This window comes from Sinohyriopsis cumingii, chromosome 5, assembly GCF_028554795.1.
Source record: "Sinohyriopsis cumingii isolate HCF-2022 chromosome 5, ASM2855479v2, whole genome shotgun sequence".
In the NCBI taxonomy this organism is placed as follows: domain Eukaryota; kingdom Metazoa; phylum Mollusca; class Bivalvia; order Unionida; family Unionidae; genus Sinohyriopsis; species Sinohyriopsis cumingii.
In genome coordinates this window covers 14,712,033-14,784,121 of record NC_142965.1, presented here as the reverse complement: position 1 = coordinate 14,784,121, position 72,089 = coordinate 14,712,033, and the positions used below count along the sequence as shown (strand labels likewise).

Genomic DNA, 72,089 nt, shown 5'->3' with positions numbered 1-72,089 from the left:
AGTTTCAAAGATGGAAAAAATGTACAAATAAATTTAGGTCAGTAACCCTAAAACACAGGATAAATGATTTCACAAATGATTCAATAATGGAAAGATGAATATAGTTCACTCAAATAGTAAACAATGTAAGCGTTTACACATAGTAAAAAAAAAAATGTATTCGCTCAGGTAGCGAAATTATGTCACTAAACAAGAACGGATATACAATCTATCCTTCCAGTCCTGAATAATACACTGGGTCTTACTAACCCAAAATTAGCATACAGCTAAAAATACACGTGTGGAGATGCACTCCGTCACCCGTGCACCATATCCGCTCCACAGCTCCTCCGAATCAATTTCACAACCAATATAGACTCCGGACCCTCGGAATACTATGATCACTTGAAACATTAGACCCTCCGGACACTTGAAATATTAGACCCTCTGGTCCCCCTGGTCCTTTGACGGCTCTACAGCTGGGTCACCTTAGTCACTCTTGACATTCCGGACGCTAGACATTAGACGCTCCGGCACCTTAAACGCACCGGACACACGGACGTTTCTACCCTCTGACAACACCGGACACCCCGGATATTCCTACCATCAAAAACTCAGCTGAAAATATACCCGATACAGTGTACTAAACTTGATACAGACATAACGTAAGGACGTTATACATGGTAAGTTAAAAAGATTATATTATAATGGCAATTACAAAACAGAGGTTCAATAGTAAACCTAACCCTGCTTGATAAGACAATAGTAAACAATTCTTTTTTAAAAAATGTAGCTTTACATTACCAATATAAGTCCTGCACTACGTCGCAACAAGAATAAAAAATGCACGCATTATGGTATGTAAAGAAAACTATAACAAACATGCAAAGGCAAATATGGTAATACACTAGTTATCACTTAAAACCCAAAACATTACCTACCCCTACAGCTGGAGTTGTGCGAATCCTTTAAGCAGGCCGCTTGCTGACAAAACCATTAGTATTGTAAAGGTCCTTTACAGGTAGTAACGTATTTATACCTTTAGAATTTTCGTTATTCTTTATCAAAGGCACCTTGCACGTGTGGCACAGGACGAATCGTACTCACAATTTCGAAATACATAGACCATATTATAATCACCCTCGGGTATCGTTGTACAGAGAAAAAGAAACGAAACCCGAGTACATGTATTTAATTAACAACATTTACACCATTCCGTGACAATCACTCTGTAATATATTTTGCCCTACAGGATTTTTGTTCCATACAGTAAGCCAGCCGTAAAGTAGACAGCTTCCTGACAAACTTCGTTGTATTTTGATAACACAGTCATCAGACTTGACTCTGTAAGTACCCTGGTTATGGTGAAACCCACGGCCAGAAGGCTTAAGGTAATCGGTTTCCTCAATACAGACACGTTGCTCGTGCAGCATTGGTTGAACCGAACTCAGTATTTTAAAATAGGTTACGACGTAAATAAACCACTCTGGAAAACTCTGTACGCAGTCAAAAAAAAAAAAAACACCAAAACACGAGCACATTTTCGTTCAGCTATAATGCTAAAACACCAAGTACTCACAATTCCGTGACATCAGGATCTTCAAAGTAGTCTGCCGTCCGGCCTCTTTGCAGTGTTGGAAGCATCTCAAATTTTCTATCATTATTATATCTGTTTTCTGGGGATATATTCTCAGAGCTGTTATGCCAGTTGCAAAATTTTCTTTCATTTCTCTCTAAACGTCTGGAGGTGTAATTATTTAATGTTTTAGCTCCGTTTCGTCAGAGCACGAATCAACACCGTTTCGTCTGTTCTTTTTAATTTTATTCCACTTCCCAAGGTCCACATAAAAGAATAATTTTAAGCTTCTCCCATACCACTTATGACACCACTAATGTCAAGGAGGCCTTGCTATTTATGCATATTATTCTTCGTGGTATCAATAACATTACGATGTTCTTATTCCTGTATTTACTATTACACAACTATAAGTCTAACAATGAGTACACTTTTATCTTCTACATCATCATCGATCTTAACCCTCTGGTACCTTCAAACTCTTCTGCCTCGTTCTGACCCTAGCGTCTCATCTCAGATCATGCTCCCATTAGATTCATAATTACCTGGGGCACCGTGACAACCATAACATTCATAATTAGCTTGGGTCTGGGACACAGTGGAAAAAGAGTGAACAATCTCAGACTCCATTTGTCGTATGTGTTCGTCTTCCATAAATTATCTAGCTTGTTGAGCATGATGTTGCCGGTTTCTGCTTACATGTGGTCGTATTTAAGATAAGACTAACAATTATCAAAATATTATATACCGTTCTCCATGATAATAAGTAGTACTAGATGGCTGTTTAGCCTCATTCCCTACGCTTTGTGTCCCCGGACAGCCGTCCTCGCCTCTTACCCCCATGACAAGTTAACCTCAACTTGACCCGTGTATATTTTGGTTACTTTTTTTGTCGAGGGTTTGTTAGAAGTGTAAACACAATGTGACGCGAGTGTGTCAGTCATGGGGTTAGAGTTTTAAACGGCGGGTCGTGTCCCCATAGGGTATCGAATAAGGCCAAGCATCATTTTCTTACCACTCAAGTTTACTATAGTGATCAATATAGTACACTCATTGACTGCGCCTACAGTAGTGATTGATATACACACTTTGCCAAGCCTATATGGTACATTCGTTTATTATTGTGCCTATATCAGTATATGCTGTGTATTGATTTCTTCCACAGTTTGTGTTATGGTCCTTATAACCACAGGTATATGTACCGAGGAAAATATAGTCGAATTGTGAATATCTCATGTATAATAAATTTTTAGCAGCTATATATATGCCATTGAGAGGCAGTGAGACTATTGATTCTCAGAAGTTGGTGAAAGAGCTTATTGAAGTTAAAAATGGCTGCGTCCGTTTTCCAAGCGAATGCAATCTGAAGAATGTGTCCAACAAATAGATATTGTGGAATTGTCTGAATGCGTCATATAAGTTCATTAAAGAGGTACATAAATGTTGTAGGGATTTTCTGAAATAAATTCATAGTACATTAAAAATTGGTAAATTTGGCAGTTAACTTAAATAGCACAGCAAGTGCCACGGCAAGAATTATCGGTGCAGACATTCTATGCATGTATTTAACACACAGGAACTACTCACCAATACTGCGGTGGTATCAGTGAAAAACCTCAGCGCACAATCATGCCCGAGCCTGGTAAAAATACACTGTCAAATTTACAGCAATGCAGTGAAAGATGAAAGTCTCGTATATCATTTACGTGAATTTTGAATGCCTGAATGTTGCAGTGGAAAGCAGCTCTGCAAACAAAGAACCAAATGAGTCTGATATTGATAAGACTGTGTAAGTCTCTAGACAAATTCCATAAGGGGGTGGGCTATGTTTTGTGGTTCTATGTGATGATAAAACAGAGTCGCCAGGCCTTTATCGTGCTAAAGGTACTCCAGTCACAGCGTATGTATTTCTCAGATCGATCGAAGTCAAATAGAGATAGATTCGGCAGCAGCTCGATTCACCAGCAGGAGCAATTGTGACGGAGGATAACATTCTTGAGCTCTCCTCATCCAGTCACTGCTGGATTTGTGAAAAAGCTTTCACTTCCAGCGATACCAAAGTTTATGATCACATCAATGACTCATACAGAGGTTCCGCACACAACGCGTGTAATCTGTAATTGAGAATTTATCCCGACAAAACCAAAATTCATGTGGTGCTTCATAACCTGCGTGGGTACGATGTCACTTGATCATGCAACCAGTAGCCACGGCATCCAACTCACCGATTAGCCTGATCCCAAACAACAAGAAAAAAAAATACATGATGCTTCGGCTGAGACAATTGCAGTTCATCGATTCGATCCAGTTTATGAATTCGTCCCTGGGGAATTAGCAATGTAACGGCGGAGATCTTCAAAATCATTTTTCGATACTGTCCCAGCAATACGGACCTAATCACGACGAAGGGCATGGATTCGTACGAGTATATGAACGAGAGGAACAAATCTGCCTAAACTCAGCTGCCACCGATTGAAGCGTTTTATTTATCGCTGGTGCAAGAAGGTATTTCCACCGCGGACAACGAACATGCAAGAAAGTTTGGTCTGCGTTCGAGTGCAAAAATCCTCGGTGACTATCACGGTTTGTATGTGTCCACTGACGTATTGTTGCTGGCGGACGTGTGAGAGGCATTTCGTGATACCGGAGGTTCCGATAAAAGTAAATTTCTTTGCTCCACATTGAGCAAAAGTTCCCGTAACAGCTGGTCGTCCTTTCCGTGTCTGAACTTGAGTTGGATTTCTGGTACGTGTTTTGGCAAGACATCTTACGCAATATAAAGACATGATCGCATTATAACGACAGTCAATTATTCAGTGTGATCAAGCAAAAGAAAATGAGCAGATGATTTTGCCATCACTGATTTCTCCGCACAAGCAACACATAAACCGGCCAAGCATACTGATGAAACCGTGTTCCCAAATTCAGTTCGGGGACTCATAATTCACCCTGCCGGTTCCGGTAAAACTCAATTGTTGCTGAAAATGGTTTTACGATGGTTAACCTGGGATCGGCTGTACGTAATGTCGGCTGATGATAAACAGGTTTATAATGTGCTCAGATATGTTCAGAATGCATAAAGAAGTAGTAGCAATATTAAAATGACTTTGTCGTTCAAGATCGATTTCTTTTCAAACATTGATGACGTCTCTGTCGTTGGCGATTAGGATGCCAGCAAAAGTAAGATGGTGGTGTACGACGATGTGATTCTCGAGAATCAAGTCAATCCCGAAACAAATATTTTCTCGAGGCCGGCATAAAAACACGGCACAAAAACATAAATCTGATTTAATTGACTGAATGATCCACCTGTGCTCAAAGTGATCCGTGACAACTGTAACATGCTGACAATATTTCGTGGCGTTGATTCGCATGGTCTTGGAAATATCCACTGAACTTGGTGTGCCGCCGACCATTCCTGGGATGAATTTCGTGACATGCTTTTGTGGATTACTACAAACCCGAATATTTTTCTCACGATTGATTTGACTAATGGTAGGATATGCAAGTATCGTGCGGGTTTGGACACGAATATGTAAATTTAACAAACAATCCTATTAAAAAAATGCCTGGCAACAATACCATAGAATATGTGAGAAAACTCCCTGAAGCCGACCGTGAACAGCAATAATTAATTCACAAAGTAATTGAAAGCCGCAAAAATGTCAAAAATATGTTACATTCGTGACAGACTGCGCGAGAAAACCTCACAGCGGGGTTGGAATAAACATTTGAGCCGCTGATCAAAACTCACGAAAGAAACTGCGGAACGTGCCTAGGAAATTAAAATAGCCACAAAGGCCACAGCGGAGCAAGTGACATTGTCCGCGAGAACAGAAGAAGGACCAGTCCAGCTCGTAAGATAACTAAGCACACCAAGGCTATAAAAAAGTGACACAAGCAACTACAGACTTAATTACACATTTGCCAGATATGCCTACTTCAGTCAAAGATGTCGGAGAACATGAAGAGCCACCACCTATGCAGCAGTCAAAGCTGGAAACACCTACACAAAAGTTTAATGAAAAAGACCTCCAATGGATCTTTAAGACCCTATTTAGATAGGTTTGACTTCATCCCATAGCTAAAGAGATTTAGTGATCAAATAATCATTTCAAAACATAAAAGAAACGTATGGGCCACATGGGTATAAGGGAATTTACTGGGTTTAAACACACCTCTGGTGAACTGTTCGAGCATTATAATGGCGTACTTAATTTCGCTAAAGATGGGAAAATGATTTCATCAATTCAAGAGATTCGACATTATATAAGACTCTTGCATGGAGAAGTAAAAGAACTTCAACAAACCATTTAAATTGAGACAGAATAATATTTGGATCAAGCAACCGCACTTCAACCAAAACGTGTGCCTCCACAAATAATAATAAAGAGAAAAAATTTGCAAAACACCTGAAAAACAAGAAAAAAAGCTGAATCTCGTGCGTTGGAAGAAATATCAGAATGATTAGAAGAACAAGTAAATAATTTGACACATCAGCCGTTACCAAGATTAATACCAGCAAACGATCAAGCACTGCCACCAAAACAAGGAAAGGACATGGGGTGCTTGCACACCGTGGTCTGTGAGACTCTCACTAACTTGCTGATCGATTGGATATACTTGTCGGATCAGTTCATGCGATCAACAATGTCCCCAAAATCATTAATAAGACTACATCGATTTGCCAGTGGCGCATCAGCAACGATCTCATAGACAGAGATACATATCGCACGCTGATGCACGAACACTTGTTGAAGATATTCATGACATGTACAACACCGATGATGAATCCTGAAACAAATGAGACGGTTTTTTTTTTAAAGTTATGCTTCAACGCAACAGGTGTTTGTACACACACACCAGAGTGTGACCTCGATGATTACCATCTCGTCCACCAAACCGGAATTCAGTGTAACTCTTTCTGCACCTGTGACTGTTGCGACTAACGCACACTCGTATCGAGCATATTACTGTTAGCCTAATATCCAATCCAAACCATTTGGTGGTCTGCCCGCGGATAATTCCCTTGTGTTTTCATCAGATAATGGTACTACTTGGCACACCATCAAACTCCCTCTGGGGCGTACGATATTGCCCCCAATCAATATCTAGGTTCGACGTAGAATTTCGGTGTTGACTGACAAGGACTCCAAAATTTATATTCGCGAACACGATCCTAAACTCAGCTCCGTTACTGCCATTGAATCTTAACAACATCTGGTTAACATTGGACAGACATTGTTGAAAACTGTGCTTGGATGGTTCCAATATCTTCCCGAAAGCATGCACATTTTGCATGCAGGACCTAAAGCGACTGGATGTCATATCTTGCCTGACATTGTGAGAATAATCTCAACGATTCAAGTCAATATAACCTGTGGTGCCATCAGTAGCAGTTACGAAACAGGACCGACGCGACAGGCGTAACTGTGGTATATTTTGTTTGGGTTTTCATCACCGGTGGAACCAGGTGATTTGATCTCGATTCAGTTCGCAGCACCTATGTATCGGCCATGTAATAATCGGCTGACCCATATTCGTTTTTACGTGATTGATCAAGACGTGGTGGATCTGCGGGTGAAACATTGACGATGCAATTGTATATTAGAGATCGACCCGATTTAATAATAACAACAACTACAGACGTGTGTAGTTAACGCGAGAAAACCTGTGCGCAAGACCTACTACGGAACTGGGCTCATTGACGTTGTTCATGGATTATTTGTGAGCGTACCGAAGTCACTCAGCTCTGACCTCATATGCAGTTCCCATAGTAAAGTAAGTGGTTATGCCTGTTGTGGATAGTGTTAAAAGTTCCGCCGTGGATCGATTAAAAGAACTGGACTCGCAGGCATCTCAGACTCTTCGAGATCGAATACGTCGATCAGTAACATGAGCACCAAAGACGACTCCAGTTACTTTGTCATCGACTGAATTAACCAGTCAAATCGTTAACGAAACCGGTCAACAGCGATTGTCACATTCCGAGATCGCAAATCTGGCCGTAGGGAGTGGATTTACACATTAAAGAGAATCATTAATCTATTAAACATGTCAAAGCTTAAAGTAGCATTTGATCCATTTTTTGACATAGGAGCGCCAGTTTTAGTGGATCGAAGCTAACGAGATTTTCAGTATTACTCCTATCCAGCCAGAGATCCCAATCAGTTAAAAATAGAACTGCAAGTGCAAGATCTTTCCTTTCATGTGAGATATTTTTGGAAGTGAAGGGCTTTGCAGATATGTTCGCAATGTGATATTTGGAGATAAAATACACAGTCTCCTTGTTTCATAAAATCAACTCCAATGATACCATTTGACGTGATGAAGATGCTGCTGATGGCAGGTTTGAGTTAGATATATTGACATTATGTATGACTGTATTAACCCCTTCACTGTGTAGAGACTCGCGCGTGTTGTCGTTTATACAGTCCGGATCCTCGTCAACGTTGTCATTTCTCGCGCATACCACAGACGAACACCCACCCACTGTTATTGTGAGGCAGTTTACCTGGTAAATAAGTACTCAGCATGGTCTTACTGCACCAAAACACGTGTTTCTGGAGTTTCAACTTACAGTGCTAGTAAATGACCAAACACAGAGCCAAATGGTATTTGACAACTCAGACGTGACTGAGGCCTCTTTGAGGTTGAACGGCAGTCACGAACCTTTGGAAGGGATTCAGCTTAACTATGCTGGAACCACTCCGCAAAATTGCACGGGCATATCACTGTCTGCGGCCCTACATGGACTGGAATCAAAACTTCGACACTGGTTTGCAGATTTCTCAACAAGACTTTCGTGCGCTGTATCCGATTTATTACTTTTTATTGGAAAATCTGGAGTTGTTCAGGCAGTCCGTTGTCAACAAGTATTTTCATGCACGTATCGGTAACTCTGGTTCTGGTTATAGATACTATGATGTGATACTTTCCGACAAGACGCTGTTGTTGTAAGGTGCTGGTGATCCATGCACCTGTTGGAAATTCATAATTGAACGTGTTACGTATTTGAATAATAATGTCCTATCACGAAGTAAATTTCGAACTTACTCAAAGTTAGCTGAAAATCAAACAAGCAATTGAAAATAATTGTGGGGACACAATGAAACTCTCTGCAGCAAAATTAACTTGAAATGTTCCAGTGTGGCTGACTTATGTCTGCAGTGTGACAGCTTATAATAATGTCTAGCACTGGGACATCATTCTGCAGACGTGTAGCATGATGTCCCATTATCCTAACACCAGGCCAACCAGTCCTAACACTAACCTCTCAATGCTGAGCGCCAAGCGAAGCAGCTGTTAGTGTCAATTTTATAAGTCTTTGGTATGATTCGGCCGGGGTTCGAACCCGCGACCTCCCGCTTCACAGGCGGACGCTCTACCACCGATGCCACCAGAGCGATGTGGCGGACCAAAACACAGCTCGCCCAAACACAAATACACTTCAGTAACATTACCATTATCCGAGTCAGAGGTGGCACAAATGCAAAAGACCGGTGGAATATTTCCATTGCTTGCGGCCTTTCCAGCATTGTTATCAGCAGCGGTCCCAACGATTGCAAAAGATGCAGCTTTAGAAGCTGTCGGAACTACATCAGAAATGGCCTTGTTTTAAAAGGCTGTCGGAGGACGCATAGAAAACAAAGAGGCATTCGATTTCCCGGCACGAGTCTTCAATTACCCAGTCGCAGAAGATCGCGCTGTTGACCAGTCTAAACTTACTCGCGATGGATAAATCAATTAAACATTTTCTTGGTGTTTTTATGCGCGATGAACTTGCATCGTGATGCAACGCACACGCAAAACTGGTATCACCAACCTGGATTCATCAACAGTCCCTGGCACTCAGTGGGTGGCATACGTAGTGTTACCTCAACATAGTTTGTATGTTCACTGGCATGGACTTGCGAGACCAGTCGAAGCGGTTAATTATTTATCCGGGACCTGGTGGACTTGGACGACCAAATCATCTGCCGTTCTTTCATTGGACTATGCCAGTAAAATCACGGTTGGATGGTTACATATGCGGTCTTATTGTCGTTGAGGAGGTGCTTGCACTGTAGAGCTCACAGTGGATCTAAGCCAATTTGCCACAAAGCGGATTTGAATGGTTTACTAGTCGTGTTGTCAGTGGCCTGTGATTTTCGAAGATCAACCTTGCAAACAGAAAATGTAAGAAGTGGACATTCAAAATATTATTCTCAAGTTGAAAGACCTGTCGCAAAGAACTTGGCTGAGGTCACTGAAAATGCTTGAATCAGGGACAGCGGCGTGTCGGTTGCATTTATCAACGAATATGTCGGTAGTGGGAATATTACAACAAGATAATATACAATTAATCAAATCTCTAGCTTGCTCGCACCAACACGCATAGGAAGTTCATTTACAACATACTTACATATTTTGAGCAGGAAAGCAGAAAAATAACCGATGGTAATAAAATAGCAAATGGTCGGATTTGTTTTGGATAATATAAATGGCATTGATAAACCTAAATCTTAACAGTACGCAAGTTTGGATCGTATATATTTATTATATCTGGTTACTACAGCGGATGTAGTCAAATGGCAGCAATTGTAAATAGTCTGCCTGGTCCACGAGTAATAATAATACGTAACGAATCCGATACTTGTCTTTAAAAATCTTCTATATGTACGACAGCAATGGCATTGATAGCTAAAGAAAAAATTCATTTTGAGGCAATGTACATTGATCACATCAGTTACTTAACCGTCTTTGCGTTTGTGTTTAAGATTAGATTTCATCTTGGTATATACTTGATGGAATCTGATCGCAGTGATGTGATTACGGAATTTAGCGATAGGGTGTTGAAGCAATTGGCAGCGGATGCTAACATTAATGAGAATTTTGTTCAGTTTGTAGACGAATATATGCGTCAGAATGGTGTTACCATACCCTCGTTTACGCTAAAATATAACGATGTTTAAAGACCAGATAGAAATAATTGACAGCTGGAACCACCTTGGTGTAACAAATCCAACTCGAGGTCAGCTAGATGTTATTCCATTAGCACGTGAAAATGCCAAAGCGTTGACTGCAGCAACATGTGCGAAAATGCTATGGGATTGTTCTGCAATAGCGGAGTAGAATTCACCGATGCCAGTCAAAAAATGGTAATTGGCTAGAGTTGCGCTTGCGTGTTGTGCCTGCACGTGATGATGATACCGGACAAGGTCTGCCTGTCGTACATTGAAAGCGCAATGGTGTTATTGATAGAAAACTATCACAGACCCTAAGCCGTACCGACGTGAAAAAATAATCGGAGTGGAACAGCAGCTACGAGAGGAAACTACCAAGAGAACCCCGTTGATCGTAAAATACAAAATGCGCGTGTCTGGTCGCATATGTTATTTGCGGTCTCTCTGCGGAAGCAACTGTTGTTCTTGGTGTGACTGGTATCACGACAACATCCACCATTCTAGGTGCACCAATTGGTATTGTTGTCGGAGCTATATAGATAGTAACCGGTGTCTCCGGTGATGCGAGCAAATAAATTTCGATGCGACTGTATTCACGAATACACGTCGATTCCGAACTGCTTGCGACCACACAGGGTAGTCTCAATACGATGAGTAAATTGTACTCCGTGGCAATCGAAGATAAAATTTTCAGCGCGACCGAGTTTGAGATTGTGCTGACAGAAATGGAAAATCACAGACAACTCCGAGCTCAAATAAGAAAACGCGTGATTGCAAATTTACAGACAGCAAAGACTGAGTTTAAAAAAAAAAAAAAGCGATATTCACGCAGAATGTTTATTGATCTTTACCATATATTTGGCCTGCCTGTCCGAGTAGAACCTCTCTCTGCAGGGAGTTTCCTTTCCACAGTCGCTGCAGACTAGACCAGTACATCAGAGTTGCTTGGCCTTATTCTATACTATGGAAACACGGTCGGCCGCACGAGAATCTAATTCCCATGCCGACACACTCGCGTTACGTGTACGTTTACACCTCTAGAAACCTCTGGACAAAATGTAAACAAAGCATCTACGAGAGATAACTTGTTATGGGTTACAGACGAGGACGGCCGTCTGTGGACACAGATGGTAGAGTATGAGGCAAAATACTCATTTATATACTACTTAATATTTACGCTTTAAGAATATGACATTACTCTTTACAAAAACACTATCCCTCACTTTGCCATAGCATTTCCATAATAAGTATTAGCTTTCCATAATGCTTAAAGGGTTCATTATATTGTATTCATGTTTTGGTCATTACATAAAGAATCATTTCATAAATATAAGTGATAGAAGATAGAAGAGTACTGGGTCAGGTCGTCTATTTAATCAATGACTATTCTTGTAATTCGACTGGATGCTTAATAGTATTACTTCTTAATTACACTGTCATATTTTCCTCTTACTCTCTGTAACAATACGAAGAACTTTTGCACGGTATATACGTTATTTATTAAGATTCTTGGTTGTTGACATTTTTAGGGTCCTTATCCAGTCTCAGGTTGGTGTCTTTGAAATTTTCAGTAAGCCATATTTTGTTGACATGTTTAGGAATCACCTTATTGTTTGGTATTATATCTTCAGTAACACCCTAGATCATATTTGTAAATACGTTTATACGATACACGTGTTCTGGAAAGATCAACTATTGAATATGCTGTTGTTGTAGGGTTTAACGCCAGTTTTCAGCACACGATAGGCTATTCATGGCGGCCAGTATTAATGGTGGAGGAAGAACCCGGGAAAACCCCAGAAAGAACCACCGACCCACGATAAGCTACTGGCATGCTTTCTCACAGACCCACATTGGCTGAATCCGAGACTCGAACCCACGCAGACAGAGGTGACATGGCAGTGATCCGTAACAGAGAGCGCTTTAGACCACTCGGCCACTCGGGGCCCCTCCATTCAATGTGATTCGAACTGGGAATGGAACGTTTCCCTATCGGCCTTGTTCAACTTGTATCTCTTTCTAACTCTTGAGTCTTGGGGGTATTACTTCTGAGCACTACATCTTAAGCATACCGTTGTCACAAGCGTATAATTCGTCACCAACATCGCAACATAAGGCATGTAAAAGAGATGGATCACACATTAAAAAATCTAAGGACAAGTGGGACAAAGTGGCAGTTGCAGGTATATGACTTCTCTTTGAAAGATTGTGGTTTGAAACAAAGTCTTCTATTTCTTCCATCTCTCATTGATATCTTTCCTGCCTTTAAACTCGCAAAGTAGAATACAAGACACAAGGAACTGTTCAATGAGATGGTCGAAATCAGGTAGTTGATTGGACTGATTGTAAGAAGATATATGTAGCAAAGTTAAAGAATTTTGTGTATGGACAAACGAACATCTTTAGCTTGCAATGCAGTAAGGAGATTAATTTGGTTTTAAGGAATCCTAATATGTATGACCATAAATTCACAGACAACAGCCGTACCAGTATGTCCTGAAACGCAGTGGCAGGTCATGAAATATTTTAGATGACCTCTATCATTTTCCTAACAATGTTCGCGATTGTGAAGCAGAAGATTTATTTCGTCAACATTTTCCTTTAAACCGTGGCATTTATATTGCATTATGTATGGAAGTTACAGAAAATGGAGCTTATGGCGACGCATCTGGGGATTCACCAATGTTCATACTTTCTAAACTTCCCAACATATAGAGGAGTTGGATAAAATCTTCAATTTATTTCTGACGTCAAGTCGATTCATTCCCTTCATTTCCGTTATCGTTAGCTGTCTGTCGCTCTTTCAGTGGTCCGGATCTAACTGGTTTTCCGCTGGTACAGCTGAGTTTCTTATGTGTCACACTAATAATATGACCAATGGAACCACTGGCTTGGCACGCTGTATATAGCCGTGGATTGATAGGAGAGTTAATACTCAGTAGCCAAATGAGTTTGTTTGCTACGCCTGAATGCATATATTCACGCCGAAGTTCAATTGTTTTACGTGCCAGGTTGTGAGAGTATAGAGACGGTGCGCGCCGGCAAGGTGATGGGTGCTGTTACTCGCAGATCCGTGTCTGCATTCAGTGATGAAATGTCTGCTTAATGTCAAATGAAACCGTGAAACAGTAACTACAAATATATAATAAAATCGGAAAAATGTCATATGAACGAGCAAGTTCTAGAACATTAACCACCTCCACCACCCTGCGACAAACGTCCTCTTACAGAGTTGACACGTGCCACTAATCAAACGACGAGCACACAGTGAACTAGATTTAAATACCATAGGTAGTTCTACGTAACCTGATAACGAAAGATTGCTTTAAGCTGGCAAACGTTCAAGGACGTAGTTGTTGTTCCCATTATTGTACGTCTGCTCCAGTAAAACTAATTCAACACATGTATGTGGACTTAACATTTAAAAACCATTTTTTATTGTAATAATAATAATAATATTATTATTATTATTATTATTAATTATAATAATAATCGCATTAATTATTATGATTATTATTATTATCATTATTGACCACATTACGTCATCATCAGACTCACGATCATAGGAATAGTTATTAGTGACGTAATGGTGATATTGATGGCGGTAATGGTGATATTGATGACGGTAATGGTGATATTGATGGCGGTAATGGTGATGTTGATGGCGGTAATGGTGATGTTGAAGAGATTATATCGTCTGTCTTAGGGATGCAGTGACGAATGTTTTAGGTTTTTTCGTTGTCTGATTTTGAGTCTTGTGCACAACACCCTTTCTTTACTTGAATTTGTAATCGGCAGTAAACCACACCTCCCCTTCCTTATTTCAACTTAGAGCGGCAGCAAACCACAACTTCCCTTCTTTATCTGAACTTGGTAGCGGCAACATACCACAAATTCTTAGTTTCAGATAGAGGTTTAATCATTCCGCAACGACCGTATCTTAGCAAATAACTTAGTATCTATTAGAATAATAGTACGGCCACTGACTGGACACGACAGACTTTGTAAATAAGACATTTTCCCATGAAGGTTTATAAGACAAAACTGTATGAACTTTTAGCAAAACGCCATATTTAAGCCCCATTTCCTCCGTTACGTGCAAAAAGCCGTATGTGGCAAATCATATGAATAATACTGAATCTTAAAAGTTATTGGTTCTAAGCATCGTTGGGTTCCATTAAAGCCAGATAATATCGACGTTTCATCACATTATGAGTCCTGTAATTTCTTCCTTTTCTTCCTCGAACTTAGAAATCCAGCTATTTTTTATGTGCACGAATTAATCCGATGTTGATCAGCGACTTCAGTGGGTGAGCCGATTTCAGTCGAAAGCTGGAACAACAAAATTTGATGACGTCACCGTTATAAACGTTAAGACATTAACACTGCACTATGTTGGATTGTCTTTACCCCAAGTTCGCATTTCCAATCATTCTCGCTCCACATGTGATCACCAATATTCACCCGAGTCTTATTTGTATCTAATGCACAATTTTTTCCCACTTCCGCTCAATAAAAGCGGGCCTTCATTCCCTCTTGAATTTTTTTGTGCTCCACGTGTGAATTTTTTGTTGTTATTAGATTAGTCATTAACATACCGTCAATGTATCACATCACTACTTTTGGAGTACTCCCGAAAAAGAACGGAATCACGAGAGACATCGTTGACTGAATTAATTGGATGGCACCTATCAGTTCTAAACTGAATACTTGAACGTCGTTCAAACCTAACGTCTTGATTATTTCTAAGAACGATGTAGGTCAGAAAGCTTTTTTTTTTCTTCACCAAATCATTTCTTTTATTCCAATTGTTGTTGTTGTTGTTGTGGGGTTTAACGCCATTTTTCAGCACACGATAGGCTATACATGGCGGCCAGTATTAATGGTGGAGGAAGAACCTGGGAAAACCCCAGAAAGAACCACCGACCCACGAGAAGCTACTGGCGCAGACAAAGGTGAGATGGCAGTGATCCGTAACGGAGAACGCTTTAGACCACTCGGCCACTCGGGGCCCCCTTACTTCCAATCATATTGTTGTTGTTGTAGGGCTTAACGCCATTTTTCAGCACGCGATTGGCTATACATGGCGGCCAGTATTAATGGTGGAGGAAGAACCCGGGAAAACCCCGGAAAGAACCACCGACCCACGAGAAGCTACTGGCAGGCTTTCTCACATACCCACTTTAGCCGAATCCGAGACTCGAACCCACGCAGACAGAGGTGAGATGGCAGTGATCCGTAACGGAGAACGCTTTAGACCACTCGGCCATTCGGGGCCCACTTCCAATCATGAGCTGGATTGGAAGAATAGATAAATGGCGGCATTGGGGTTTTAATCGAGATCAACACAAGAAAACAATATAAAAACACATCGTCATACACATAAGCTGAGGGCGATATATACATGATAGAAACATAGGCATATGAATAGGTAGATAACCGAGAGGGTGCTATATAAATATATAGTTAGATATAAAGTTAGACAGTTTGGTAGAAATGCGTTCATAACGATAGATTTATTGTAGATATTTTCACAGTACATGTTGTAGTGGTCAGTGTGACACGTAACCATCAAGACTGACGTATGTGATGGGCTCACAATAAATTCTGTAGCTTGCGATGGTTTACCTATCTTGTTTGGAGGCATGAGTAGATTTTAATTGGGAACCACTAGGATACTGGTCAGACAGATAAGTCAGTGTAGGATTAAGTGGACGAAATGATGGGGTTGAGACAAACCAGTCAAATTTTGGGAAATCTTGGGCCAGTTGAAATAGGTGTCATAAAATGATATTTTCCAGAATAGTTATCAATAAAGACTCACTTGAAAGAATTCTTCTGACTTCGAACGGAGTGTTAAAATTTTGGCGGTTAGGGAAAGATAATCCGGATTAGCCAAGCTAATCCAGGTGGTGTGTATTCCCAAAAGAAATCCAATGTAAAAAGTAATCTCCCTCTTGAAATTAGTCGGTCCAAGTTGTTCTGCCGAATGAGAAGTCCGAGAGACTCCGAGGAAATTAATAATTAATTTATATCGTTAAATAAATCTTCCAAAGGACGTGGGTCTGGAATAATTTGAGAGACCCGGAACCGGAGAGAGATTCGGCTTGATAGAAAGGGCGCGAGTCTCTGGAAAGCACAAGGTATTGTATCAACAGCATACAACATGTTCATTGATATAAGTTTGTAAACATTTGTTCAGGTTATTCGTTTTAAATTCATACATCAATTTACCGTGGTTTCGAAAGATGAGGGTTTGCACTCATTTGTCTCGAATGTTATATGACTTTTGTATAGTATCGTATGAATTTGTTCTAATTGATATGAATGTTGTTTTGAATTACCTCATTCAGATGTAATAGAAATCATGTATTGTATGAATGTCATTACTCCGATACAAAATAGTGAGAATTAATTTATCTTTCTTAAATAATATGCAGCATGTATGATAAGCATTCATTTGTCTATATATATATATATATATATATATATATATATATATATATATATATATATATATATATAATCAATGAATCGCTAATGTAATTAGGACAAGACGTGAAGTCCATTAATTCATTTGTTTAATTAAATTGTGAGTTCTCTTAACCGAGGAAAATCGGAGTGTGTCGACCGACATAGTCCAGCTTGTTATTTAGATCCCACAGGGGCGTAGCACTATTTACCCAAGAAGTTTAGTTATGTCGTGGTTCCATTAGGAATGCGGCTAGCAATCGAGGGAAAAGACATTAATTTTTGATAAGATGGCTGTCTGTATCAATATCAGGTTGCAAACTGACTAAGCCCTAGTCTGTCGAGTTACAATAAGACAATATCGTCCGTAACAAGAGTGGGAATATTGATCGACACCAGAAAAGAAAAACCTGACAAATATTTTGGCTGCGTCGTTTCTTAGTTCAAGGGAAAATAGCTCCATACCAGTGCTCCAGGTAGTAGGAAATGACAGCAGATAGCCATGTTAGGTTGATCACCTGAAGAGGCTGGAGAGAGAGAGAGAGAGAGAGAGAGAGAGAAATACGGCAACTCTGACCTGTCACTAACAGTAATTTGGAAAGGACACGAAGCAACCAGGTTATCATAGTATGCCGGTAATTAGGGTTCGATCATATGATGAAATTTGTTTTATCTGTATAACGGAACGGCTAATTGCATTTCGCACACATTGTTTAATTATATTTCTAAGAGAAAGTGTATCATTCGAATGATATGTCAAATTTCATTTTGTTATGTAGCTCATTAAACTGAGATATTTTGCATACCGGGGCTCGTGTTGTTCTGTTCTATATATTTGCTGAGATCTCTGTTATTCCATCCATTAATTTCATATCTGATATTATTAATTACTCGAGCGGGTCAATGACACCTTAGTCGGTCATCTCCTAGGTAACTATAACAAAAGCATCATAACAGGTATATTATCGTATCAGAGGATATAACAGATCTATCATCTCCCTAGCATGCATATATATATATATATATATATATATATATATATATATATATATATATATATATATATATATATGTGTGTGTGTGTGTGTGTGTGTGTGGAAAGAGAGACGTACGAACGGACCGATGGATGGATTCATCGGCTCATTACTTCGCGAATACTCAATGTTATTGAAAGTCTGACATTTGATCGCATTTATCTATGAACTTATATTCCCTATTTCCAGGACGTCATGCATCATATAGAACTGCCATTCATGCGTAATAGAGAACTGTCCGCCATGAGTCACAGAGAACTGTCCTTAACGTATCATAGGGAACTGTCCTTCATGAGTCACAAAGAACTGTCCTTCATGCATCATAGAGAACCATCCTTCATGCATCATAGAGAACCATCCTTCATGCATCATAGAGAACTGTCCTTAAGGCATCATAGAGAACTGTCCTTAAGGCATCATAGAGAACTGTCCTTAATGCATCATAGAGAACCGTCCTCAATGCATCATAGAGAACTGTCCTTAATGCTTCATAGAGAACTTAATGCATCATAGAGAACTGTCTTTCATTCATCTCAGAGAACTGTCCTTAATGCACCATAGAGAACTGTCCTTCATGCAACACAGAGAACTGTCCTTCATGCAACACAGAGAACTGTCCTTCATGCATCATAGAGAACTGTCCTTCATGCATTTTAGAGATCTGTCCCTAATACATCATAGAGAACTTAATGCATCATAGAGAACTGTCCTTCATGCATTTTAGAGATCTGTCCCTAATACATCATAGAGAACTTAATGCATCATAGAGAACTGTCCTTCATGCATTTTAGAGATCTGTCCCTAATACATCATAGAGAACTTAATGCATCATAGAGAACTGTCCTTAAGGCATCATAGAGAACTGTCCTTAATGCATCATAGAGAACTGTCCTTAATGCATCATAGAGAACTGTCCCTAATACATCATAAAGAACTGTCCTTCATGCAACACAGGGAACTGTCCTTATTGCATCACAGAGAACTGTCCTTAATGCGTCATATAGAACTGTCCTTCATTCATCATAGAGAACTGTCCTTAATGCATCGTAGAGAACTGTCCTTCGTACATCATAGAGATCTGTCCCTAATGCATAATAGAGAACTGTCTTTTCTGCATCATAGAGAACTGTCCTTCATGCGTCATAGAGAACTGTCATTCATGCATCATATTGAACCGTCCTTCATGCATAATAGATAAATGCCCTTAATGCATAATAGATAACTGTCATTTATGCAACACAAAGAACCATCCCTCATGCAACACCGAACTGTCATTCATGCATCCTATAGAATCATCCTTCATGCATAATAGAGAACTGTCCTTCATGCATCATAGAGAACTGTCCTTCATGCATCATAGAGAATTGTCCGTCATGCATCATAGAAGTCTGTCCTTAATGCATCGTAGAGAACTGTCCTTCATGCATCATAGAGAACTATCCTTCATGCATCATAGAGAACTGTCCTTAATGCATCATAGAGAACTGTCCTTAATGCATCATAGAGAATTGTCCTTAATTGTACTCGATTGGATGTAGATCACTGACCTAACTTTAGTTACATGACCCCATACTAGATACCGCGTGATATGGATAGAACTATTGCTATGGATCATTGGTATGCCCGAAAGACTAGACGTATCTAAACTCTTATTATTCGTGTGTCACGTCTGAACACTTTATGACCAAAATTACATTTGAATGGAAAAGATTGAATGACATCAATGTTCATATCTCACAGCGTATACCATCGAACCTGTAAAAGTGACGACATTATGTGCTTGTCCTAAATGATTGATACAACCTGGACCAAACATTATCTTTATAGACAGCTTTGATTTTCTTTAAATAAATTATGTTAAATTTTTCCTTTTTACTAAATCTTACTAAATGTTGCATTACAGATCCCGTCGCTTTACGAGTGGAAGGATACTGTAAAATTCTTGCAGGACTTTGTACCTGAGGTGAAAGAAATTTAATGATAGGTAGAAAGACTGACCAATCCAATGAAATATCTTATTTGTGTTTATGCGCTAATATGGCCTGATATTTTGTTTAAATTTTGTCCCAAGAAATGCACATTAAAAATGCGATGTCTGTGCTAGAATACTTTACTGACATTAGATTGTATCAATCTATCAGACAAAATAATGTCATCGATAAATAAAGGCAAATTTGAGTTTTTGGATATAAATCTTAACAGTCATCGGAATCCTTCATAATTACACTTCTATTAATGCAAGTAAATTGTTGATGACGGAAATATATCTCTCAATAAAATGGGACCCTTACGAAACAATGAAGTCTTCGTGTGTATGTATGTATGTATGTATGTATGTATGTATGCATGCATGCGTGCGTGCGTGCGTGCGTGTGTGTGTGTGTGTGTGTGTGTGTGTGTAGGTATGCATGGATGTGCATGGATGGATGGATGGATGCATGCATGCATGCGTGTATGTATGTATGTATGTATGTATGTATGTATGTATATCTGTATATATGAATGCATGTATGAATGCATGTATGTATGTATGTATGTATGTATGTATGCATACATTGATAGATAGATAGATAGGTATAGAAAAAGGCATGTATGCTATAATGATATAATTTCAATGACATTCACATAAATTCCAATACGATTTATGTCAAACATTTTCATATTTATTCAGTTCCATACAGAAGTTTCTCTCAATTGGTTAATGCCGTAGATATTGTGGAAAGTTCTGAAAGATTACCTGTACTGATGTTTTTAACAATAGACTTAATTTTTATCAGAACATGTACTGAAAGATTACCTTTATTGATGTTTTTAATAATAGACTTAACGCTTTTCAGAACATGTACTGAAAGAGTACCTTTATCGATGTTCTTGAAAATATCCTTGATGTACTGAAAAATAGTCTTGATACATTTTTAGTGCAAAGTGTTCTAAAGTACACCTTGACCAATTTTTCACCCCGAAAGACGATCCTTGCGGTGTAGTTTAAGGTAAATATATTATGTGTTGTAGGTTGATTTGGTTTGCATATGAGGAAACCTCACTGGGTTTCTCTGGCTTAGTTTTGACGTAAATTTTCCAGTGTCTGTCTTAATTCAGAACATGTTTTGTTTTTTTTTTTTGTTGTCACTAGCAACGGATCATGATACTATATCCACTCATGCCCGTTCCAGGCTACATATAAATACCCCCCAAAACAGATGTGTCGAGCACACGTGTTTGATTGTACCATACTACCAGCTTGCTTATTCACATAGAATATCCAGGCGTGGAACCATTACTTGATACTCGTAAATCAACAGAATACGATTCTTTAAACGGCAAAAATGGCATCAAATGGCAATATCTCCTACAATTATCTAGGCGCATCAGGAATGAAAGTTTCCAACATTTGCCTCGGAACCATGACATTTGGAATCCTGAAAGGATCTTACCCCGTAAGTATAACCAGTAATTTACAAAATAATAATTAAAAATGAAACCATTTATTAATATCACAATTGCAAGAATCAAATAGAGTGCGCTTGAAAAGGAAACTAATGAATATCTTTGTTCGGAAAAAGCACCAAGTAAAAGAAAATATTACTATATCATACCTGTGCCATAATTAACCTGCTCGTGTCAATTTCAAGGATTAAACCGGAAACGAATGGGCACTTAAAAGGTCTAAACACAAAGCTAGTTTCAAACAGTGGTTTCATTAAAGTTCTCAGAACATTCTCCTCGAATTTAGGTATCACATTTTCATGCTTATTATGCTGCTTACAACATTGGAAATTCTATGTAGATAATGAATGCCATAACATTAAGTCGTTGACCTGTAAATGCTGACACTGGGACTATATTCATCCCACAAAAATGATTTCATTAAAAACTTTAAGGTAATTCACTACTTTTTCTCCTCATAAAAACATAATTGCTCTAAAAGATGTAATGACTTCAATTTAATCTAATCAAAAAGTTTAATGTCAAGTCTAAATTGAATTAGCACTCACAAAGAATTAAGGAGAATATTAAAACCATCTGATCTTGATGACGAAACTTGAGAAATTTGTTAAAGCTTCATTCTTGAACACAAAACAAGTATAGAGCAAATCCGTCTTAAGTGTACAAAGCTTGAAGTGGTCGTTATAATTACGTAGGAGATTTTTCTTCTGATTGATATTTCTTTCAGTCATAAAAGTGTTATTGATTCAAAAGTGCATTAAACTCGAAATTTAGAAAATTACGAGGAGTACTGGGCCATTAGTTTCTTTCCGTATATACATAAAATCAGCCTTACTAGATACACTGTTCAGGTATATTTTGTACGTCAAAAGGGTAAGACATGGTGAGAACAAACGAAGTTGCAGAACTGTGTTAAGGATGCAGAACTAAAACTATGAACTCAAGATATTTCTACGGAGAAGCCCATTATTTCATACAAAGAGGTTTTTAATAATGGTTTAACGAATTTGAAGGGTGGTTGTATAGATTTCTTTCTCCAACTTCATTATCTATCTATCTATCTATCTATCTATCTATCTGCATGAGTAGTCTTGGCACATGTCCTTTCTTTCTTATCAATTTCCTTATACACCTTCTTTAACGTAAATGATGTTTTTAAAACAGAATGTATGAGATAGTTTGATCCCGACAAATAGAGTCTTTGGAATCGTTTGTCTTTAACGACTCATTGTTTTGATCCCAACAAATCTGACTCATTGAAATGTGTTTGTGATTTGGATTTTTAACTTAGCTTTAACAATTTTTCAGTCATATCGCTACGATGTCTGCAATGTGGCAGTTTATAGTGATGTCTAGCACTGGGGCATCATGCCGCAGACATGTAGCATGATGTCCCACCCAGTCACAGTATCCTGACACCAGGCCGACCAGTCCTAACACTAACCTCTTAATGCTGAGCGCCAAGCGAGGCAGCTGTTAGTACCATTTTTGTAAGTCTTTGGTATGACTCGGCCGGGGACTCATTGGAAGGAATCGTTTTCTTTAATTGCTAAAACTTTCTGGTGATCTCGACAACATGAATCTATGGAAGGAATATTTGTCTTTTAACAATTCATTTTGTTGGTTCCTCCAAAACGAATATGTGGAAGAAATCGTTTTTCTGTAACAGTTAATTATTTTAATTCCTAATTATCCCTAAATGTACCTTGTGGATTAAGACGATGGGCGGTACATATGTGCCAGTTAACTAAGGTTGACACTTGCAAATGTTACAGTCTTGACTCAGTTCTTTTGTTGAATATAAAATAGGCATCTTCATTATCCAAGCACATGTTCCGAAAATGGTCGTACATTGTGTATCCAACGGTGGCAAATGCATTTCATTGATTTATCCAAAGAATGTGCATGTGAAAGTTTACGCAACAGCTTTACCTCTCCGGTGGCCTAGTGGTTAGAACGTCCGCCTCGGATGTGGGAGGTCGTGGGTTTGATCCCCGGTCGAATCATACCAAAGAGTTATACAAATGGTACTAACAGATGCCTCGCTTGGCGCTCAGCATTAAGAGGTTAGTGTCAGGACGGTCGACCTGGTGTTAGGATAATGTGACTGGGTGGGATATCATGCTACACGTCTGCGGGATGATGCCCCAGTGCTAGACATTACTATAAGCTGCCACTCTGCAGACATCGTAGCAATATAACTGAAAATGTGTTAAAGTTATGTTAAAAATCCAAATCACACACACACACACACACACACACACACACACACGCTTTAGTATAATGTGAGTATATGGGGCGCTTTCGGTAACCTGGTTATCTCCCTCTCGTATTAGGTATTTACTACGGTAGGTCAAGAATATGACTGATCGCGTCTCTAATAAATCTGTCTTTGTCACGTGTTTTGTATTTAGTTATGTTAACCATGGTGTATATCTGAGTGATTTCTAAACCATCTCACAGCATACAATTAATATGGGGAAAGGACTGGGTAAATACGTATGTATACAGCGACACAATAACGAAAATCTCTCTCTCTCTCTCTCTCGATTGATCGAAAGAAAAGAAATACTTGGCCGAGACCGAAGAACTATAACAACACATAATTCATAATTTTATGCAACTATTATATACCATTTTTCTTTTCATCGTACGTTAATATATAAAAAATCAAATATAAATTAAATATAAAAAAATGGCGTCTTAACACAAACACGATATAGCATGAATAAAACAGTATAGCATAACACACCAATAACATTAGATTTGGCCGAAATTTAAGGAGTATGCTATAGAAACCAGCTGCAAGACCTAGTGTCTGAGGAGGGAAGTATATGCTATAAAATATACTGGGAAGGGAAAAAAGGGACCTCCAGGGACCTTGTGATTACGACCCACCGTAAAACAATAAAATGCAAATAGGAAAGAGCAACTCCTGAGCAAAAATAAGAAATACTTTTATTTTTCTGAATTCCGTTTGACATGGAAAAATTGTACGCAGTGGAAATAAAATACAATTTCAATAACTTCATTCTGTATTGCAATCAGTGAATTTCGACCAGCGATAATACCTACCGGAAATACTTCTAGCGCAACCTCCATACATTAAAGAGTTCGGAAACAAAGAGCAGATAATGAGGTTACCGAAAATGGCTATTTTGTATTGTCTTTATTTTATGATAGGCCGCGAATTACTGGATTTTCCTAGAAAAATAGATGTGATAATTCACAGGAGTGGATTACGATAAATAATTTCTCCGCCGCTTTGATAACAAGATAGCTATTTATAGACGCTTACATGGTGGAGTGTTGAAATTGCCGCCTCCCGATATAAACGACTTGAATTCAAATCCAGCAAGAGCAAAGGATTGCATTTCTTAAAGTGCTGTTTTTGTTTGAATTGGGAAGGAGAATCATCATGAAACTATATGTTCTGTATGATTAATGACAAAACTTAGCAGAACATAAACGGTAAAAAGTGGACATCACGCGGGATCCAGTAAGAAATCGGCTACTTCATCCTGTTATACGATATATCTTGCTAGCCAATAAATTTGAACATAAACAAAAAGAATAGTTGCTTTCAACGAGTGAATAACGGATATATTTCATGTTGTTGGTGAAAAACACAAGAATGTTTCACTCTTGGCTTCATTGTTATCTCGTTTCAAGCAAATCTCCTCTATTTTTTTACCCCTATTGCAGAGTATAGATCATTTGACTTCGCTCAGATAAGTAAACAAATTATACGGATATTTGCAAACAAAAAACAGCATTGTGACGCTTCAGTAGCATAGAACTTAGACAAATGTTTGGTCAGTCGTAATTAAAACACGTAAATCAACTGTAATCCAAACACCTGTAACTTGGCAGTTCATAGTTCAGTGTTTAGGGTCGACGCTTAAGTTCCTAAACGTTTTAATTCAAGAGCTATTCAAAGAAGAGAATAGACACGTTATCATTAATGTAATTTCCCTTCACGGGTATAATGTCTCCAAATCGAATTAAAATAAGGACTTAAAACATTACAAAATAGTGCAAGAAAATCTTTACAAAAGGTGGCCAGGTACTAGAATGGGTTAAGAAAGGATTATGTTGCGTCTAATTGTAGCAATGTAGGGCAGAACAAATTTGTTTATCATTATGCTCAGCTTTCATTGTGACATAATGGCGCGCGACATTCAATCCAGATTGTACTGGATTACACCTCTAGGTACCCCTGTATGCGTGGGTTCGAGTGTCGGATTCGGCTAATGTGGGTATGTGAGAAAGCTTGCCAGTAGCTTCTCGAGGGTCGGTGGTTCTTTCCGGGGATTTCCCGGGTTCTTCCTCCACCATTAATACTTTCCGCCATGTATATCCTATCCTGTATTGAAAAATGGCGTTAAACCCTACAACAACAACAACAACACCTCTAGGTCTTGCGGCTGGTTTCTATAGCATACTCTCTAAATTTCGGCCAAATCTAATGTTATGTTGGCGTTATGGTATATTGTTTTATTCATGCTATATCGCGTTTGTGTTAGGACTGGCCATTTTATATATTTTAATTTATATTTGATTTCTTTATATTAACGTACGAAAAAAGACAAAAACGGTGTATAATAGTTGCATAAAATGATGTGTTCTTATGGTTCTTCGGTATCGGCCTAGTACTTCTTTTCTTTTGAGAGAGAGAGAGAGAGAGAGAGAGAGAGATTAACCTAAAATGATTCTGACGGACATTTATTAATAACATAGTTTTGCCTACATTCCTATTTAGATGTATATTTAGGTTTTATTTTTTAAATGTCTGGCACCAATTTTACCAGATGACATTGGATAATCTGGTTGATAAATAATACACTCAAAACGGACAGAGCTAACAAACCTAAAGGTGATAGTTTTCACATTTATAATGTTAAATTTTCATATATAACTTCAGGTGTTTGAATCCAAGACACAGTTAGACGAGGCGAAGGCTCTCAAGGTCATGGACAGATATGCGGAGCTGGGTGGAAATTTTCTGGACACGGCAAACATTTATGCTGGAGGAAAGTCAGAGGAAATTGTGGGAAATTGGCTTCAAAAGTACGCTATCACCTACTTGATTATTTTTCTTGATAAAATAGTCAATATCTTTGTTTGTTATAAGCGTCCATGAAAAAGCCTTCCTAACTGCAGTTTCGATAGAATGGAGTCTCGAAATGACTGATATCTACTTATTATATGTTTTTGACCATTCAATGTTTCCTTTGACTTTGTCGTGTTCATCGTATTTCATTTTACGCATCAACATGGACTAGAAACGATATAATTTGGAATGAAGGCAACTCTAAATTAGAATTAATAAATGCAAACTCGTATTTTTTGTTGATCAGTTCGTACATTTTAGCGGGAAGTTTGTTTTCAAATAATTAGGTTTTCTTTTATAGGTTTATAATTCATTTTGTATAAAGGGGCAGGTGTATACGCATTGTCAGGATATGAAGCGGATCGATTTCAGTAATACAATGTTGCACACACATTGTCAGGATATGAAGCGGACTGATTTCAGTAACACAATGTTGCACACACATTGTCAGGATATGAAGCGGATCGATTTCAGTAATACAATGTTGCACGATCTTTTCCATAACTTCTTTAATAAATAGTTCCAGGGCATATCACATTAGTACAGTTCTCAAAAGATTTTCAAATTTATGCGCTTAGAAAAATTTCTTACAGATCGTAAAGAGACATATCAACATCTGTTGTTCAAGTATCGTCCAACTTGATACAGATTTTGAAACTCTTGAACCATTTGTAAAGAAACTTCAGCTTCATTTTGATGGAGTCACACTTTTCTGGAATGAATTATAGCTGCACGACTGAGAAGAAGCATAGATAAGGAATCAACAAGCAATCACTGTAACATATTACTTACTGCATGTTTAATTTTGTTTATTTTTAGACAAAAGCGTGACAAGTTTGTTGTGGCCACCAAGTGTCGATTCCAGGTTGATCCCAATGATATTAATAAAGGCGGACTGAGTAGACGGCATATTGTGCAAAGTGTGGAAGAAAGTCTGGCTAGACTCAAAACAAATTACATTGACCTTATGCAGGCATGTTTCTTTTTGGGTCGATCCATCATTGTTCTCAAAATCAAGTTATAAGTGAAGTAACTTTGTCTTAAAGTTGGATCTATTTTCAATTTCTTTAAAATGCTAAACTCAGTTTTACAGCGGAGATTGTATTAGTTCTAATATGACTACACTGACGACAGATTTATAATAGGTAGTTTACTTCAGGTATTCGAATTAGAGGCACTGTACAAATATATTCCCGTACGTACACCACACAACTTTGAGGACGATATCTCTTTGTCGACGCATATATCAACATATAGTGGACTCTGAAAACTTCGCAGAAAGTCCACATCTTTTGACTTATTGTCTGCCAAAAAAGTTCACTTGTTTTTGTTTACCTTTCTCCGCTAATTAAACGACAGCAGCTGCCGTATCTTTAAAAGCAAACACTATATAGTCTATACGACATTTCCAATCCCAGTTTAATCTTCGAAACCGATACATTTCCACAGATCGACCATTAAATATGATTTTTTGGGGTCCACAGTTTACATTAACTTTTTTTAAAATTCAGATTAGAAATAAAAAACTGTTTCAAAATAACACAATTTGTCTATCCAGATTGTTCGAGGTTTTAAGAAATCTGCAGGAAATAGGCTATTTATTACGACTATATTGATTTCAAAGTTATAAATATATTTTTTTTTTTAAATAATAATAATTAATATTGAAATATAGAGAAAATTGCAAAGATAGAAGCAAAATAGTTCAGTTATTGATTAGCCTCAGTGATTGACAGGGAACGTTAAAATTTGACGAAGTGCATGCGATAAAAATTATACGGAAGCTTAGCGGCAATACACGGTTTTGTATGCTTTACAGAAAATAATTTCCAATCTATAATTTATCACCAGTACAGTGAAAACGAGAAAAGGATGAATCAATTAACACTGGTTTCTTTTTCTGTGCGAAAGGGACACACTAACCTCTTATTTAAGCTGACAGGATTTGCCCTCCTCATTGTGGAAAAGAAGGATCAGAGTTTTTGAATCAAACAAACTGTAAGGATAATATATATTCTATATTGACACGTAGGCTGTAAGGATAATATATATATTTAATATTCACAAACAGGCTGTAAGGATATAATAAATATTTTATTTTCACACACAGGCTCTAAGAATACTATTATTTTATATTCACTCGCAGGCTCATGCTTGGGATAACGGCACACCTATAGCTGAGACTCTCAGGACATTTGATGACCTTATTCGTTGTGGGAAAATCCGTTACTATGGTTTCAGTAACGTGTGTGGCTGGCAATTGCAGAAAATTGTCGATTTTTCAGAATCGAATGGACTGAATCGACCAATCAGCTTACAGGTATATATTCAAGTAAAGATACCGCACTTTTAGAGATATATATAAAATGTGGTTGGATACAGTTTTTACAATCCACAGGTAAATCCTCAAAAAATGTATACATTTTAAACTTTAGCTAAGCTGCTTTTTGTCCCAGTGTTTAAATGTTACGCGAGTCAGCCTGCATTAGCCTGTACGCCTGCGCACAGAGTGTCAAGCAACTCTTCCTACATTTTTGGAGGTAGAAACTTAACACTGGATTGAGTGTTTGGGACTCAACTGCAATTTGGACCATTTTGAGGACCGAGACGAGCTTAGAGCTTGGATTTATGTGTATTGTTTTATCTCTTTATAATTCCATAAAGGGATACTAACATTTTGCTGTGTACAAGCGATTGCTGACAGAGTAAGAAAGTGTTTGAAAGGCTCCACCAGATTAAGGAATATTACTCAAAAAAGTCCGTGAATTATTTATATTATTTTATATCATAATAAATCCCCAATTTATGAGGACTGATTTAATGTGTTTACAATGTTTAAACTGTTCTTGTTACAGCAACAGTACAGTCTTCTGTGTAGGCAATCCGAATGGGAGGAGTTCATGGTATGCAAGAATGAAGGACTTGGAGTCTTGCCATGGAGTCCCCTTAAGAGGTAGGAGTTGTAGAATATCCTTACCTTTAAATTCTTATACTCTTAATTATGCACGATGTCTTTAAACACCATGTCATTTTCTTCATTTCAGCGGATACTTGACGGGAAAGTTTAAGCGTGGGACAAAGCCGGACAAAACACAGAGCAGGATTGGATTTTACAACGATGATGATAAACGAGCCAAACAAGGTGGTCTTTCCTGGGATGACTACGCTGCAAACGATGCCTACTGGGATCTTATAGACAAAATGGGCAAAATAGCTACCTCGCATGGTAATTATCATTAACATTCTTACGCGCCCCCCAAAACTATATAAAAAAAACTATACACATATACATACACTATTTTGGATTTGGATGATAATACAATTTGCTGACTTGTGTCAGTCAAGCATAAGCCGTCATGATTCGTCTGTAATTTATCAGCTTTTATGTATCGCATGCTTACTAATGACGTTTGCAATTCTGCGTTGGGTGCACAACTGAATTACAAGAGTTCCTTAGGAAAGCTTACTAGAATTGGTATGCATCCATTCGAGGTTCACACTAGAGTATTAAGTAACTGACCTGATAACCTGACGAACCGAACTCGTTTCCCCTCGTTAAGCTTATCGAAACAAATAAACCAGTGTTTGAACTAAGTGTGTGCATATATATATATATATATATATCAGGATGTCTATTTAAAATATGACTGACACATACAAATTTTAATGAGTTGATAGGGTTGATGATCGGTGGATATTTTCATTTTAATTGGGGCTTTAAGACCAAACGTGTGTTTGATGACGACCAGTATCAATGGATACGGTATCTGATTAAATAATTATGTTATCAATCTAAGTTTCCGTATATGAGAACAGATTATAATCAACAGCATATACTATACTTATTATATAGAAAATTTAATCGTATGTAACACATATATGCATGAAGTATGTGATCTGATCTATGATTGGATGATTTTCTTATCACCCTAAACACTTGAATGCATTAAATATGTGATCTGATCTATGATTGGATGATTTTCATATCACTCTAAACACATGTATGCATGAAGTATGTAATCTAATCTTTCTATGGATGATTTTTGTTCTCACTTTAAACACATGTATACATGAAGTATGTAATCTGATCTATGATTGGATGATTCTGTTATCGCTCAAAACACACATATGCATAAAGTATGTGATTTGATCTATGATTCAGTGATATTGTTACAACTCTAAACACGACATGTTTTATCTAAACTGATTTAACCGTTCAAAAACCTACATCAAGCTGACATTAAATATACTGGACTTTGAATAAAATTCATCCTTGTTTTATCAACACTGTAATTTGCAAATATTGTACGGGGTTTACATACTGTTTGGTACCACCATTACATTTCAGTAGTATCGGTTGCTTTACTATCCCTGTGGTTACAATGTTTGCAGCTAGCTACAACTTATGGATGTGTACAGCAATGCCATTCAATCTTTTCATCAGGCGAATGATGCAGTTTATTCGATGAAATACTGAACTAATATTTTGCATGTTTCTAGGTAAATCTATTCCCCAAGTGGCGATCAGGTGGTTGCTCCAACAAGAAGTTGTGGCCTCAGTAATCATAGGTGCCACCTCAGTAAAACAGTTGGAGGACAACATGGGGGCATCGACAGGCTGGGAACTCACCAAAGAGGAGGTAAGAAAAGTCTTCATATATGATCGAGAAGGCAACTCTAATTATGGTCGACATTTTATTTGTTTGAATCACCATAGTTCCTTCCACAGAAATGACAACCATTATCAAACAGCCATCACTTTTTTTTAAAGTTTGCTAATGTCGGCTTTGATAGTTCTTCGTCCAAAACAATCTCGTTAAATATATCTCACGTATGTAGGTATGTATGTATGTATGTATGTATGTATGTATGTATGTATGTATGTATGCGTGCATGCATACATGCATGCATGTATGTATAAATGTATGTATCTGTGTCTGTGTGTGTGTGTGTGTGTTTGTGTGTGTGTTTTTACTGCCTTTATGTTTAATATATACATCGCTTTGGTTTTAATATTTGTCCCATGGATTGATTGTAAACAATGACGCTAAGATCATGGGTATGTATTTTTTTTAAATTAAAGCTTTTGTGCGTAGTAAGGAAATTATGAGTGCAGATGTATATTGTCCGTAATATCCGTTCCTAAAACAAACAAATGACACTTGTCAAAGAGGATTTCACCACCATGGGCTATATCATACCGATGAAATAGGAGCTAATGCTTTTGCCAACGATATGAAAAGGCAGGCGACACAGGCTGACCTGGGCGTGGTTCCAACCCGCGACCCATAGATTAGGTGTCTGTTGCTCTGCTAACTTCCGCGGCAACCCTTATCAACCAAGAGTCCGAAAAGCAATAATAGTGTTTGTGAGGAAAATCAGACAGACAGTCAGTAATAGCTACTATCAAATGTAATCTTTATGAATTTTTATTTGCTTGTATACTGTCCTCAGACAACCTTTAAAATAGGTTGATCTGTAATGCCGCCGAGAATACTTTTCGTAAGAAATTCTGTTTCACTATTTTCTTTCAATTTTAATAATGAATATTTGAGTCCAAAAATACAATCATTGATATTACAAGAGAACAAACTAAGTTTTCTGTGTGTGTTTGTGTGATTGGATTTTTAACGGAGCTTTAACTACTATGTATAACAGTTCTATATTTATAGCTGATTGACCAAAAGTTTCGGTTTATAAAGAATAGGTAGATATTCTCAATTTGCCGTATTATATCATTGCAGATGGCAACCCTGGATGCAGCCAGTCCCAGACTGTCATGCTATCCTTACGATATGATATGGAGAGGAAATGGTCCAGATAGATTCAACCAGTTCAATCGATCAATCAAAATACAATGATCTGAAAGAGTTCTTTGTCCAACTTAAAAGAAATTTACATACTTCGTTAGATACGTCATTAGTGATTTTGACATTAAGTCTATTTACCCATTATGGTTCTAAGTGTGTACAGTTTCTCATAAACTGTGCCTATGCAGTGTGCCTAGAGAATTCAAATCTTGGGGCATATATGGAGTTGCTGATGTCGAAATCAGGACATGTAAGGAAAAGGATTCGGATAATTGGATTGGGAATCTACAACTAAGGAAAGATAGAGGAAGGTGATTTTACTCATTTTATTTGTTTCTTGTTTTAATGTTGTTTACAATAGAACGCAATCTCGATCGCAAACGTCAACAGAAACGAGAAAGCAGAAAATGAAAAGAAAATAACAAATGATGAAATATCTGCGCCGTCTTATAATAAGCTGAATTTCTTTGCATATAATTTTCAAATAAAGTGTGAACAGTCTCAATTGTCGCATGTGTTCATCTTCGATAGATCAAAAGTGTAAAGAATGATGTTGCCAGTTTCCGCTGTCGTGTGGTTGCATTTAATATGGGAATAACACATCTAACAAGTACAGGTGGATCTACACGCTAATATATAAGACATAAGAATTTACAATTAATCTTTGCATAAACATTATTTCTCATGATGTGATATTAATATCCAAAATAAGTATTAACTCACCATAATGATATAGTTAGTTCATTTTCTTTGACCGTTAAATAGAAGAAAAAAAGATAAATTAAAATAAAAGTAAGTGACAGAAAGTTGAACTAGGTGTCTAGTAATCGATTTAAGTCATGACTATTCTTGCAGATGTTGGATTTTCATTTTCCAGAAATACGTATTATTTTCAAGAGATGGAGAAAGGATCTACATTTCATTCCCTAGTAATTACAAATACATTTTTCAGATATCTGTATGCCCAGTCAGACATATTAATTCATGTGACATCACTTTCACGTGTTTTTGGTATACCTTTATATCTGATTTAAGTAAATATTAAATGCCTAAAGAATCGCAAGCAGAGTCATTGCGAAGATCCCTTAGTTAAGATCCAATGAACGTAATCCCAATAAAAATCATGGTATATAAGACAAGTTGAAATTTATAAATGCAACTTAGACTGACATCATATGGACTCTACACAGGAGTACCTGCGTAAAATTCATATCTGCCTGTGAAAAGAAACCCTAAAAGACCCCCCCCCACTCCAAAGAAAACCCCAAGCAAAAGCACCCTCCCCCCCATAAAAAGATGCACATGTATTAGTTTCAACACACACACACACACATACACACACACACACGTTGAAAACACAGTTGCAAAATGTTTTTACGCATCTCTCCTGAAAGGGAGTACATACCCGGTCTTTTGCATGATAAGCAGGGATTTGTACAAAATACAAAATCGAAAACTGCATATAAACTAGTACAAAATTAAACTCTGTGAACATACCTGCTCAGCACCTTCAACAGTTATGCGCTGTCAAATGAACAGACCATAAGCGTTGATTGATTCTGAGAGAGAGAGAGAGAGAGAGAGAGAGAGACAGAGACAGAGAGAGAGAGGGGAGGGTTATACCTACCAGTTTGCCGCGAGGGTTGGCTACATTCTCAACTTTTCGGTCAGTTCTAGAATTCGCAGCTTTTCACTCAATCCCACGCTCAATTTAATCGTAAAAAATTGCCGAAGTGATTTCAGTGTGTTTCGTGTTTTTTTGTTGTTGTTATTTTATTATTCCGAACACTTTACGTTTTGCGAATTGCTACTCCAATTTAGATTTCTAGCTCGTATTGCAAACAATCGAGGTAGTCCGAATGGATTGAATAAGATTGTAAATTTAACATATGACAAAAGCAGATGCTTTTGCTTACTCCATAAGTTCCTGTTTCATTTTTCAAACCTGATTTTTCCGATTTAAATGTTATGGGAATGAGGATGACACGTAAGGATTGCTTACCTCCGAAACGACGAGCTTGACAACGTGCAAGAACTGAAGATAACACAGTGGAAATGCTCCACTGATCATTGACAATTTTACGCTTGTCAAAATCACATTTTAACTCTCTTTTGACAAAGAATTTTGTTTTGAGTTACAAGTCACCACACCAAATTACGTAAATGGGTCAAGTGTTTGGAACTACTTTGTTAGTCCCGTAACATATATAAGTGTACGCAAAGTTGGTCAGACTTGGTATATTATCCAAAACAAGGACATTAATCGCTCGCAGCGGCGGAGATTTCCGTCCTTACGTTCAGTGTATAAACGCTATTGCTATTGATCCGTAAGATCTTGAGGTCAAATACGGTAATGTTTTTCCTCCTGGTTGATTTAGAAGAGCACTATTATAAATACAAAAAATAAAAAAATCCAGTAAAGTCAAAATTAGTGTTGTCCTTGTAAAAACACAACTTTCTTCTCCACAAAGTACACGTCAAAAATTTGAACCGGCATAGATAATCCAAGTCAAGCTTCCAGATTTCAGAAAACGGCGACATCAATTTTGAGTTCCGTAAATAGCGAACAGAAATAATTTCGAACAACTACGGGTGTTACCGTAGAAGCTCGTGAGTGCATGTAAACATTCAGATTATCGGAAACGCATATCCTAGAAGAAGAAACGTGTTTTGCGGAAAATCTGCTTGTACATACGGGGCTATTTTGATCAATAAGACGGAGAAAGAAGAAATAGAAGACTGGGCAAAACCTACAGTGGAGATAGACACTTCCAGCCTATATGGAAAATGGTTTAAAGCTGAGATGAGAGAACTAGGGGCGTCTCAAAATCATTATATAAACTCTGAGTTATTAATGCTATAGAGTCTTGATGGTACCATGCTCTAGAGTCTTGATAGTACCATGCTCTAGAGTCTTGATGGTACCATGCTCTAGAGTCTTGATGGTACCATGCTCTAGAGTCTTGATAGTACCATGCTCTAGAGTCTTGATAGTACCATGTTCTAGAGTCTTAATGGTACCATGCTCTAGAGTATTGATGGTACCATGCTCTAGAGTCGTGATGGTACCATGCTCTAGAGTCGTGATGGTACCATGCTCTAGAGTCTTGATGGTACCATCATGTCCGGTGGATGCTTGCAGTAGATTAACGTGGAGAATGAAGATGGAAATATATACTTTCATAATTTTGGTTTTAAATGCACTGATGGAATGCAGTGCATATTATCTATATAACCATATACCATTCATATTGCTTGATTCAAAGAACTATTACTGTTAAACCACAATTCGGTCCCTTTACTCGTCATTTCGTTACAGCGTACTGTAAGGACTGCAAACACCAGGGCATCAACCTTGTGAATTTAATTTAGTTTATATTCTTTATTTATTATCTTTTTCAGGTATCATATCACATAAAGAACGTTTAAAACCATTTCTTAACAGAATCGTTCAAGCCATCTTAGCCACGTGCATCTTAGTACACGGGGCCGTAGAGAGCGATCACGGGCCCTGGGGTAAGAAACACCAGGGTCTCTCCTAGTTATCGTTCAAACAAAATTGTTCTTTTATAAAATTAAAATGTGTTGTCTCCCCTCCCTTGTCGACCCTGTTACTACAAGTCACATAGCTCATGTACTCGCTCTAAGTCACATTTTGCAGCTATATGTGTCATTTTGGAGATTACGCGTACCTTTAAATGGGGTTTATTAACTTTATTTCGTGCATTGTCCATCAAAATTCCATTGACGATTTCTATATAAATTCCTCTAAAAATGCTTAAAAGCCAATTCACTGACAACGCACATCGAAATTTTTAGGCACAGTCAGGCAAATGATATGATCCCGTTTAAACCGGTTTTGGTCGCGTTATGACGGAAGAAGGAACGCGCCTGCGGGTGGGAAAAGTTGTACTACATAAACAGAAACGCGACGATGTCGACGGTGTACCAAAACACCAAGAAGCTGAAGGGCGACTACGGCCAGCACCACGACCTTCCAGTGAGAGATGAAGATGGAACTTATGTCACAGTGGAGGAGGAGAAGCTGAAAAGATGGAAGCAACACTTTGAGTCCATACTGAATCGCCCAGACCCACCAGTACTCGCTGACATTCCTGAAGCAGAGAAGGACCTTGACATCAACTGCGACGACATCACTGTTGAGGAGGTCAAGCAGGCCATCCACAAGCTGAAGAATGGGAAGGCACCTGGCGATGATGCAGGATGCCCCGAGATGCTGAAGGCAGAAGACACAAATACACCGCAGCTTCTTTGCCAGAGTCTCCAAAAGATATGGGATAGTGAAGAAGCACCGAATGACTGGAAAACAGGAATCATCGTCAAACTTCCCAAGAAAGGAGATCTGGGGAACTGCAACAACTGGCGAGGAATCACCTTACTATCCATCTCCAGTAAGATTTTCAGTCGCATCATTCTCCAACGCATCACAACAGCTGTGGACGGCATCCTACGCCAGGAACAGGCAGGCAGGAAGGGCAAATCCTGCATCGACCACATCTTCGTTCTGAGACAGATCCTTGAGCAGTCCCATGAGTGGAATGGATCCCTTTATGTTGTCTTTGTGGACTTTGGGAAGGCCTTCGACAGCCTGCACCGAGCCTCTCTGTGGAAGATCCTACGACACTATGGCATCCCCCAGAAACTTGTCAACGTGATCAGGCCCCTGTATGAGAACTTTGAGTGCAGAGTCATCCACAACAACCTACTCACTGAACCATTCAAGGTGGAAACCGGAGTGAAGCAAGGATGCATTCTCTCGCCGATCCTCTTCTCACAGGCCATTGACTGGATCATGCGCCGCACCACAGAGGGCAGGAGGCAAGGAATACAGTGGACGCTGACCACAATGCTGGATGACCTGGATTATGCCGACGACATCGGGTTGCTGGCAAGCAGACACCAGGATATCCAACAGAAGACACAACAGTTGGTACAGACAGCAAGCACCATAGGTCTTCGAGTCAACATAGGGAAGACACAAGTCTTGAGGAAGAACACTAGAATGGGAGACCCAATCACCAACAACGACCGGCCTCTGCAAGAAATAGACGAATTCACGTACCTGGGCAGCAAGGTCGCCATGGATAGAGATTGCACAAGGGAAGTCACCACAAGAATCAGCAAGGCCAACCAAGCCTTCGCAATGCTGAAGCCCATCTGGAGGACAACAAACCACAGCGCCCACACAAAGATCCGTATCTTCAAGAGCAACGTGCTGAGCGTCCTTTTGTACGGGTCAGAGTGTTGGAAGACCACTGCTAACATAGAACGCAAGCTCGAAGTCTTCCAGACCAAGTGCCTGCGACGGATCATGAGGATCTTCTGGCCAAACATGATCTCGAACGAGGAACTCCGGCACAGAGCGGGCGCAAGCACCATCGCTGAGACCATTGCAACTCGTCCATGGAGATGGCTCGGCCACGTCTGCAGAATGCCCACTGACTCACTACCAAGGGTGGCACTGAGATGGACTCCATCGGGGAAAAGGAACCGTGGCAGACCCAAAGAGACCTGGCGCCGAACCGTGGAGCGAGAACTCAAGACCAAAGGCCTCACCCTGCAGACCGCCCCCATAACAGCAGCCGACGGACAAAAATGGTGCTCCCTTGCTGTCGCCTCAAGCATCAGACAGCGCAGAGAGGATTGATTGATTGATTGATTGATGACGGAAGAAGGAACGCGCCTGCGGGTGGGAAAAGTTGTACTACATAAAAAGAGACGCGACGATGTCGTCATTCATAAACAAAGCCTCGGAAAACACAAGCATGGTAAAAAAGGCACACAAGTCCAATAAACTGGAGACAATTATGTAACTTCGTATATATCTTCTGTATGGTTGGCCGTATCTTTTGTTTCAATTCGTGCATAATACCCATTTTTTCCCATACAAATATGTGCCTTCATACACGTAAAAGATGGTAGAAACACGGCTGTCAATTCAGATTTATTTTACATCATGCTAAATTATTAATTTGAAGAAATGCCATGTTTATAAGCTAAGAATTAAACTAATTGTATATTACTCCTCTATCCCATTCATTGTTGAACATCCATTCAGGAGTTTAATGAAACTGCGCGAGACTTCTCGTTCACGCGATCGTACCTTGATTCTCCCCTGCATTAGTAATAGTTCAATCCAATATCAACTTCCTGACCCAGTGTAATGCCGACCTGCCACTGTTGAAGTCCATAGCGATCGATAATTTTCGTCTGGAAATTTTGTTATGACAATTAATGTGCAGATAACACAAAAATCACAATTGAATAAACTTTTTATATAACTGTATTAAGATTAAATTTGAAAAATAAAATTAGTTTTTAAATTTATATCAACAAATTCCCTTACATAACTCGTGTGAATTTTACTATAGAAAAGTTGGGATTATATTATCCCGTCCGTCCGTCTGTCTATCCCTCCTTTAGCAATGTAGTGTATCTACTAAAACATTAGAGACAGTCTTCAAACTTTGGAATATGATTTGGGGTATTCTTTATACATACACTGTGATTTCAAATGAATGGTTATTTTTTCTACAAAATTCTAAATAGTTAAAGTATTTTAGGTGGAAATCTGAAAGTTGGCCTGTGTCATCTTCAATGCCATGGTTACGACATACGCATTGGGCTTGTTGGTTATCCTCTCTGGTCTTGCCAATGTATGCTGTCTGTGGGCATGATTTCCCTGCATCACAGCGTGGAAACTTGAGATCCCCATTTATCAACCACATATGGGTCTAAAGGACATGAGACAAAACTCGACATACCTCCATATCCACTACAGACCGAGGGTCATGGCATTTATGTTGTGGACTTGCCTCTTTGTCATAAAGAGGTTTCCACGTCATATAATAACAACTGTCATCTTAAGACAGGTAAGGCGTTCCATAGAGAACCACACCTTCTAACTATATATAGGTTGAAGAACATGAGACGAAATCAGGCAGATTTACAGTACAGGTCCAGAGAATCAGGTTTGCTCTTGAGTCATCACTTGGAAACTGTCTAGATCCCCAGCCTATAACTATATATAGGTTCTGAAATGTAAGACGAAACACAGTTGGATATATGTCGAGCACAGATCCGGGGTTGTGCAACTGTAGTTGAGAACTTGACCATGGCTCATAACGTGGAAACTATATATATCTATATATATATATATATATATATATATATATATATATATATATATATATATATAGTTAGGACGTTACGAACCTATGGTCTTAAACAAGTTCAGGTGCAAAATACAGAGCTGCATAACATAACTTCATTAAAAAAAACCAATATATAATAACCCATAGCAACCTGGTAGAAAATACGTGTTTTCACATCTCCACTCAAAATACACTGGTAACATTTTTATTAAAGTATTGGATGAAATATTTATTATGTCACAATCTACAGACAAATGTGTGTATCTTGGTTACAATGACAGTCAGGTGAGAAACATAATTTTTACATCTTTAAACCCGCTTCTTTTGATGTTGTCCAATTATCATGAAATGTTCAAATGTGACATGTTTTAGTTAATGTGGTTTCATATGTTTCCATTACAACAAGACGCCTTTGTCATCAGCCATGTTGAAACTCGTTTAAATTTTAATAAATATATAACGGTAATTTAAACAAAACATCTTTTACATTTTCTGCAATACTTGTATGCATAGAGAACAAAAAATAACCAAAGAAAGAACGAAACAACAAACAAATGAACCAAAACAAAACAAAGAAAGAAAAAACAAAAAAAAAAACAAAAAAAAAAACAAAACAACAACAACAACAACAACAAACAAACAAACATACAAAAAAAATACTGACTGCTAACGGACAAACCAATTATTTTGGCTGAGAGAAGGGGTCCTTGGCTCTATTTTCCAAACAAATATTTTTTCTCTGTGAACTTATTTAATTCTATTCAACTAATACGACTAGATAAAATAAGTAATTTTGCACAAAATGAGAACTAGATGTTTAAATGTTATCTACAGGATGTACATTTGCAGTTTTTGGTGTTAAAATATTTCGGCCTCCCCATCCCCGCACAAGTAAACGGACAGACCTGGAATTTAATGTCAGAAAGGGGGAAAAATGGCTGAACCAAATTTAATCTCCATATTACTATTTGTCACTGTTATTTCCTTTGAAGCCTAGTGGGCTTTACTTGGTTCTTTCTTATAAAGTTTATTTTGTCTATCCCGTGATAATTCTCTTTATTCTTTTTTTTTTGAAGGGAATCAAGAGTAACAACCTGTCCACCTATGTCTGATTTTGCGAGAGAGAGAGAGAGAGAGAGAGAGAGAGGTGTTACCACGTAAACTTACAATCGTTACAACTTTGAGGTGACCCCCTTGATCCCAATACACAACAAAAGACGTTTTCCACTGCTCTAAAACTCCTATACTTAAAGGAGACTACTATTACTAGGTAATCAAACAGTTTCAACACACTGGCGGTACCAGTACACATATTTTTCTTAACTCATGACAATGTAAAACCATCAACATTCATACCTTCACTGTTGACGCAGGAGATTACAATTTTGTTTTGTCACGTGATCATAATAGTGCCTTAAGCTCTATTTTTAGACGAGGAAACTCTCATGTATAAGACGTTTGACCGTTTTTAAATGCGATTTTCCAGCCTTATTAGATTGAACATGAGCTTAATTTTGAAAGTTTTCGGCATTTCGAATCAAGCTGAAAAATGAAAGCAAATTTATTTAATTCTTTTTTTAATGCAGAGTGACCCTTTTCAAGTCTTATCAAACGTATGGCCAACCACCAAAGTCGACGACTAGGCACGTTCTATTTAACCTGAAACAAGATTATCTTTTGTGAAATTGTCAATAACGGATATGAAGTGAAAGTATCTGAGCAAAAACAAAATTTAGAATGCAATCGGCTTTTCCTTTTGGCTGCTTAGTAATTACAGAATGTACAATATTCTGCTTGAAAGCAACCTACTCAACCCTATGTGTGCCTCCAATTAGTTTATCAAACTCCAGGACTAAAACGAACCTGTATGCCAGTCTTAGTATAAACACACCCGTGATAGTCGTGTTCAGCGACCCCGTGTACTCGTGTTCAATTGATAACTGGCTGATTAACACAGCTACAAAGTATTTACAAGTGTGGAACACACGAATCGAAACTTGAAAAGCTCCAGGCTAGGGGTTTTATCCTTAGAAAAAAAATGGCAGCAACTGGCAATGTCGTCTACAATTATCTTGGCGCATCTGGCCTGAAAGTGTCTAACATTTGCCTCGGAACCATGACATTTGGAATCTTAAAGGGATCTTTACCTGTAAGTATAGCCATTAATTCATACATTTGGCTTGTCTTTGAAAAATCTGTTTGAAACAGATTTTGAGTCTTTGGAATTCTGACATGGAGACGTTCTCTGCAACAGCTCATTCTTTTCTTTCCTAATCATCCCTAATGGCGCCTCTTGTACTTACAAACCAAGGCATAGTATATGTACCAATTGGAAAATAGCATTTCATAGCCGCATATGCTTGTTCAGGTCGTCGAATAATTTAGCTATATTTTTAAAACCTGATCATAGTCGCTTTAAGATACCAAAATAATAACCAGAACTAAGTAAACAACTACCTCAGATGCCTCTTAAAACGTTCTGAAAAATGACCCTTCAGTATCGACCCCACGAGAGAATATGCAGTTCTAATGAGCTAAAGGAATCTTAGATAAATGTGAATCTTGACGGGTGGTCTTTCATTCAAGAGGCCCAAGTTACTGTGATGTCTCTCATATGGAGTTAACAATATAATTTTAGTCTTTTAATATATATATAATTTTAGTCTTTTAATATATATATATATATATATATATATATATATATATATATATATATATATATATATATATATGCGCACGTACGTATGCATTCATTTGTAGATAAATGCATAATTGCTTGCAAGCAGGAAATAAAGTGCGTTGGTTTGTTTGATTGTTAGCTGTAGATAAGTTATAACCTTCCGCATCTATTGCGGATGCTCAAACCGCTTAAGCCACTGGAGGGGTCTACACATCCTAGCTAGCCAAGGTTCCGATACGTTGATCTATCTATCTATCTATCTCTCTTGATTGATTGATTGATTAACATCCCCACCCCATTTACATCAGAAGAAATATGTCCCAGACTTTGCGAGCCAATTTCATAGTAATGGTTTGATGTACAGTGTTTTCTGCGTCGAAGCAACCCACTTGCCCCTAAATGACCTCTCATTAATTTAAGTATGGTAGTAACGTAATATTACAGACTGTGTCAGTCCCAGTGTTTCTATACTCCCAAGAAGACTTCAATATCAATATCAAAATCAAATTGTGTCGGCCCTAGTCTGTATGTATACTCCCAAAACTTTGTGCTGAGCACACGTGTGTAATCGTATCTTACGTAAACAAGGTGATTCACAAAGCATATCTTGATATGGAGCCAGCAACTTAATACGGACAGTCCACATTGGCCCAATATTGTCAGGTTTAGAGAAGTTTCACATGGCAAGCAATACTGTTTAGAGATCCACTGAATTCCTGGCGATCGTCCCTGATCAGAAAGAAACAAATTATGCGCTTTTGGAACACATGGTTTCATTTAGTAAAGGAAAACACGAGAGACACCTACAACTCACACCATGTAAAATTTCCTAATATTTTCCCTTTAGCTATTGTGTTTTTAAAGTTTTGTCTTCGTCATCAAAACAGATTGCCAAGAAAATAACGAAAACAAAATGAAATCAATAAGTTTTCTTTAAGAAAACGCCTTGCTACCAAAACCTGCCTGAAGCGACCACTTGATTATTTTGACCAACCTTTCTCAGTTCCATCGAAATTTTACTATTGTTCGCTTGCATACAGGTATCACCTTCTCATTGCGACAAGTGGCAGTTATTTTCGATCTCATCGACCCTTGTAGACAGTATGCAACCACCGTTGATTTTTAAGGATGAATGTCTAGATTTTCCGTTTCCTGAATGAATGATATTAATAACCAACTCTTTAAACGAATATTTATAAGTTACCGCATTTGTATGGGGAAAATATGAATGAGTATTTCTAAGTAATACTGCACGACATTTGGGAGTTCATATTTTCCCCATACAAAAACAATTTCATATTTTCCCATACAAATGCAGTAACCTTTTTATTTTATACTCATTATTTTCCTACTTAAGGCGTAACAATAATGGAATAAACTATAATGAACAAAATAATTGAATGTATGCTGTATTTCAAAATAAATACACAACCGTAGATTTATAAATACAAAGGAACAGTGTTAATGTGCACATATCACTTCCCAGTGACCTTTCAACTTCGTTACGCGCTCCACATTAGTTTTAATTTTTTTTCTCGGTTTGGTCTACTTAAAATTGAAATGTAGATTCCTATTTTAAATGAATGCGGAATGATAAAAACGTTTGCAGATGGTCTGGAATTGATGGATTTTTGTTTTTTGACCTGGGCATCGCAAAACCGTCATGGGCAGTAAACATTAAGATGCCGACCATATCCAAATAATGGGAACGTAATGTCGACTAGTCATTTAATAAAAGGAAGTTGGTATGCGTCGTATTTCTCAGATTCGCTGTCAGAATCTGACGGAAGTAATAATTATCTTAGGGAACAATTAGGAATCGCTGATTACGATTGGTTAGTTTAACTTAAGGCTTACACCCTGGAAGAAATGTTGAATTTAAAGAAACGACTTTAGGCGAATTTCCTCAGTCCGAGATTTTCCTGCAAGAGGATCGAGACTCGTTGACTCCGGGGGGAAAACTAACGAGTAGTTCATTCTCGTTAAGACAAGTAAGGGGACCAGGTGGCTGTCTTGTAGGCAAAGACAGGCCTTTAGTGCTAGGACTCACATTTTCTTGGAAAGAACAGCATTAAGGGAAGCAGCTCTCTGGGACAGTCCGAAAGACGGAAGTCCGGATAAGAGATCTAGCGGTTAGGATGGAAGGATCAATAAAGATCAAAGGTATACACGTAAAGGTGGGAAGACGTGGGGTACAAGGAGACAAAGACGGAGCGACGATATGTGATGCAAATCGAGCGTGGACTTTGTGTGCTAGTTTCACCACTCTCGTTATCATGATGAAATTTTTAATCAATAATGGAACACTGCTATTGAAATTCTGTAACGTAAATTTGTTTGAATTGAATTTGACACTATTAGTTTATGCCACTGATTAAATTATTATTCTCTTGTCTAAATAGTGCTCGTATTGTCTTTTTTCTTCCCAATAGTTATGCTCAGTTCTCTACTGATGTTCTATCTATCCACTCACATCGGGCAATAAAAACCGAGGGAGGGCATCCTCTAGATAATGACAGCCAAATCTAATTAACGACATCTCTTTACCATGAGGGGACATCATTACAGTGACAGTGGCCTGCTTTTCACGCCACAAAGACTTTGCTAAGTGATTTAAATACGCCTTGGCGAAGGAGACTTGCTATGGTATTCGGAGGAATTTTGTTCGATGGGTCGCTTTCTTATCGGCTTTACCTTCAAATGATTTTTGAAAGAAATAACGTGGAATGTGTTATTTAATGGAAACCAGTCTGGAAATTGGTTTAATCAGTCTGGAAATGGGTGAAACCAAGCTAGAAATGGGTGAAATCAGTCTAGAAATGGGAGAAACTAGTCTGGAAATGGCTGGAACCAATCTGGAAATGGGTAGATATAGTCTGAAAATGAGTGAAAAAAAGTCTTGAAATTGGTGCAACCAATCTGGAAATGTGTGGAACCAGTCTAGAAATGGGTGGATCTAGCCTGGGAATGGGTGAAACCAGTCTGGAAATGGGTGAAACAATTATGAAAATTGGTGGAACCAGTCTGGAAATGGGTGAAACTAGAATGGAAAGGGGTGGAACCATTATGAAAATGGGTGGAACCAGTTTGGAAATGGTTGAAACCTAAAATAGTGTACATATGGGTTTGACTGGCCAGGATTGGTTAATAATAAATGTTAGAGTTTAGCATAATGAATCTTTTGAGACCATACCATGGTTGCAACTGAAAAAGAAAATGGATTTTCACTTCTTTAACAGACTTGAGTTTGGAATACTCATTAATCCAGTTAGCACTAGACTCATTCATTGGTGCTGAATTAAAACATATGTTTGAAACACATCGATCCAGAAAATGCCGTGGCTAATATGGTTTTCTCTGCACAGAAGCTGTCATTCTGATGCATCCATACTGATAAATATAGTCTTGTTTCATGAGCACTCAGAAATTTAAAGTTATTGAGTTTTTAATATTATGGTGTTTGTATAGATTTACTATGGGAACTAAATTATTACCGTGATTCCTTAAATAACCACAAAAACTCGTCGAGTGGCCGTCGAACAAATGTTTAATGACGGCTCAAACTAATGCAAATGAACCGCAGTATCGCGTTTGGCATCTAGGGAAGGGGGTGCATGGGTTGGGGCTCGGTCAACCTAACAACCTGTTTTCCCCTTACCTATTAATATGGCTGACAGTCATTCCGATGTGTCATTCCAAATGGTTTCCACAGGCTCACCACAGGCACCAGTAAGCTGACCCCTACCCCCCCCCCCCTCCCGGGCTGGGGCATATAACTTCTTTCTCATTCACTAGAAGATATAAGTTTCGTGAAAGTTATAATTATCGTTCATTCCGGTGTGCACATATTAAGGTAAATTGCTAATGATTTTTTTAAAATCAAGATTCAAGCATTGCAGTTTGATTATGGATATTATTAATGGTTTTTTGCGTATCAGCCTATGTAGGTTGTTCAGTGCTGCGGCAGTCTGACCTGGGCTAATCCGTATGGTAGTATTGGAACTCGTTCCAGATCTGTGACGAGTCTGACACGCTGCCATTGAGCCATCGCGCATTCTGATTAGAAGTGTTATACTACAACTTAAAATCTTGATCTAAACCAGGGGTCTCAAACACGCGGCCCGCGGGCCGCATGCGGCCCGCAAGGGCATATTGTGCGGCCCGCGACGCATTTTGGGATTTTCGAAAAATTGACTATTCATTTCTTTTTCTCTCGCCGCCTCTTGAACTTTAACGTTAGCGCCATTTTAACCATAAGAAACTCTGACTTACTTATTTATTCGTAGTCTTTCTATTAATTGTCGCCCTTAATGCGGACTTCCGGTTCCGGTTTTTTAGTAAAGTGATCGAGTTGATGTTGAATTATAAAGTTGATTTTGCTGCATTTTATAAACATAAAAGCCCGTATGAATGTCTTCTGTTTCGAAAAAAAAAGAAAACTCGCGGACGAAAAGAGTTTTTCAAGTCAAATGGGAGGATTTATATTTTGTCACTGAGGTCATCGATAAAATTCAATGTCTCGTTTGTCAACAAACGATAGCTGTTCCGAAGGAGTATAACGTACGTCGGCACTACGAAACAATGCACCGTGAGAAACATGACGCTTACGCGGGCAAAATTAGAGAGGATAAAGTTATGCAACTTAAATCAGCATTATGCAAACAAAGAAGTTTCTTTACCAATGTTAGTCAGTGCAACGAAGATTCAGTAAGAGCAAGTTTCGCTATAAGACTGTAGAGTAGGGATCTCAAACACGCGGCCCGCCAAGCCATATCAGTAGTTAAGTGGGGCACTATACGTACAATGGAAATTAGCATTACGGAGACCCCTGGGTGAATATACGTACAATGGAAATTTAACATGGCGAAAAATCGTGGGTTAATATACGTAATTGTAATGATGCTATAAATAGCTATAATCAAGGAAATGCTCAACGACAAAATGGATGTGACTAAAAGTTAAAATGACGAAATTGTCCCAGAATTTAAAGGAAAATAAACATATCCCCGAAAATTAAGTTGCAATGGTTTAGACTAAAATGGATAAAATTAGTAACTACTTACAATATCAACTTCTGTGACGATCGTGGATAAATACCTATGTATCTATAATCAGCTGAAATTCCTATGAAATCCCACTATCTATTTATAGCTCCAACTTGTGGGTTTTTCCTTTGGAAAATCCCACTATCTTTTTATAGCCTCAGCTTGAGTGACGTTCCTGTTTATGAATTCTAGTATATATGTATAGCTACAAAATGTGGAAATCCCCAAGTCGATATTTATAGTCTCAAAATTTCCAGCGTCAGTGACGTCACTGTACTGAACACTAGGGGATAAATGGCAACAGTGTTGCAAGTGGCTGACCTGAATACGCGCTACTGTAGGTAGGTAGGTAGAGTGTATCTGATAGGGATAAAGTGAGTTTTATAGGGACAAACAGAGACCAATACACACACACACACACACACAACATACGCGCGCAGACTCACTCACACACACACACACACACACACACACACACACACAGGGAAGAGGAAAAAACAAACCCCAAATACACTATCAACACAGAAGGGAGATAATACAAACCCCAAATAAACTATCCACACAAACGTACGCGAACGCATACAAACCCCAAATACACTATCAACACAGAAGGGAGATAATACAAACCCCAAATAAACTATCCACACAAACGTACGCGAACGCATACAAACCCCAAATATACTATCCACACAACGTCGCTAACGCATACAAACCGCAAATATACTATCCACACTCGGGAGGAAGAAGAAGAAAAACAACCAAATATGCGATCTACACAACGTACGCGAACACACACACACACACACACACACACACACACACACACACACACACACACACACACACACACGCACACCACAGAGGGAAGAAGAAGAAAACCATTATACACTATCCACACGCAGTGAAGAAATAACCCTTTATATATATATATATATATATATATATATATATATATATATATATATATATATATATATATACTATCAACAGAGAGTGAAGAAAATAACCCATTATATTCCATCAACACAGAGTAAAGAAGAAAAAGTTTTTTGAAAGCACCTAAGCCCTCACCTGCAATGACCAACTCTGCCAAACACCTACACCCCACCCACCCCCACTCCCAACACTACAAAACCCATTTAACCCGTTATTTTATGGCATCAGTGTGTGATTTAGGAAACATCAAGACACAAAATGATGGACGAATAGACTGACTATTGTTTACGGACTTGCATGTCTAAAGAGCGTGCGTGAAGGAAAACATCCTTCCATTTCAATTCTAACTAAAACATGATCCAGAGGGATAGAGAGAGGTGAAAGAGCACAATTTCAAAAAGTGTGAGTAAAAACAAAACACGCCATCCTTATTATACAATGTCAAGACCAAGAGACACTTACGTTTTCTTTCTGGTCTATTCTCTTTTAGAAGGTAGTATGAAATTTCACATCAGGGCCAACGCATCGGCTCACATTGTCAATTTTTCCATTTCCGTGTTTTTACTGGCACAAGTTCTTCATCATCTTCAATTTCTTCTTCTTCTTCTGAATCCCTCTTCTCTGTTTCGTCTCGTTTCTGTTTCTTCTCTTTTCTCGTAGGGCACTCTGAATTCCAGTGTCCTTTCTCCTGACAACGATATTAGGTATCTTGACTTTTGTCTCTCTTTCTTAGACGAAGCAGGTATTCTGGAGACAAATACCCATTTACCTTTGCAGATATAGCAAACTTCATTAGCACTTACACACTTTCGTATGACTCTCATCAAATCAACGACCAAAAGAGTAAGTTTTGTTGCCACTTTCGCCTGTGAATTATGCTTTCGTATGACTTTTAGCAAATATTTGACCAGCAGGTCGATATGTGCTGACTCTTCCATCTTCTTGATCGTTTGAGAGTGGGATGAATACTCTGACGCTAAGACACTCTCCTTATATACATGGACCTGCTGCGTATGAAACCTAGTCAAATGTAATTTTGCAATAAGATGAAACGATTTCATTGAGGAAGTAAAAAGCAATGATGTACCGTATCGCCTCACACAAAACCTGAAGTTTTAGTTCAAATCCGTGTCAGCGATTTCGAAGACGACATAACTGAGCTTTAATCAATGCTCTCCAATTATGCCACAAAACCACGAGTCCTGATTCACGCCAAAAGAAATTTCGTTCGGTCCATAAAAAATAGTATCACATCTGAGAAACGCAAAAACGAACTTCCAGAAAACTGAGAACGACGGCTTACACCTACAACGTAAATGTGTGAGTTCAAGTAGTGCGTAAAACTTAGTCAAATTAGATTTTTATAGTCAAGACGAAACGATCTCTTTTCGAACAAGAAAGCAGACACCAAGCGACAATGGCGATCCGTGTCACACAACACTTTTCAAAATGTATATTATCAGAGGTTTGTTCTAGCGATCTGCACGGTTAAATTAAATGTTGATGTATTTTGCAATAAGACGGACACAATTTCCATGGGATCGCCCATGGTACGATTGTTCGTGCATTAGTTTAATTTTTAAAAATATTTTTTTATATAAATCGCCTATAGGATAGACCCAGTAAAGCATGGCCATTCTCGTCACTGTCTGAATAGCTACTCAAGTCAATTCGAAGCGAACGCGGTAAGAAAATAAGTATAGCCAATGAAATGGCTTACAACGGGTGATGCATTGTTTTGTTCTAGGGCTGTGTGGCATAATAATCCCTATGTTCTTGCGTTGTTGCCATTACAGTGCAGACAGACTGAAATGTGAACTTACAAGCCCTCTTTGTGTGTGTTGTACCATTTCCTCTTACCACATCAAAATACTGAGCGTCACAGTATTGGTTCGCGTTTTCAAGCTGACCATTTTTTTATATCTCACTTAAACATTTCGACATAAACACTCACATCGGTAGAGTCAGAACAGACGTGTTACAGTATTGAGGGGAATGTTATCTTTTCTTTTTCAAACTAATAAATTTGGGGTTTGTATGAAGTAAAGAACCGAAAGTACAGTGAAACTCAAGGATGATGACCCAATCTGTCTGTCTATTGATGCGTGTATTTACTTAAGAAGAAATATGACCTCTAAAACACAAAGAGATACGGCAAGCATGATTAGATTAAACACAACGATGTTTTCCTTCACGCCCGTGTAATTTAGAGTTTCAATCGTCTTTGAAGACAAACTTGGTCTCCTTTTGTAGGGCTTGAAAGAATAAAAAAAACTGAAAAATCTTAAGCACTTTGCTATAGATAATTTCATCAACAGACCAAACAACATAAATACCGTTACAACAATAGAAAGCCTTAAATCTTCTATCAAAAAGAAATGCATAAAAAAATTAAAGATTAACGATAACTAACCAATGAAACCGAATTTAACAAAGGCAATGACATGTGAAGAAATGCCTCTCACTTTGGAAAGGTAGGCGAATGTACTCTGTCATGCACCGTCAACTGGAAAAAAATTATAAACAGAGAGAAACCTGAATTCAAAATTCAGTTGTTTCTTTTTCTTCAAAATTATTTCGTTTCTTTTCTCTTTTTGTTTTTTTTTGGAACAAATCTAAGCAGTAATATAGAGTGGAAAAGTGAAAATGCACATACAAGCTTTGATATTTCTGAAAAAAGGAGGGGATATTCCTAACGTTCATAACCACCTTTATATGCTTGGACTTGTCTGTGACTTATCCACAAAACAAGATATACATATTTCTGGTCAAGCTGCAAGTGTGTGCGTGTTTTTGAAAATGGTAAAAATTGGATATACAATTTTCTCGTGAGACTTATAAAGTGAAGAGTCTGTGCAAGTGTCAAAAGCCAAAGTCATATAAGTTTTGTATTTTGTACGGCTTGTAAAGATTTCTACTTTAGAAAATGTGAAGTATCACAAGTTATTATCACAAACAGAAGTGGAACATAGGGGCTTGCAAGAAAAAAAATAACCCAGACAGTTGGTGTCATCAAGAGTGCTAGAGACGGTACCCGAACTTGCTTGCCTGCTTACTTGAATTAAAGTGATTTTCGCTCTAATGGAGCATGTATCACTGGTTTAATAACGCACCGCGTGATTTTTAATTACTCCTGGGGAAGGAAAGAGAGCATCATCCCCCAGGCTTTTATGTACTCACAGACTGTTTTTAAATTTAGCCACTCAGGTGTAGGACTAACTAGTCCTTAACAACCTGACTGAAAGACTTTAAACATGAGTGGGAATTGTCTCACCACACACTCATAATAATAATTTTGAAGAAAAAGAAACAACTGAATTTTGAATTCAGGTTTCTCTCTGTTTATAATTTTTTTCAGGTTGACGGTGCATGACAGAGTACATTCGCCTACCTTTCCAAAGTGAGAGGCATTTCTTCACATGTCATTGCCTTTGTTAAATTTGGTTTCATTGGTTAGTTATCGTTAATCTTTAATTTTTTTCATGCATTTCTTTTTGATAGAAGATTTAAGGCTTTCTATTGTTGTAACGGTATTTATGTTGTTTGGTCTGTTGATGAAATTATCTATAGCAAAGTGCTTAAGATTTTTCAGTTTTTTTATTATTTCAAGCCCTACAAAAGGAGACCAAGTTTGTCTTCAAAGACGATTGAAACTCTAAATTACACGGGCGTGAAGGAAAACATCGTTGTGTTTAATCTAATCATGCTTGCCGTATCTCTTTGTGTTTTAGAGGTCATATTTCTTCTTAAGTAAATACACGCATCAATAGACAGACAGATTGGGTCATCATCCTTGAGTTTCACTGTACTTTCGGTTCTTTACTTCATACAAACCCCAAATTTATTAGTTTGAAAAAGAAAAGATAACATGCCCCTCAATACTGTAACACGTCTGTTCTGACTCTACCGATGTGAGTGTTGATGTCGAAATGTTTAAGTGAGATATAAAAAAATGGTCAGCTTGAAAACGCGAACCAATACTGTGACGCTCAGTATTTTGATGTGGTAAGAGGAAATGGTACAACACACACAAAGAGGGCTTGTAAGTTCACATTTCAGTCTGTCTGCACTGTAATGGTAACAACGCAAGAACATAGGGATTATTATGCCACACAGCCCTAGAACAAAACAATGCATCACCCGTTGTAAGCCATTTCATTGGCTATACTTATTTTCTTACCGCGTTCGCTTCGAATTGACTTGAGTAGCTATTCAGACAGTGACGAGAATGGCCATGCTTTACTGGGTCTATCCTATAGGCGATTTATATAAAAAAATATTTTTAAAAATTAAACTAATGCACGAACAATCGTACCATGGGCGATCCCATGGAAATTGTGTCCGTCTTATTGCAAAATACATCAACATTTAATTTAACCGTGCAGATCGCTAGAACAAACCTCTGATAATATACATTTTGAAAAGTGTTGTGTGACACGGATCGCCATTGTCGCTTGGTGTCTGCTTTCTTGTTCGAAAAGAGATCGTTTCGTCTTGACTATAAAAATCTAATTTGACTAAGTTTTACGCACTACTTGAACTCACACATTTACGTTGTAGGTGTAAGCCGTCGTTCTCAGTTTTCTGGAAGTTCGTTTTTGCGTTTCTCAGATGTGATACTATTTTTTATGGACCGAACGAAATTTCTTTTGGCGTGAATCAGGACTCGTGGTTTTGTGGCATAATTGGAGAGCATTGATTAAAGCTCAGTTATGTCGTCTTCGAAATCGCTGACACGGATTTGAACTAAAACTTCAGGTTTTGTGTGAGGCGATACGGTACATCATTGCTTTTTACTTCCTCAATGAAATCGTTTCATCTTATTGCAAAATTACATTTGACTAGGTTTCATACGCAGCAGGTCCACGTATATAAGGAGAGTGTCTTAGCGTCAGAGTATTCATCCCACTCTCAAACGATCAAGAAGATGGAAGAGTCAGCACATATCGACCTGCTGGTCAAATATTTGCTAAAAGTCATACGAAAGCATAATTCACAGGCGAAAGTGGCAACAAAACTTACTCTTTTGGTCGTTGATTTGATGAGAGTCATACGAAAGTGTGTAAGTGCTAATGAAGTTTGCTATATCTGCAAAGGTAAATGGGTATTTGTCTCCAGAATACCTGCTTCGTCTAAGAAAGAGAGACAAAAGTCAAGATACCTAATATCGTTGTCAGGAGAAAGGACACTAGAATTCAGAGTGCCCTACGAGAAAAGAGAAGAAACAGAAACGAGACGAAACAGAGAAGAGGGATTCAGAAGAAAAAGAAGAAATTGAAGATGATGAAGAACTTGTGCCAGTAAAAACATGGAAATGGAAAAATTGACAATGTGAGCCGATGCGTTGGCCCTGATGTGAAATTTCATACTACCTTCTAAAAGAGAATAGACCAGAAAGAAAACGTAAGTGTCTCTTGGTCTTGACATTGTATAATAAGGATGGCGTGTTTTGTTTTTACTCACACTTTATGAAATTGTGCTCTTTCACCTCTCTCTATCCCTCTGGATCATGTTTTAGTTAGAATTGAAATGGAAGGATGTTTTCCTTCACGCACGCTCTTCAGGCATGCAAGTCCGTAAACAATAGTCAGTCTATTCGTCCATCATTTTGTGTCTTGATGTTTCCTAAATCACACACTGATGCCATAAAATAACGGGTTAAATGGGTTTTGTAGTGTTGGGAGTGGGGGTGGGTGGGGTGTAGGTGTTTGGCAGAGTTGGTCATTGCAGGTGAGGGCTTAGGTGCTTTCAAAAAACTTTTTCTTCTTTACTCTGTGTTGATGGAATATAATGGGTTATTTTCTTCACTCTCTGTTGATAGTATATATATATATATATATATATATATATATATATATATATATATATATATATATATATATATATATAAAGGGTTATTTCTTCACTGCGTGTGGATAGTGTATAATGGTTTCTTCTTCTTCCCTCTGTGGTGTGCGTGTGTGTGTGTGTGTGTGTGTGTGTTCGCGTACGTTGTGTAGATCGCATATTTGGTTGTTTTTCTTCTTCTTCCTCCCGAGTGTGGATAGTATATTTGCGGTTTGTATGCGTTAGCGACGTTGTGTGGATAGTATATTTGGGGTTTGTATGCGTTCGCGTACGTTTGTGTGGATAGTTTATTTGGGGTTTGTATTATCTCCCTTCTGTGTTGATAGTGTATTTGGGGTTTGTATGCGTTCGCGTACGTTTGTGTGGATAGCTTATTTGGGGTTTGTATTATCTCCCTTCTGTGTTGATAGTATATTTGGGGTTTGTTTTTTCATCTTCCCTGTGTGTGTGTGTGTGTGTGTGTGTGTGTGAGTGAGTCTGCGCGCGAATGTTGTGTGTGTGTGTGTGTGTGTGTGTGTGTGTGTGTATTGGTCTCTGTTTGTCCCTATAAAACTCACTTTATCCCTATCAGATACACTCTACCTACCTACCTACAGTAGCGCGTATTCAGGTCAGCCACTTGCAACACTGTTGCCATTTATCCCCTAGTGTTCAGTACAGTGACGTCACTGACGCTGGAAATTTTGAGACTATAAATATCGACTTGGGGATTTCCACATTTTGTAGCTATACATATATACTAGAATTCATAAACAGGAACGTCACTCAAGCTGAGGCTATAAAAAGATAGTGGGATTTTCCAAAGGAAAAACCCACAAATTGGAGCTATAAATAGATAGTGGGATTTCATAGGAATTTCAGCTGATTATAGATACATAGGTATTTATCCACGATCGTCACAGAAGTTGATATTGTAAGTAGTTACTAATTTTATCCATTTTAGTCTAAACCATTGTAACTTAATTTTCGGGGATATGTTTATTTTCCTTTAAATTCTGGGACAATTTCGTCATTTTAACGTTACTTTTAGTCACATCCATTTTGTCGTTGAGCATTTCCTTGATTATAGCTATTTATAGCATCATTACAATTATGCAAATTTTTGAACACCCCAGAAAGATTTCAGGTCTTGGTAATGCTTTATATATAAATCTCACGCTTGTACTAGTGTATGTATGTTTCTGTCTCTGTTGTGTTTGACCCTCTACCATCATTGTCCCTAGACAATCCCACCATGTTCAATTCCCCTTGACGCTATACAGACCCACCATGTTCAATTTCCATATGTTAAATTCCCTTGAGGCTATATCCCCCAGGGGTTTCCGTAATGTTAAATTTCCCATTGTCCCTAGACAGTCCCACGATCTATTCCCCATGTTAAATTCCCCTTGTACGTATATCGGCCCACAGTTTTTTCCCATGTTAATTCCCATTGTACGTATATTAACCCACGATTTTTCGCCATGTTAAATTTCCATTGTACGTATATTCACCCAGGGGTCTCCGTAATGCTAATTTCCATTGTACGTATAGTGCCCCACTTAACTACTCATATCCTGTGGCCCGCAAAACGATTGGCGTCACAAGGTGTCATGAGAGATAATAAAGGTGGTGCGGCCCTTGGGCCATTGAAAATCTCCTCATGCGGCCCTCAGGGTGGTTTGAGTTTGAGACCCCTGATCTAAACCCTGTCGACAAACAAAGGGTTTGGATTAAAGGAATGGAAATAAAGGAAAGGCGACTCTTTGTGGTAAATTCCTAGCTGAATATTGTTATTTACCTTTATGTTACTCGTATGCAACAAATGTCTGTTCAGCTTAATAACGTATTCAGATTATATATTTAGTTTCATTTTTAACTCTTTTCATTTTTACGGATTGATGTGTAACTTTTGACTTGGATTTTGTCATCTGATTTACCAGGAACGCTGGAATACTCGCATCCATGAATACCATCTAATTGGATATGGGTTGATGCTACAACGTTAACTTGTCATATTTAACTTCAGATGTTTGAATGCAGCACACAGTTGGACGAGGCCAAGTCACATGAAGTCCTGGACAAATACGTGGAGCTTGGTGGGAATTTCCTAGATACAGCGAACGTTTATGCTCGAGGAAAGTCAGAGGAAATCATTGGAAATTGGCTTCAGAAGTAAGTATCGATATAACGTATAATGTTTATTGATAAAATCGTCAATAGTTTCGTGGATAACCAGCAAAACAAGCCCTTTTCAATGTTAAAAAAGGTATTTTTGTGCATTAACGTCCTGAAGGGACAGCGTACTGGTTCTGCTTATTTTCGGCATAACTTGCTTCGTTTTCGTCTGTTTTTTGTTTGATTTCGTTTTAGGACGCAGCGAGAGCTTTGGAAAGTTCTAATGTCGAATAAGAAAAAGTCTAATTTTGAATTAGCTGAACACTGAACCCTTTGATCTTATTACGTGGATAGCTTATAAATATATTTATTTGAGGATGTTTTGTGTCTGATCCAAACAACAAAATTTAGAAAATGATTGGCCATGTGATTGATAATGTTGGCATTTTATTTTGCTGAGAACTATATAATTATAAATACTGTTTAGAGAATAAAACTTTGCAGAAACTAAGGGAAGAACCATTTGGGTGGACACTATAGGTGTGGTTGGATCGACCATCCATACTGCTTTATTCAACAAACCGGTGGGTGTGCCAAACTTCTGTTTAGATTAAATCGTAGTTTTGCATAGAGTTTGAAAGGCAGAATATTTGTAATGATATTTTGAACTACTATTTTGATAAAAAGAAAATAAATGGTCAAAGAATTCCAGGAAGAAAGGGGCCTTTGACCCCTAATTGGGAAATGTAATATTCTGTTCAGAAGAGAACGAGTTATGTTACCAAGTTGCAATAATAAATAAACACCCAGCATTAACGTTCATATTCCAATGAAAATGCATAGTGCTTCTTTAAAAAATATTATGTATTGCGAAACTATCATATGATAAAGGGAATGTTTATTATCCTTTTTATTTTCGACATTTTAAAATGAATTAGAGAATATTTTTGATTTGTTTATTTTTTTTTACTCGATATGTTTTTATTATTCCGCATACATACGTAGAAGTAGGTCGGAGAACCATCCCACTGACTTATCTCACACTTCGTTGCAAGTGCAAGATACTTTATAGAGAATAATTGTTAACATTAATACATAGTATTATATTCCAATTGTAAACCCAATACAGAATTTAACACTGGTTAGTTTATAGTGGAGGGAGGGAGGGATGGAGAGAGAGAGAGAGAGAGAGAGAGAGGAGGGGGGCGACCAATGTTAAATGTTAAGAGTTTAACAGTACCAAAAGTCTCTTTTGGAGAAAAATATATTTGCCATGATAGTAGGCTCTAAGTAAGGCTTTCTTGGTACAGGTTGGTATATCAGCTCTCTGACTTCTTGATACTGATTGTCCAACTGAAGAGAAATGGACAATATGGTGTTGCATGTCAGACTCAGATTCGGATTCTGCGGTCGTCAGCAAAAAGGAGATCACGAACAGTCGCTTCCTGTAACTTTTTCATCGACTGTAATCCACTGAGATTAAAGAGTTTTTGTCGTCAGTCCGGTATCTAATGTTGATCTCAATTTAATAGTCAGAAAGGCATCAAGAAGTATGTCAGAGAATACGCAGAAGTGGTTTGGGGTCCAGGAACAGCCCTGCTTGACTCCATTGGTGACTGTGTGGTTCAGATGATTCAGCGTCATCCACGACACCGGCGAGCATGCTGTCATGGAATAGCCTAACCATTTTGATGAATTTCTCTGGGCAGCTTAATTTTGGTATGATCTTCCAAAGGCATCCACGGATGACTGTCAAAGGCTTTAATCAGGTAGAAGAATGTCGTGTACAGAGAAATTCTGTTCTTTGGAATTCTTATGGAGTCGATGAGCTGCCAAATATTTGTATTTGGCCCCTCGTTCTTTTATGATACCACACTGGCCATGATGCAAAGGACGATTTAGCAGAATTCTGGCAAGTAATTTCCTGGCTATTGACATCAGTGTGTTGACCCAATAATAAAATTTTGGAATGATAGATTTAATATTTTGGGGACATAATTCACAATATTATAACTCTCACTTAAAGTTTCACTTTGTAACGTACAGAAAAGTTTCACTTTGTAACGTACATAAATAAATTGTTGATTTTACTAAACGTATTGGTTTCTCTTCTTTAAGACTTAAAGTCCTAACACATTACAATAATGCTACAAGGCATATTGTGTAAGCAAGAGCAAATAATCATAATCATTATTCGTGCGTAAATTCATTGCTATTGTACCGTTTTGTTTAGAAAATCATACATAATGAGGTGAAGAAAAGAAAAAAATAATCATATCTGTGTTTTGGTGGCACTCTGCAGTTTCGTACTTTGCATAGGGTTGGATTATTAAAGAAAATGGAATTCCCTGGTGTTAAAAACACGTTATCCTGGCTACTTAAAAAGAATATGGTATATCTTGGGGTATTATTAGAAAAACATTGTATTCACTTTTATTTTGGTGTATGATTGATGGCTGTATTTTGGTGTTAGAGTATATAGCTTGACCTTACTTCCATTGTGCACCTGCTAGCTCCGCTTGGTCATGTTTACTAACTGGACTGCAAAGGTAAATTGTAAAAAGAACGAGCCGATAACTTTTTAACTTTTTATGTATTTTGTAATTCATTCATTGCACTTTCAGGAGCTGCTATTACCGACTCGGGCAAAAGTAATTTTCTCTATTCTGATAACTGTTAACAATAGTTACTGTAGACTAATACAGAATGAGCACATGATAGTTGTATGCTTAGATCATGCACAATTTCCACAAGTACAACATGTAAAGAAATTTTAGCCACAGTACATGAAAGTAGCATAGAGGTATAGCAATATGATCTCCAATGTACACGTTGCAAATACAAAAACACTTCACCTTACACCCGTCATTCTCACCGTTTTACATACTATCTGTAGAGCATACAGACGAAAGACAGCTAAAAATAGGCATGTCTGAGAAATCCCTTACAAATTGTCACGTTTATGAACAGTTTCCTTCATTGTCAAGATAGAAAAAAGGACTCATATGAGTTAAAGGGTGCTGAAATATTTGTAAAGTTTAACTGCAGACCGTTCAATATTAATATGCCGTATTAATTGAATTTTATTAGGAATGGAATAAACAAAATAAGAAAAGGAAGTTACTATCCTCTGAAATATTTGTAAAGTTTAACTTGCTTCATTTTCGTTTCAATAATTTAGACAACAGCGTGATAGAATTGTTCTGGCTACTAAATGTCGCTTCCAAATGGATACCAGTGATATCAACAAAGGTGGACTGAGCAGACGACATATTGTACAAAGCGTGGAAGAGAGCCTGGCTCGCCTCAAAACAAACTACATTGACCTTCTGCAGGCAAGTTACTATTTTGGTTTATGAAACAGCTAGAAATTATGGTCATGGTTTCTGGGAATTTTACTTTAGAACCATCTTTAATTTATTAGTAAACAACATGTTTGACTGAAATTGTAATAGTTGTCATATTGTGACATTTATTAAAAAAATATTAAGAACATTTTCTGATATACACGGTCCTGTCTCTTTTAAAGTAATCAACATCGACATATACAAGTACCAAGGCCACTTCAATTTTCTATAATATATTAAAATTGCTTCCAATATTATCGGACAAAGTCTTTCCTACTAGATGTTGTGTCTCTCCACACATACATACAACACCACACATGCATACAAAAACACACATACATACAACAACACACATACCACACATACATACAACAAAATACATACAACACATACATACCACACATACATGCCACACATATATATCACACATATATACAACAACACATTTACATACAACACATACATACCACACATACATATCACACATATATACAACAACACATATACACACAACACATACATACCACACATATATACAACACATATACATACAACACATATATACCACATATATACAACACATATACATACAACACATACATACCACACATATATGCAACACATATATACCACACATATATACAACACATATATACCACACATACCTACCACAAAATACATACCACAACACATATACATACAACACATACATACCACACATGCATACCACAAATACATACCACACATATATACAACAACACATATACCTACCACACATACATACCACACATATATACAACAATGCATATACATACAACACATACATACCACACATGCATACCACAGATACATACCACACATATATACAACACATATATACAACACATGTATACAACACATGTATACAACAACACATTTACATACAACACATACAAACCACACATATATACAACAACACATATACATACCACACGTACATACTGCACACAGCTTGTATTGCAGCTTGCAAACACCCTCCTAGGAACGATAAACATACAAGTAGATTATCCAGTGACTGTGTTTTATTAATACTGGTGCTTGATACAAAATATCCAAACAATTACTGCCATGGGTAATCTGTTATTAATGAAAACAATTCTTTCAGTAGCAGTAATATTAATGACAAATGTAAGAAGCTTCTTGATACTAAGTGTACAACTTCAAAAATGTTGTATATGAGACAACTTATTTAGTGTGTGGAATATTGCATGTTTGAAAACTCGTCAACAAGAATTTGACATAAATGACTTTAGCAATCCATTATTTCCGTCTCATGTGACCTCAGATTATAATTAGCTATGAACCCAGAGTTTGATCAAAATCGGGAGGATATGCCGATAAAACAGTAGGAAGTTCAATAGTGTATCTCACAGCTGTCTTGTTTTAAACGTTTGCAAGCTGTGTTGATAATAAAAGGGTAGATTTCAAAGTTTATAAAACGAAGACAGTAATGTGTAAAATGTCACCTGGTTCCATGTTTTTATTATGTCTCTTGAGTCAGTCTGTTTACTGTATTAATACGTAGAAAAGTAGCTGGCCAATCAATGATGAATCTTTCAGGATTTTCATGTAATGAGGTAACATAGTCTGACTATGAGCAGAAAGGACCACTCCGGTGGCCTAGCGGTTAGAGCGTCCACTTCGGATGTGGGAGGTCGTGGGTTTGATCCCCGACTGAGTCATACCAAAGATTTACAAAAATGTTACTAACAGCTGCCTTGCTTGGCGCTCAGCATTAAAAAGTTAGTGTTAGGACTGGTTGGCTTGGTGTCAGGATAATGTGACTGGGTGGGACATCATGCTATGTGTCTGCGGCATGATGCCCCAGTGCTAGACATCACTATAAACTGCCACACTGCAGACATCGTAGCGATATGACTGAAAAATTGTTAAAGCTACGTTAAAAATCCAGATCACACACACACATGTGTAGAAAGTTATACAGGCCTATCAGCTATAGTAACAAATACACAAATGTAGGTCTGAAATTAAAGGCATGTACAAATTGTGTTGTATCTATTTCAAGTTAAAATGATTAATATTAAAGCGTCATGAAGAAGGACTACCACAAAAGTAATAATTACCCAGTTATTTATTATTCCACAATTACTGACACAACATATCAAATTTGAAAGCCTGAAATGATTCGCATGAATTGCATATGCCTTTTTGGTGTGAAAATTGTACAGATATTTCTCAGAATCTAGTGGTATCAAACAACTTTGTTGACTTTGCTGTGAAGAATTCAACTCATTGGTTTATAAGTACAGGAGACGGAGACTAAAGAATAACAGATTCATTCTGGCTTGTTGGTTAAATGGACATCCTGCTCAAACTGTCTATCTGTTTTGGAAGTGGGAACACTTTGAAAAGTTTAATTTGTGTTGACCAAAACGTTTTGTTTTATATTCACTTGCAGGCTCATGCATGGGACAATGGTGTACCAATAGAGGAGACTGTGAGGACATTTGATGACCTTGTTCGCTGTGGGAAAATCCGTTATTATGGTTTCAGTAATGTCTGTGGCTGGCAGTTGCAGAAAATTGTGGATTTTTCAAACTACAACAGACTCAATCTACCAATTAGCCTGCAGGTAAATGACTTATAAATACTTAAATTTAAATGACTACTAAAGCAATTTACATGCTTTTGGAGTTGTACTCTTTCATAGTCACTGTGATTTTGCTCAATTTTTTCTAAAGTTTTCTGAGTTATTCAATTTTGTATATTTTGCCTTCATTTTTCAAAATAACTATATGGTCTTTTCTAAACTGACCATGCATGCCTGGTTGCAAAACATCAAACAAGCCAACAGTTTAATGCAAATACTTTAAATTACATGATGCGATTGGTACTCATTTTTTGCAATTCTTCGAGGATAGAGATGAGCTTGTCATCGACAATGTCATCTTCTCTATTCTTCTTTGTCACAACAACAATAACTTAATTTATTGATAGCTCTGCATGACCAGTAAAACTCTGCAAGAAAAGAATTTATATATTTACTTTCTTTTCCACCATAACATGACCCCAATACATTTTCATATACTTAGTCATAGTATAATTACTGTTTATATGTTTATTCGATGTCACTGTGAAGTTAAATGTTCTGTCTGTTTTGCAGCAACAGTACAGTCTTCTGTGTAGGCAGTCAGAATGGGAAGAATTCATGGTATGCAAGAATGAAGGAATTGGGGTCTTACCCTGGAGTCCCCTTAAGAGGTGAGAGCTGCAAAATATGCTTACTTTTAGAGGCGTATACTCTAAGTTATCCTACTAAGTATATAATTTTGCATTATCACGGTTTATTATAGTATATAATGTGTGACCAATACGCAATGCAAAAGTTAGATACAACCAATAATTTGTTGCTATTTTTATGACAGTTACGGCTCAACAACTTCCACGTTACATTAGGTTCCAGAAGCTCTCAAAAATGAAACTTAAAATCATGTACACATATTGAGAAATAAGTGATTAAATTTTTGTAGGAATGGACGTCCTTTCAAGACTGTTGACATGTTAATCTATTATTGTGAAAGGGTAAATATATATAACTAAGTCCCCGCTTCTACTTGTTTAAGAATGGCTGCAGCTGTCATGGTTGAGTTATCGTTACACAGTAATATTACTTAAGACACTATGACTTCATTTTATTTTATTTCAGTGGGTTTTTAACAGGAAAGTTCAAACGTGGAGAGAAACCTGACAAAACGCAGAGCAGGATTGGGTTTTATAATGATGATGAGACAAAAGCCAAACAAATTGGTCTGGCTTGGAGCGAATTTGCTACAAACAATACCTACTGGAATCTTATAGATGAGATGGGCAAAATAGCTGCTGCACATGGTTATTATCAATAAAGATTCTTTCATCACAAGCAAATAAAATAGCACAAAAGTTAACACACACACACATTAAATCAGTCATGTTAGATAATATTTAATTCATACCATACAGAGATCCATACCCATGTATGATAATATTATTTATTCATATTTAGAAAATCTGTTGATAATACTTGTGCTTTTATGCATGATTTTTTAGGACACCACCATGTGCCTTCTTTGATCATGTAGGTATTATCCATCCTGATTCTTTCATTATTTACCATTTCATTGCATAATGACCAATTGGTCATTTGCAGTAATCAAATAAAGAAACGATCATTTTGTTGATCTATAGAACTTTTTCTCAGATATATAATGTTCTATGTCCTGTACATATTACAAGTAAATAATAATATTTTGCGGTCTCTTATGTTATCCAATCTATCAATCAGCTAATGTTGTACAGTTGATTCTAATTAGCTATTGAACTGAATTTTTTTATGTTATCAGGGAAATCTATACCTCAAGTGGCAATCAGGTGGCTACTCCAACAAGATGTTGTTGCCTCGGTGATCATAGGTGCCACCTCAGTGAAACAGCTTGAGGACAACATGGGGGCATCGACAGGCTGGGAACTCACTAAAGATGAGGTAAGACAGTTCTTCACATATGAAGGAGGATACAACTTTCATTCTGGTAGACATTTTATTAACTGTAATCACCATTGTTTTTCTATCTAAATCAAAATAATAATTAAGACTTCATCATAATTGAAATTTTCTTATGTCAGCTTAGATGGCCAACCTAACCTAGAAAGCCTTTGATGGCCAACCTAACATACAAAGCCTTTGATGGCCATCCTAACATAATATCATTACTACTTTAGATATTTTGGCTATAGTTATATTTCCCTATTGGAACATGCTTAGAAACTACATAATTAATGGATTGTATATAATTATGATATTATCAAATATAGTATTTGTTTAATTATCAGATATAGTATTTACTTAATTATCAGATATAGTATTTGCTTAATTATCAGATATAGTATTTGCTTAATTATCAGATATAGTATTTGCTTAATTATCCAATATAGTATTTGTTTATTATCAAATATAGTTTTTGCTTAATTATCATATCGTATATAGTATTTGCTTAATTATCAAATATAGTATTTGCTTAATTATCAAATATAGTATTTGCTTATTATCAAATATAGTATTTTCTTAATTATCAAATATAGTATTTGCTTAATTATCAGATATAGTATTTGCTTTATTAGCAAATATAGTAAAGTTATTTAAAGATTTTTTGCCATAATAGGTAGAATATGGGTGCTTTAATTACATGCTCATGAAAGTTCTAAAAATATTACACAACCTGCCCGTCAAGATTTCAGTCAATGTTTGTTTTAAGACACGTATTAGCTTTTTATCAGAATATATCATTAACTTAGAGCAGAAAAAGCAATGTCAGTAGGTGTATGGGAATTTGAAGAGGTTTATGCAAATCATTACATAATCTGCATATTAGTCAGACGTTAAATATTAAAACCTTCCTTCCTTCATTTATCATGAGCAGGAACTGCAGTTTCTAAATATCCGTTTACCTGTACGCTTGTGGGAAAATTGTTAAATACCTTAAAATTTACAGTTGCTTAGTTGTTAGCTTTCTTTCGTTTCACGTAAGTTTATAAAAACATTTGTTTCCATTATGGTGATATGTTATATCTCTGTACGATCCTCACGAATCTTGAAACTACTGTAACTCTTTGAAAATTACATTAGTTATGCAATTTGCATAAGTCAATATTTAGAATGTATTTATTGTTATTATTGTTGAAAATATATTTAAGATGAAAGTTGCTTTACTTCTACTTCATTTATGATGAAAAATGTATGTAAAAGTATGCAAATAATTTCATTCCTTACTTATCATTGTAGATGGCCATCCTAGATGCTGCAAGTCCCAGAATGTCATACTATCCATACGAGATGATATGGAGAGTAAATGGTCCAGATAGATTCAACCAATTCAATCGATCAAGCAAGATATAGCAAATTCAACATCAAAAACATCAGTGTTTCCTTCTTTAGAAGTAACGTGGTTGCTTAAAATCAACTGCATGCTATACTTCCCTAATGATCACATGTTGTTTAGTTTAAAAGTGATTTACACTCTCATTTTGTAGGTAAAAAAATGTCATGATTGAGATTTATTGCCTGCATTACTGGATGTTTTATGTGTTACTTAATTTCTCATAACCCCACCTATACCTTCTATGTGGAGAACTTACACCTTGATATATAACTAAGAATTGTTTTACAGCATCACCATTTAGATTTATCTCGGAATGACAGATATCATAGTAGATTGAAAACTGAATCGGCAATTTACAACTGAGGCATACTATGTAGCACCTTTATATTTTGTACAGAAATCAAATTAAATGGACCAGGTGGCACTATGGGTAGGTCAGTGAATTAGAGAATGTAATGAAAATAAGCCATGATTTGCCAACCACTGCCCTTTCTTGATCAGTGTAGAGTTTCGCTTTCCTGGCAGTAGTACAGGTGTAATAATCACATTGTTCCATACAATGTTTAATGCAGAATAATAAAGTTAAAAATCCCATATTCTTACATTAGTTTATCATTGAGAATGATGAAGTGATGAGCTCAGAAACAGTTTGGAGTATTAAAACTCTAGGTCACAAACTTGTTGCACAATTTTTATTTATTCATTCTCTTAGGCTGTTCCTCACAGTCATTGAGTCTTTCATAGCAGGCCTTTATTAAAGCTGAAACAATACATTTTCAGTTCTTCAGTTGCCTCTACATTAATGTTTCACATTAATCTCAGCATATCTTCAGATGTAAATTATCATTTGATTGGTTGAAGTACATATGTAAATTATCATTTGATTGGTTGAAGTACAGATGTAAATTATCATTTGATTGGTTGAAGTACAGATGTAAATTATCATTTGATTCAGTTGAAGTTGTCATAGAACAATAGTCCTCATGCATAAGTCATTTTCAAATTCTCAACATGTAGAAGGTATTATGGCCATGATCAAGGATTCTCCATGGTGCTAAGATTTCCTGCCATATTGATAAGTAGAACTCTTCCTGTTTGCCAAGTGTTTCCCTTCCATTTCATGACTTGTTCAGCTATGACGTAATGTACAATTATTGAATGTGCACAAATTGGATCCATTTCATGTGATCAAATGCTGGAAGCAATCTCCAACAGTAATTGCTCTCTTTATACATCAATTATCTTTCTGAATTTGGATTGTATAGAGCTACTGTCCTTTAATAAACAATTATTCTGTAAGTTATTGATTATCAGCCTTGGTCCCATTAAACCTACATTTTGTCCAAAACTACATTGAAAAGAAAAAGTTTATTTGTTTGCATTAATTTTTCAAGTGCACGAAACAAACTAAAAGAATGTAAATAAAGAGCTGCTTTTGATGTTTTGACTCTATGGTTACAAACTTAAGTAACAGAAAAGAAGAAAAACCAACAAATTTTGTAAAACATAAGAAACAATGTAAATATTAATGTAATAAATGAAAAATGTGAGAGGAACTTACAGTATAATGAAATGTATCAAAATTAGTCCTTATAATGGTCTATGAAAGTCCTAAATGAATGAAAAGTCCATATTAATTTTCAATACCAGAAACAAACTGGTACTACAAGACTTGTGATGCCATCAAGATTACATTGTCCAGAATTCTTTTGAATAATTTATAATAGTTCCGAAATAAATAACAAATTAGAGTCCAAATAATGAGCACTTTCTGTTACCACTGAACAAGTCTGACAAATGTTTTTCCTCGCAAAAAATATATAAGTACAACTAAAAAATACATCTGCATACTTACATCAGGAACACAAAAAGTGTGAATAAGTCCAGAAATCAGAATGAAACTGAATGCTTGAGTTTCTCCATATATGCACCATATATTGCAACTGTAGTTCACAATAGACCCCATGTGACACCATACACTATTGATTTACGACAAAACTATATATATTTACATGACCTCACGCAACCAATGGGAATCCAAAGAATTCTTCTTGAAACTTCCTTATCCCATCAGTCACTGAGAAAATATGCCATTGGCACCATTATAAGTCTTATTATTACGATTATCATTAATACTTGTCAACACATACGCAAACAACTATTTATAGATCCTATTTGATTTGTGTTTTCAACAAAGCCAAATTATGCACACAGTTTATAACAGAAATATTCTATACAGTTTACGACCATAAATAAAAAATAAAAAAAATAAAAAAATCATATACAGGAAGTTATAGAAAATATAGATATACACAACTTTGATTCTTGGTCCTATGAAAACCTCTCATAAGAACTTGAATACAGACACTTAGATAAATATATTTATCTGCACCTGTATGAGAGTACACAGAAAATACATAAAGATAAGAGATTTTATATATATATATATATATATATATATATATATATATATATATATATATATATATATATATATATGGCGGCACTATAACACTGTTGTCGAATAGCTGTGATAATGTTTTCAATAAATTTGGTTTCGTTATCTGAACCTATCCATTGTAATTTTAACTTAGACATGCATTGTGAAGATTGTGGAACCTCCACTGGTCATTTGTGTCAGGGAGATTTATTCCTCGGTAAGAAATATGAGCAGAAAAGATTTCCAAGGTGATGAGAAGCCCTGTAAGTATGGCGGCAGATTACCAACAACAGCGGTTCGTTGATAGTCCGTCAGTAATGGTGAGTGAACTGCTTTGTTTTGTACAAAACAAAATGAACACATTGCCATTTGATTATATTGTGAAGCTGTATGTGGATACATTGTGACAGTGGCATTGAGGCTGCAAAACAGACCCTGTTCTCAGTGGTACAAACAGTTGAGAGAATGATAAAGAGGAAGGGTATGGATAAATCTATAAATAATATGAAAGATATTTTGAATCTATTTCTGTCCACAGACCCAAATGACGGATACCAAGTTTTTGTGCATTGAATCTATCAAAGTTGCCACCTGTATCTTACAATTATGTGGACATGTCAATTTTATTGAAGGACATGGAAAATGTGAAATATTCGGTGGACATAACTTATATCAGTCCAGGTGGAGGCGTTATGTACAATGCAACGCTTATGTGAACAAACCCAGCCATGCTCGACAGTGAAAAGTACATTGCCTCCCCATGTTGATAATTCGAACACAGTTCAGTCTGACATTATACTCACTGAGAATTCATCTGTAAACCGAAACTACAGTACAACAAATCATGAGCTGATAAGTCAACCATGTAGTCAACGAGGAATATCCCTGAACCCAGTCGTTCAACAGAAAGAACCGATACTAGACGCACACACGAAGATACGCAATGCACAGACTCGATCAGCAACGAGACTCGGATTAGTGCCAATAAGACCTGCTCTGCTTCATGGGATACAACAGCAAAAATCCATGATAAAAATAAATCAGATGACGGTGAATTAAACCACAGCACAACTGCATTAAAAATGGTCGCATGTTCACATAAGCATTGCATTGCTCGTAACGTCTTTGGATATTTGTTTCTTACAAGAATTGTGGCTTCTCGACAGTGAGTTAGACTGTCTCTCATACACGACGAATTCTGTGGATCAGGGGAATCGCTGATTTAATCGTTTAATGATATTTATACAGGTAGACCTTACGGAGGTGTCCGGTTACTATACCGTAGATCTTTCGCAAGTATTATAGAAGTACAACACCTCGATGATCACAGATTAATGGGTATTACTATCCATACGGGAAATTACTCCTTGCTTTTTGTCATTGTCTACTTAACTCGTGTTCGTGCGGAAAATTTCGGGCAATTTGTAGATTATTTGAGCAAAATTAATTCTATTGTAGAAAATTCGAATACTCTAAATGCTTATGTAGTAGGAGATTGGAATGCTAATACGCTAAAATCCACTCCTTTTGGAGATGAACTTCGCCTATTTTGTGACGAATATGGGTATATCATATCGGACTTAAAACTAACAGTAGACCACACAACAAAGTTTACTTACGTCAGTGATTCACACAATACAGTGTCATCGTTGGATCATTGTGTCTCTACACAGTCTGCTCATTCCTCTATAGGTGATATGGGAATACTACACACCCTAGAAGGGTCCGACCATCGTCCTACTTTAATGACTATTAGGACTGATTTACTTCCCAGGTTGGATTCTTGTCCCACTAAACGCTTAAACTTGAAATACAGCATCAATTGGTCAGACCTTACGTCTGACGAAAAACTGAATTATACTCAGACATCTGCATTCTTATTAAACAAGATTGAGATCCCACATTGTGTTGCGAACTGTAATGAACACGGCTGTACTAATCAGGTGCATATGAAACATATAAATGGATTATATACTGATATAGTAAAAGCTTTGTCGGACTCAAGTAATGGCTTGATTAGTAAATCCAAATGTGATCACCGGGTTATACCAGGCTGGAATGTGAAAGAACTACCGAACTATGCACGAAATGCTTACCTTATGTGGAGTGATAACGGTAAACATTGTCATAGCCATCTCCGTAACCAAATGTGCCGAACAAGAGCACAATTTAAGTATGCTCTTAGATCATTTAAGAAGGAGGAAGTAAAACATGGGACAGACTCGCTAGCACAACAATTTGAAAATGTCGACCGACTTAAATTCTGGAAGCAAGTTAAACAAAATACTAAGACAACTTCCAATAAACTACCAATCTGCATTGATGGGAACCATGGTCAGAATAATATATGCAACATGTGGGAAAAAAATCATTTTGAAGACTTACTCAATAATTTTAAAAATGAATCGAATAAGGAGTATGAGCTTTCAGCATCAAATACCCCTTCAACTCATACTGAGGTAATCACATTATCTGAGATGCAAAGTGCAACAACAAGACAAAAAAGTGGTAAATGTCCAGGTCAGATTTTTTATTTGTGGAACATTTTAAAGTTTCAGATACTAGACTTAATGTGCTATTGATGGTTTTATTTAACTGTATTTTTGTACATAACTTTGTACCAGATGATTTCACAAAAGTTACAATTATACCTCTACTAGAAAGCAAAATTGGTAACCTGGAGGACAAAAATAAGTACAGACCTATAGCTCTTACGACTATTATTTCTAAAAAAATATTTGAATACATCATACTGTAAAACTAGAGTGAAGTACATAAAACGGATAATAACTGATACTATTATTTCATGTACACTGTGTAATTTATACATGTTCGTTTAAACCTCGTGTATAATTTGTCTGTGGTAAAAAGAAAGCTTTCTTTTCTTTATGGGGGAAGTGTTATGTATATTTGAATCAATTATATCTGATTTAATATATATTTATTTCAATTTAATTGTTTGTTTGTCATTTTTTTTAATTACATGCTATTGTAATGTAAATTTATTCACTAGAGATGATACTTTTTCCAGAAAATTGTTTGACCGTCACTGTTCGTTTTGTAAACACCAGGTGTTGATCTAGATCCTGATTGGTTGTTGTCAAGGTCATGATGGGACTACATGTTTAAGATGTAAACATTTTTGAATTTTTTAAATTTATTTCTTAGAGTAAAATGATTGGTTTTCGTCAGGTCCACACTGGGTGTACGTGATCTTTAACAAGTACATAATTTCGACGAGGTTCTGGAACATAATCACGTGACCCCCTTTTTGCGTTTTAGAATACGATATAACCTTTGTTTAGGAGATATATTATCAGGTGTAGCTGGACTTTTTCTTTACACCGGAAGTTGTATGTTTTGCTGTTTGGAGTTATTTCAAATTACTTGGATTCAAAAGGATTAATTCTTTCTTCCTGGAAAATACGTGTGCTCATGTGAAATTGTTGAACAAAGACAGTTTTTATAAAATAATTATTCAGGTTTCCAAAACCGGAGTGATATTTCTTGTTTCTACAAGGAACTGTAGACTGTAACACTACAGGTTTCAGCATACGTCATCGTCTTCCATCTTGGAGTCTTCGTCGGGATTCGAACTTGAAATCAGAACATTTTGTTATTAAGACTACTAAAATTTTATTCTTGGATTATTCTTAGATTATTTTTGGATTTGATTCGTAAAACTGTAAGTTAATTTTTTTCATTTTTACAGAATTTTTCCAGGGAAATAAATTATTGTATTTTTTTTAAGCTTGTTGTTTTCACTCTTTCTTGTGTTACTGTTATTCGAGCCTTACCATATAACATAAGATTACTATAGAACCCTTTTCGATATTCTTATGTTACGTGTTTAGGCTCGAATAAATAGTAACAAGTGTATGTATGTATGTGTTTGCGTGCGTGGTTAAAAACCCACGATAATTTGTTTCAATGACTCTGATGGGCTACAGAGCGTGCGCGCAACAGCAACTTTCCGTTTGCTTCTTTTATTGGATGTGAAGTCTCTTTTCCCATTCATTATTACATTTCTTGTCTCGAAGAGGAAACCTGCTTTTGATAAAAACCACCAGAACAAGAAATGTTTGAGTTTAGTATTTCATTCTCATTAGGGTGAGCACTCCTTGCATCTGAAGAAGGGCACGAAATAGACCTTGAATGGTGCGTCAACTTCGATACATCATTATTATACTGCATTCGTAAAATGGGTATCTTCGATGCGTGTTTGGTCTGAATCT

The 72,089-nt window shown here is 37.2% G+C and overlaps 2 protein-coding genes across 2 annotated transcripts; both read left to right on the top strand.

Annotated features, from left to right (window-relative positions):
* Nucleotides 1-21,206: 21,206 nt before the first annotated feature.
* On the top strand, nt 21,207-32,880 carry LOC149798679 (uncharacterized). Its single transcript, XM_089956965.1, has 8 exons — nt 21,207-21,442; nt 26,377-26,522; nt 27,385-27,538; nt 28,712-28,885; nt 29,421-29,518; nt 29,610-29,791; nt 31,066-31,205; nt 32,310-32,880. The coding sequence occupies exons 1-8, from the start codon at nt 21,332-21,334 to the stop codon at nt 32,424-32,426; spliced, it is 1,122 nt and encodes a 373-aa protein (XP_089813091.1). The 5' UTR covers nt 21,207-21,331; the 3' UTR covers nt 32,427-32,880.
* Nucleotides 32,881-41,380: 8,500 nt separating this feature from the next.
* LOC149798678 (uncharacterized) lies at nt 41,381-66,006 on the top strand. Its single transcript, XM_089957519.1, has 8 exons — nt 41,381-41,699; nt 56,067-56,212; nt 59,337-59,490; nt 61,961-62,134; nt 62,666-62,763; nt 63,209-63,390; nt 63,882-64,021; nt 65,318-66,006. Exons 1-8 carry the CDS (start codon nt 41,589-41,591, stop codon nt 65,429-65,431), a joined length of 1,119 nt encoding a protein of 372 aa, XP_089813645.1. The 5' UTR covers nt 41,381-41,588; the 3' UTR covers nt 65,432-66,006.
* Nucleotides 66,007-72,089: the final 6,083 nt, after the last annotated feature.

Coding starts and splice junctions, on each gene's coding strand:
- LOC149798679 (XM_089956965.1), top strand. CDS start 21,332: ATGGCATCAAATGGCAATATCTCCTACAATTATCTAGGCGCATCAGGA. Junction 29,519..29,609: donor CCATGGAGTCCCCTTAAGAG/GTAGGAGTTGTA, acceptor TCTTCATTTCAG/CGGATACTTGACGGGAAAGT. Junction 29,792..31,065: donor CAAAATAGCTACCTCGCATG/GTAATTATCATT, acceptor GCATGTTTCTAG/GTAAATCTATTCCCCAAGTG.
- LOC149798678 (XM_089957519.1), top strand. CDS start 41,589: ATGGCAGCAACTGGCAATGTCGTCTACAATTATCTTGGCGCATCTGGC. Junction 41,700..56,066: donor TCTTAAAGGGATCTTTACCT/GTAAGTATAGCC, acceptor ATTTAACTTCAG/ATGTTTGAATGCAGCACACA. Junction 62,764..63,208: donor CCCTGGAGTCCCCTTAAGAG/GTGAGAGCTGCA, acceptor ATTTTATTTCAG/TGGGTTTTTAACAGGAAAGT.